Source organism: Kogia breviceps, chromosome 4 (assembly GCF_026419965.1).
Source record: "Kogia breviceps isolate mKogBre1 chromosome 4, mKogBre1 haplotype 1, whole genome shotgun sequence".
Taxonomy (NCBI): Eukaryota; Metazoa; Chordata; class Mammalia; order Artiodactyla; family Physeteridae; genus Kogia; species Kogia breviceps.
In genome coordinates this window covers 173,685,541-173,739,013 of record NC_081313.1, presented here as the reverse complement: position 1 = coordinate 173,739,013, position 53,473 = coordinate 173,685,541, and the positions used below count along the sequence as shown (strand labels likewise).

Here is a 53,473-nt window from a genome sequence, read left to right as displayed (position 1 = left end):
CCAAAAGTGGAATTGCTGGAACATAATTCTCTGTTTAATTTTTTGAGGAACTGCCATACTGTTTTCCACAGCAGCTGTACCATTTTACATTCCTCCCAGTGCTCAAGTGTCGCAATTTCTCTACAACCTTGGCAACACTTGCTATGTTCTGGTTTGTTTGTTTGATACAAGCCAACTTAATGGGTGCGATCATTTGATTTTTAATAAGTATTATACTCACACGACTGAAAATTCAGCAGGAGGAAGACATAGAATGGGCAGTAAGCACATAAAAAGTTACTCAACATTATTAGTCATTAAGGGAAAGCAAATAAAGTCACAATGATGTACCACTACACATTCATTAAAATGGCTAAAATTAAACAGACTGACTACACCAAGCGTTGACAAGGATGTGGAGGAACTGGGACTCTCTTAGACTGCTGGTGGGAGTGGAAAATGACACAAACACTTTGGAAGACAGTTTGGCAGTTTCTTAAAAAGTTAAATGTACACTTACCATATGATCCAGCCATTTCACTCCTACATATTTACCGAAGTTTCTAAAAGACATATGTTTGGGACTTCCCTGGTAGTCCAGTGGCTAAGACTCTGTGCTCCCAATGCAGGGGGCCCGGGTTCCATCCCTGGTCAGGGAACTAGATCCCACATGCTGCAACTAAAGATCCTGCATGCTGCAACAAAGATCCCACGTGCTGCAACTAAGATCTGGCACAGCCAAATAAATAAATACTTTTGCAGTACGCGGGCCTCTCACTGTTGTGGCCTCTCCCGTTGCGGAGCACAGGCTCCGGACGCGCAGGCTCAGCGGCCATGGCTCACGGGCCCAGCTGCTCCGCGGCGTGTGGGATCTTCCCAGACCGGGGCACGAACCCGTATCCCCTGCATCGGCAGGCGGACTCTCAACCACTGCGTCACCAGGGAAGCCCTCCATTTATATTAATTTCTAGAAAATGCAACCTAATCTATGGTGACAGCAGACCAGTGGTTGCCTGGGGTGGGGAGTAAAGGGAGGGAGGGAGAGAAGGCTGACAAAGGGGCATGAAGACACTTTTGGGGGTGATGGAAATGTTCACTAAACCATGGTGATGGTTTCTTCACAGGTGCATCCATGTTGAGTTTTGAAATGATAAGTTTTTTTTTTAATTGAAGTATATTTGATTTACAATGTTGTGTTAATTACTGCTGTACAGCAAAGCGATTCAGTTATACATATATACATTCTTTTTTAAAATATTATTTTTTATTATAGTTTATCACAGGATATTGAATATAGTTCTCTGTGCTCTACAGAGGACCTTATTGCTTATCCATTCTGTATAAAAGCTTCCATCTGCTAACCCCAGCCTCCATTCCGTCCCTCCTCCAACCCCCTCCCCCTTGGCAACCACCAGTCTGTTCTCTATGTCTGTGAGTCTGTTTGTGTTTCATAGATACGTTCATTTGGGTCGTATTTTAGACTCCACATATAAGTGACATCATATGGTATTTGTCTTTCTCTTTCTGACTTACTTCACTTAGTATGATAATCTCCAGTGGCAGAAATGAGTTTTGACTCATGTATGCTTTAAATATTTTCATTTTTATTGTATGTCATCTATATCTCAATCAAATTTTTTATTCAACAGATATACAAGGATATTTGGTGGCAAGCTCCCTCTCCTCTCAGCACCAGCCACCCAGTTCTCCCCTCAGAGACAGCCAACTTATGAAAATGTTTCGTTTATGAAAGTGATCGCTATTGTTAGCCTGGCTCTGCAACGTTTTTTTTCTTCACAAGATTAGCTCGACTCACACTAATCCATATAGTGGTTTGAATGGTGATCCACAAAGAGATGTGCTGACGTCCTAACCCCCAGAACGTGTGAGTATGACCTTATTGGGAAAAAAAAGATACACTTAAATGAAGGATTCTGAGATTATCCTGGATTAACCGGGTGTGCCCTAAATCCAATGACCGGCATCCTTAAAAGAGACAGAAGAGGAGAAACACAGACACACACAGAGAGAGAAGAAAAGGCCACGTGGAAACTGAGGCAGGGATTTGCATGATGCAGCTACAAACCCAGGAACAGCAAAGATTGCCAGCAACCACTAGAAACTGGAAGAGAGACAAAATAGTCTCCGAAAGGAACCAACCCTGCCAACACCTCGACTTTGGACTTCTAGCCTCCACAAGTCCAAATAAATAATTTGGACTTCCGAAATGAATCCGTTGATGTTGTTTAAAGCCATCCCGTTTGTGGTCATTGGTTACAATGGCCACAGGAAATGAATACAATATGTGTAGATAGAGTCCCTTGTGCGTCATAGATCTTGCTGTCTATTATTTTAATAGGACACATTATTTTTGGTCTGTTTATCTATTCCCCTCTTACCGGATTTTTTTCACTCGCTCACACAACACATGTTCATGGATCACCTGGTACTCAGGAGGCAGTGTTCTAGGTTTGGGGAGACATTGGTGCCCACCTCCGTGCAGCTAATATTCAGGTGGGGGAGACGGCCAGTGGGCAGAAATATAAATTAGGATGTGAAAAATGCCAGGAAGAAACATAAGGCAGGGAAGAGGAAACAAGAGTCCAAAAACTTGCTTCTGATCAGGAGATTTGGTGAGGGGGGGGAGGGTTCTCTGCGGAAATGAAGTGAAGTTGCCAGCCTTGTGAGATGGAGAGCAAGACAGAATTCTTATTCCAGTTAACGAGGCTGCAGGGAACGTCCTTGTGCATACGTGTTGGCGCTGTGTAAGAAGAGATGGCTGGTCCTTGAGTGTCGCAGAGAGGGTACTATTCCGAATATCCCACTTGCTCCTCTTCCCCAACCCGGTGCCCCGCCCAGCCCCACGCCGATTTGTCCCTTCCTTGCGGTCACGCAGGCCCACGTGACTAATCCTTGCCAATGAGACGCGAGCAGGAGGGTAGCGGGGGCCCGTCAGAGTGGAAGCCCTGAAAAAGTGATGGGGAGTCTCTCTCTTCAACTGTGCCAGCCACGCAGAGGCTGCTGTTCAAGCCAGCGCAGTCTCTGTTGGACTGGATCACAGAGTGACTGTGGATCCGAGGCCCTGCTGCTGATCTATTGAGATCGCGGTGTGGGGATGCCCGACTCTGATGTTAGTCACTAACTGTTGGGGTTGTTTGCTATGTGGAATGATCTTGCCTGCCCAATATATACGTATATACATTTGACCCTTGAACAGTGTGAGGGTTTGGACGCTGACCCTCTGCATAGTCGAGAATCCGTGTATAAGTTTACAGTTGGCCCTTCAAATCCAAGGTTCCGGATCTACAGATTCAGCCCACCATGGTGTGGTACTGTAGCACAAATTTAGTGAAAAAAATCCATGTATAAGGGCTTCCCTGGTGGTACAGTGGTTGAGAGTCCGCCTGCCGATGCAGGGGACACGGGTTCGTGCCCCGGTCCGGGAGGATCCCACATGCCATGGAACGGCTGGGCCCGTGAGCCGTGGCCGCTGAGCCTGTGCTCCGCAACGGGAGAGGCCACAGCAGTGAGAGGCCCGCGTACCGCAAAAAAAAAAAATAAATCCATGTATAAGTGGACTCATGCAGTTCAAGGAAATATATATATACACACACACAAAGATATAAAAAATGTGTGTGCGTATATATATAAAATATGTGTATATATAGTATATATGGATATATATAATTCAGTTGCTATATATCCTTTTACATATATATGTATGTGTATCCTTTTATGTGTTTATATAAAATCTATATAAATAAAAGGAGATTTATCATGAGGAATTGACTTAAGTGATTATGGAGGAGGAGGAGCCCCACAAGCTGCTGTCTGGAAGCTGGGGACCCGGAAAAGCTGGTGGCATAATTCCAGTCTGAGGCCTGAGAACCAGGGGAGCCGAAGGCATACTTCCCAGTCCTGGGGCAAGAGAAGACTTATGTCCCAGCTCAAGCAGGCAGGCAGGAGAAGAGAAAAGGGGTGAGTTCCTCCTTCCTCCGTCTTTCATTCTGTTCAGAGCTGCTGTAGATTGGATGATGTCCAGGCACGATGGGGAGGGTCACTGAGTTTACTGAGTCCACTGATACCCATGCTAAGCTCCTCTGGAAACACCCTCACAGATGTGCCCAGAAAGAATGTTTAATCTGGGGGGGGGGTCCCATGACCCAATAAAATGTTATCCTATGATTTTATATTTGACACATTTAACCATCACCAACCAGTACGTGGCAGGCACATCTTCAGTTTTACCAGATACTTTCAGGTTCCTTTCTGACCCTCCTTCTCCATGGCCATCGCTGGCTTCTCTTCTGCCCACCCCTCAAGCATAAGCATCCCTCGGGGGTCTCCCTTGGACTCCCTTCTGTTTTCCTTCTAGACTTTCTCCTGGTGAACATCATGCATGCTGTGGCTCTACAGTGAGGTGAGAGGAGGGGAGAATTCCCTGGTGGGCCAGTGGTTAGGACTTGGCGCTTCCACTGCAGGTAGTGTGGGTTCAATCCCTGTTCAGGCACGGCCAAAAAAAAAAGAGAAAAAAGAAAAGAAAAGAAAAGCTGGTGGGGGAGAGAAGAAATAAAAGAGAGAAAAATGGTGGCTTAAACAAGAGAGATACCTCTTTTTCACGCCTGGTCAAAATGACTGGCGCTGGTTGTTCGGAAAAGCCTGAAATTCCAGGGGCTGCTTTGATATCTTTGAGCCTTGTAGGGCCTCAAAGGTCTAACTGTGTTTCCCTGCTTTTGTCAGATATGCATCCCCACCCCCAACCACCTGACTTGTTTCTCTATCAGCCAGACCAGCCACACCCCATGTGGTCCTTGACCTAATGGGTTTCACCTCTCTGCCAGACTGAGAAATTATTCAAACAAGACAATCACATCCTCTAATGGGAACCAGAGGTCACCCCTCCCTTTTGTCACTACCAAGCCCATCTCCCACAGCCCCTGCTTCTTGGTTCAGCTGCTGAGTGCACCCCCAACCATGTGGCTCAGTGCCCTCCTCCAATTCTGGCCTGTGAATGTGACTAACTAATCATCAGATGATCTCATGTATCCATATTAGGTGTCATGTGTTTGGCCATCTTGTACTATTTAGGGCATGTGATTCCTCTTTCACCAATGGGGTCAATAGGAGGTGATCAAAACACTGGTCAGTCCATGGGTAGCACAGCCTTCCATGGTATGTGAGACCTAGGTTCGTGCTATCTTGTTGCTCCACCATTCAAGGCCCCTAGTCCCAAGGCAATGTCATGGCCCAAAATGGCTGATGGAGTTCCAGCCATCACATCTACATTCCATCAGTAGGAAACAGAAAAGCACCCCTCTTTCCTCAAAGTTGTACATACCACTTTTGCTTACATATGGCCACATCCACCTGCAAGGGAGCCTAGGAAATGTAGTTCTTTATTCTAGGCAGCCATATGCCTGGCTAAATATCAGTAATTTTATGGACTGGGTCCAGATCCTGAGGGTCTTATCAGCCAGATGAAGGCTGACTGAGGAATTTGGCCTTAGCCTGTATCTCAAGGCTGGATGCCATCATGGGATGAGGAGGGGCAGGCCCAAGTTGTGCCTTGGGATCATTAACTGCTACTGAGTTAAGACCCCTCCTTTCCTCTTCTAATTGGGAAAAAACTGCATTTTCCATCAGCTTCTTGCTCCCTCCTACATCGACGCTGCCTCTTCTTCCCACCAACCAAAATAAGACCAGATTGCTGCACTAGCTGCCCACAGTGTTACTGCAACCTGCTGACTCCACCGTCATCCCTACTCTGAGATCAGAGCCTCAGGGAAACCAAGAGACAGCAACAGCCCCTCCCCATGCAAACTTCCTCACATGTACAGACACAATTCTACATGCATTTCATAAAGGTGTACTAAATGCTGATTCTGCCAGGCTCTACATTGGTGGACCATACTCCTTTGCTGTCCCTGCAGAAACTCCCTCCTGAGCAGGGCAGGGCAGAGTGTAGAGAAGGGAGCTTGTTGCAGGAAGATAAAGCCAGTGGGTCATTTACAAGAGTGGTGATTATGTTCCTAGCCAATCAGCACATTCCATCTCTCTGGCCACAGGGACTGATTCCAGATGGACATGTGACCAAAGCTAGGCCAATGACATATAACCCTGGGGCTTTCAGCTGGACTAAAGCTGGAGATATCTTGGCACTGCACAGAGAATCCTGCCAGTAGAGCTGAGAGGTGGAGAGAGACTCCATCCTGAAGGTGTCATTTGAGTCCCTGGATCCAGCTATGCCTGAAGGACAGCCCCTCAACATTTCCATTCATGAGTTAATAAATACCCTCGTTTGTATTAGTTAGTTTGGCTTGGATTCTCTATCCTTTGCAACTTTAAGAGGCTTGCCAGAAACTCACACAGCTTGGTTCTCATTGCCACTTCCCTGGGGTTAGGATCAGTGCAGTAGTTCAGTAACTCTGTGGGGCTGTCCTCATTACTCTGTTAGGGAGACTAAGGGGCTTCTACACAATGTCCAAGCTAGTGGTGGTCAGTCCCACAGGGAGAGCTTGGAGTGGGGCCCATTGTTCTCTTCTGGTCGAAGCTAAGACATGTCTTCTGTCCTAGCCCTGAGGGACCCCTCTCTTGAGGCCGCACAGTCCTGGGAAACGTGGTCAAATGACTACATTTTTGGGTCCAAGTTTCCTCCTCTGTGGAAGAGGGATTAATAATACAGACACCCTCTGTCTCCATCATTCTTCCACATCTTAGTCCCTTCTTCCCGCCCACCTGATATACTTCACTTCCATCACCCCATGGCTTGACACCCCCCGCAAGTCGCCTGAAGTTAGTGCTGTCTGGGGCCTACCATGCCCCCCTCTGGCCTCACTAGCAGGCATGTAATATCTCTTTAGGGTTGGAGTCTGCTCTACCCAAACTGCCAGGGAATTCAGATCCCTTGGGGGCAGCCCTCAACCAGTGACTGATGGAGGGAGTTGGAGGATCAATACCCCAGCTCTCTCACCCCTCGGGTGAGATGACTCTGATCCCCCAGGGTTCCCCAGCGGGACTGAGCCCCAGCTGCCTATAGTGAGACTTTGCTTAATTATAAGAGTGACCAAACTATCCCAATGTGACCAGGACTGAGGGTTCCCCAGATGCAGGATTTTAAGAGCTAAAGTTGGCAAGTTCCAGGCAAGTTGATTACCCCAGTGATAACTCATCAATTCATGACTGCTCCCTTCCTTCTCTCTGCCACATCCCTGCTCCCCTACAGCTGCTGTCTCCCAGAGAAATGCACTCAGTCCTCATCTCAATCTGTTTCTGAGGGACCCCAATCCCCTTCATGCCCTTTGAGCAGCCAGCCCAACAGCCACTCTGACCCAAGCTGAGCACTTGTGGGGCAGATGCTGTGCTTGGAACTTTCTGCCCACTACCTGCCTTTGCCTTGTGACCGCCTTTTGAGGAGGGGTCTTCTGTCAGCTCCATTTTATGCGTGGGAAAGCTGAGGTTTGGCAGGAAAATGACTTGTCTGAAGTCTCGCGGGTAAGTGTCATGTCTCAGGGGATAGGACCTGGGGCAGAGCTGGGCTTCCTCACCCCTCAGCACACACTTCTGCTCTGCTGTTGAGGGCCTGGCATGTGCTGGGCACTGTCTCACCCCTTTCTTATGCATGATTTCATTTAATCCTCACACCACTCCCGGGAGGTGAGGCAACCATTCCCCCACTTTGCAGAGCGGGAAACCAAGGCCTGGAGAGGTGGCAGAGCCCAGGTTCAAGCCCAGGCAGGCTGCCACTGAGCGCACATCCTTAACCAACAGGCTGGTGCCTCAATACGTGTAATTTCCTTTTGGGCGGCGGCTGTGGCTATTTGGGGATGGGGGAGCCTGGCTGCCAGTGAGGCCAGCTGGCAGGGGGGAGGAGGGGCCCAGATGGCAGACCTGGCTGGGAGCCCCCAGATCGGTGTCTGGACTGGTAGGCTGAGCCCAGGCCTGCCCTGACCCATCATTGCCAGCCCCGGTTCCTTGGGGACCCTCCTGTGCCCTGAAGCGTCCTCCACTCCTCTGCCCCCACCCCTACTCCTGCGGTTGGCCCAAATACCAGACAGGGCAAATCTCAGCTTTCCCCCAAACATTCCTCGCTCCTGTGGCCCGGCCCAGGCTGGCCAAGGTTACGCAAGCAGAGCTGGGGAGGCGGCGGGTGGGGGGGGGGCGCAGAGGATTGGGGGGAGGTGGGTGGGACCGAGGGGACAGGCTGGCCTGTCCTCACCACCCCATCCGGCGCCTGCCTGCCCTCCGCAGGGTGGGGAAAGGGTGGGCCAGCTCCCCTGAGCCCCTAGGAGAACGGGATGGGGTGGGGGGGGAGGGTGGCCAGTGCCAAGAGATGGGGGGCGGTGGTGGCCACAGCAGAACGTCCAGGAGGTGACCGCCTGCTTTCCATTAGGGAGCCCTGGTCAGCAGTTCCAGCGAGACGGCAGACCTGGGGTTGGCTATGGTAAGTTGGGGCCGGGGAGGGTCTGAGGGTGGGGCCTGCCTGCCCGCCCCCATCCATATGGGGATGCTCCTGTCGCCATGGTGACCCGGTGCCCAGGCTGGGGACACCCTGAGCCGTCCCTCAACTCCCAGTGGCTGAGCCTGCTGCTGCCGTGCCTGCTGCTGCCCGGGCCCCCACCCGCCCTCGGCATGGAGGACGCCTCATTCCCCCACCCGGGGGAGAGCTCGCAGCCCCCACCCCGGGCCTGCCCCCCACGCTGCTCGTGCCCCCGGGCTGACACAGTGGACTGTGCCGGCCTGGACCTTCGGGTGTTCCCGGACAACATCACCAGGGCAGCTCAACACCTCTCCCTGCAGGTGGGGCCTGGGGTGGGGGGGGGGGGGGCAGGGTAGCTCCCAGGGGAAGCGGGGAGCCTGGGGAGTGGTTGGGTTGAGAGTGATGGGGTGTGGGGTCCACGTGCAGGGGTGAGGCATTGGGCCTGAGGGTCTCGGCACTGATGCGAGTTGGCCTTGAGGAGGGTGAAGGCAGGGCTCTGTGTGTCCGGTGAGAGGAGGGTAGGGGCATAGATATTGGAAGTGGGAGGGGCTGAGGGTTTAGGGGTGTCGGGGAGGTCAACGTCTGGTGATTACGGGGTTGCTTGGGGTCAGCGTGGCGGGGCATTTGAGATCAACTGTAGGGGTGCATGGGGCGCTGGGGGGCCACTCTCTTTTTGGTTATAGGGTTGTTCCGAGGTAAGGAGGCATTTGGGATCAAGTAGAGGGTGGTGGGGTGTCAGAGCTCACCACTGCTTAGGCTGACGGGAAGCTGAGAAGCAGGTACCCCCAGGGTCACGGGCGTCAGGGTGTGAGCGCCCCCCTCCCTGCCCCACAGAACAACCAGCTCCAGGAGCTCCCCTACAACGAGCTGTCACGTCTTAGCGGCTTGCGGACCCTCAATCTCCACAACAACCTCATCTCCTCCGAGGGTGAGGGGGACAACGGGAGGCGGCCCCTCCCCACCGCGGCCCCCGCTGCTCTCTCCCTCCCCAGCTCGGTCTGCGGACTGGTCTGCGGCGATTCCCAGCACTGCCCTTCGCTGAGCAGGATGGAAACTCAGGGGATGGGGGGCGGGGGCTGTGGCTTTTGAGGACGTGGGGGGCGGGGCCTGGAGCAGCCCCTGCCAGTCCCTGGCTGGGTGGGAGCACAGACTCCGCCCTGCCCCCGCCCCCCACCAGCGGTCCCCTCACCGCCCACCTCACTCCCAGGCCTGCCTGACGAGGCCTTCGAGTCCCTCACGCAGCTGCAGCACATCTACGTGGCCCACAACAAGGTGAGCTCCACACACACACACACACACACACACACACACACACACACAGGGGGGTAGCCGGGCTGGGGTCACGTAGCACAGAGTGTAGATGGGACGGCGGGGGTGGGGTGCAGGAGGGGGGCCACCAGGACCAGTGCAGCTCTGCTCCCGCAGCTCTCTGTGGCCCCCCAGTTTCTGCCCCGCTCCCTCCGTGTCGCGGATCTGGCTGCTAACGAAGTGACGGAGATCTTTCCGCTCACCTTTGGGGAGAAGCCGGCGCTCAGGTAGCCCCTGGCCCAGCCCAGGCCCCAAGGGTCTCAGATATGCCTGGGGTCACTCTCCACCCTGGGGGGGTCTGGTGGGGAGACAGGGCCCTCGATGCTCCGTTTGGAGAACTCAAGACTGAAGCAGACAGCACGCACGCTCACACACACACGCTCACACACACACACACACACACACACACACACACACACACACACACACACTCTCACACTGAAGGTGGCCCTGAGCTGGGGTGCGGGGCGGTGGGGAGGCCAGGGCGGGGCTGGTGGCCGGAGCCTGGCTCCCCTCAGGTCCGTGTACCTCCACAACAACCAGCTGAGCAATGCGGGCCTGCCCCCCGACGCCTTCCACGGCTCCCAGGCAGTCGTCACCCTCAGTCTCTCCGGCAACCGGCTCAGCTATGTGCCGCCCAGCCTGCCCTCCTCGCTGGAGCAGCTCCACCTGCAGGTGCCCCTCCTTCACCTCACCATCCCCGTGTCCCCACCTCCCTGGGCTCCCTGCACCCCTCTCCTGGGGGACCCCGCCACCTCCCTGTTATCCCAGTCGTCAGAAATGTCTTTGAGTCTCTTCCACTGGCACTGGTTGCTCACAAGCTCTCTGTGGGCAGCCTGGCTCAAGCGAGCTCCTCGTCCCTTACTCAAGAGCCCTCTGTGGCTCCCCACTGCCCTCTGTCCCGGACCCTCAGTCTCCTGATCTCCCCCCTTCCCAGAACAACCTCATCTGCAAGGTGCCCCGAGGAGCCCTGAGTCGCCAGACCCGCCTCCGTGAGCTCTACCTTCAGCACAACCAGCTGACGGACAGCGGCCTGGATGCCACCACGTTCAGGTGGGGCCCGGGGACGGGGGGGTGGGGGGGTGCGGCCTTGTGCCGGCAGTAGGGGCTGAGGATTCAGCATCTGGGGGGCCCAGGCCTCCATCCCCCACCCCTGTATGACTCCTAACTCAAGGCCTCACTTGGTGAGCGCCTATGATGGGCCAGGCTCGGCCAAGCACCTGGCAGTACGTTGTCTCCAACCACCTCGTGCCTCGGTCCTACCACCCAACGACCCGGCTGCCACGTGAACGTCTCAGAGTCCTGGTCACCCCTACATCTAACCCTCAGGCTGGAATCTGCCCTGATCACCCCCAGGTTTACCTCCTACCCAGATCTCTCAACTTATCACCCCCAAGTTGGAAACGTCTCTCAGGACCAGTCCTCAACACCCCCCACCAAGATCCACCCGGCCCCCCACTCTGGGTGCCCAGCCCGACGCCGACCCTCTCTCTCCTGCCAGCAAGCTGCACTGCCTCGAGTACCTGGACCTGTCCCACAACCAGCTGGCCGCGGTGCCCGCCGGCCTGCCGCACACCCTGGCCGTGCTGCACCTGGGCCGCAACCTCATCCGCCGGGTGGAGGCTGCCCGGCTGCGCGGCCTGCGAGGGCTGCGCTACCTGCTGCTGCAGCACAACCAGCTGGGGGCGGCAGGGCTGCCGGCCGGGGCACTGCGGCCGCTGCGGGGCCTGCACACGCTGCACCTCTACGGCAACGGGCTGGACCGCGTGCCCCGGGCGCTGCCCCGCCGCCTGCGGGCCCTGGTGCTGCCCCACAACCGCGTGACCACGCTGGGTGCCCACGATCTGGCCGCCACGCCCAGCCTGGCTGAGCTCAACCTGGCCTATAACCGCCTGGCCAGCGCCTGCGTGCACCGCCGGGCCTTCCACCGGCTGCGGGCCCTGCGCAGCCTCGATCTGGCCGGCAACCAGCTGACCCTGCTGCCCTCTGGCCTGCCCGCCAGCCTGCACACCCTGCGGCTGCAGCGAAACCAGCTGCGGGCCCTCGAGCCTGAGCCGCTGGCCGGCCTGGACCAGCTTCAGGAGCTCTGCCTGGCGCATAACCGGCTGCGTGTGGGTGACATCGGGCCTGGCACCTGGCATGAGCTGCAGGCCCTCCAGGTCAGGGGTCGGCTGCTTGGCCACACTGAATGCCCGCAGGTGTCCCCACGGCCCCTCCCACTCCCTGGCCTGCCTGCCCAGCAACTCCCCTGCGAGGCCCTGAGATGCCAGAAAGAGCGCTCCCACGCTGCAGGCCAGCCCTGGGGTGGATAAGACAGATCCAGCCTCCAGGCCTTTGCCTGCGCTGCCCCTGCCACCTGGTCCTCCACGACCACCCCGCCCCCTCCCCAGCCTCCAGCTCCTTCTGAGCGCTGTTGATGCCACAGAACTCAGGGCATCTGTGGGTGCCAGGTGCTACTCTAGGTCCTGGAGATGCCACTGGGCACAGAAGGACACAGCTCCTGGCCCCTGGCACAAACGTCCTAGTTAGGGAGAAAGCAGTCAGCAACAGTCATAAGCAAACAATTGTTAGAAAGGCACCAGGAGGTAAAGCAAGTACCATCTTTGTGAGGGATTAACTGAATCAACGGTTCCCACAGCAGGCAGGGATCCTGCCTGTCTGGGCCCCCGCCACCTAGAACAGGGCCTGCCCCAGAGGGGACTCAGTTTACCTCTGTTGAGGGCAGGATTTGGCAGCCACAAGGTAGCTGAGGGAGGAGGCGGAAGGACCGGGCTGGGAGGAGAGCGGTTTGGGGCTTGGCTAAATGGGTGGCCCAGGGCCTGGGGCCGCCACGGCGCCATCTCTGCCCGCCTGCCCAGGTGCTGGACCTCAGCCACAACGAGCTGTCCTTCGTGCCCCCCGACCTGCCTGAGGCCCTTGAGGAGCTGCACCTGCAGGGCAACCGCATCAGCCACGTGGGCCCCGAAGCCTTCCTCAGCACGCCCCGCCTACGTGCCCTCTTCCTCAGGTGCCCTGAGGGTGGCAGGGCCAGGTGGCTCCAGGTGGACGAGGGAGGGCTGTGGGGGATGTGAGCAGGCCCCGGGGGGGGGGGGCAGTCTCCCCTCAAAAACGCCCTCACGCCCACCTCTCGGTCCAGGGCCAACAGGCTTCACATGACCAGCATAGCGCCCGAGGCCTTCCTGGGCCTCCCGCACCTTCGCATGGTGGACACAACGGGTAACCCTGAGCCAGTCCTGGTCCAGCTGCCACCCACAGCCCCACGTCGGCCCCGGGCAGAGGGCCCCTGAGCCTGGAGGGGCCCAGCTGAGCAGCCCAGACACCTGGGGCTCTGCTGGGCTGTGGACTAAGGAGACAGCACCCAACCTGGGGCCTTGAGCTGGTTCTCCCAGGCCTGGAGAGCTGGGCCTGCCTAACCCATGCTGGCCAGGATGCCGGGACAGGGGTGCCACCTCGACACACAGGGAGCCCAGGGAGAGACTGAACCGTGCAGCTCGCACACTGTGTGTGCAGGCAACCCCAACGCTGCTGGACACTCCCCCACTGCCCGTGCAGATGGACACAGCCACAATAAAGGCTGGCCCGGGACCTCCCTCGCCGTCCAGTGGTTAAGACTCCGCGCTTCCACTGCAGGGGGCGCAGATTCGATCCCTGGATGGGGAACTAAGTGCAGCCAACAACAACAACAAAAAGCCTAGCCCTTTCAAGTGTTCACCACCGACCAGGAGCCCTTCAGCTTGTGGGAGGGGCTCTCATCTTCCCTGCATCCAGCAGAGGAAGCTGAAGCTCTGGGATGCTAAGTGGGTCAGGCAATTTGGCCCAGGTCCTGTGGCCGGTGAGCGGCAGGGCTGGCTGTCAAGGCCCTGAGACACACACACGGGTCACCAAGCACCGCCACGTATGACCTGACCACACGTGTAAACCCAGATACGCCCAAGGCCACCAGCTGAAGAGACACTCGCAGATGCCCTCAGGTGGGCCGCAGACGCTCATGACACGGGCACAGGCCTTCACACACGCCCTCGCAGCAAGCGTGCGCGTAGCACACATCCTTCACGGCGCACCCCCTGCCAGCCTGCTCCTCTGGCAGGCACCTCTCCATCAGCCCCCAGGGGAGCTGTGAAGGAGACCCAGTCCAGGCACTGAGGGTAGGAGCGAGAAACAAAGGCAGGACAGAGGGAGCCAGGTATGGCCCTGGCTGTTTATTCCATGTGTCAGCCCTGGGGGCCCAGCTGGGCTCTGGCTGGCCTCAGTGGCTTCTTTGGGGTGTGGGTGGGCATCAGGGTTAAGGCTGGGGAGGGGCTGGAACTAAAGTGCTTGCAGGGGCCCTTGAGGTTTGGTCCTAGCCGCCCTCCCACCTCGGAGGCAGGCAAGGGGCCGCACACCCCTGGGCTGTGCAAACGGACTCTCTGGGGCCCACCTGGCCAGGCCTAGGTGAGGGGCACACACAGGCTGGCGGATACCGCCCCCAACCTCCCCTGCCAGGGAGGCTCCAGTCGGGCCAGGTGGGCCCAGCCGGGGGAATGTGTCCATCCAGAGCCGATTGTCCACTGATTGTCTGCTTGTCTGGTCTGAGGCTGTGGCCGTGTTGGCTCCTCCCAGCGCCGGGGCCTTGGGCCCGCTCCCGGCTCTCCAGGGGCCGCCCGCCCCTTCGGCCCCTCACCTGCGGAGCCGCTGCAGCTGAGGGGAGAGGCCGCCGGGGTCAGGGTGGGGGACATGGCCACAGCCGCCCACCCCGTCCCCAATACCCAAGCCTCTCACCTCACTCTCGACCAGGTTCCGTCTATACAGTGCCTCCTTGGCAGCCTCCTGGGGGGGCCAAGAGGTGGTCAGTGGGCAGCCCCTGGCAGCCCTGGCCCCCCAGCCCCCTGATGCCCGCCCGCCCGGCCCGCCTGCGGCTCACCCTGCTGCCATCATTGCCCAGGCGCCGGGCGGCCTCTGTGTAGAACTGCAGTTGCCGCTCCAGCTGGGCCATGTACTCTGAGGGAGGGAGGGGGTCACGATGGGGCCCCCTGCCTCGCCCCTCCCCCACATACTCAGCCCTGAGATCCTACCGCGCCGGATGCCGGGGCCCCCCTGCTCCAGCTGTGCCCTCTGCCACTGGCTGCGCTGTATGATGTCCTGGTACTGCTGGGCCACCTCGGGGGGCACCGGCCGCCGTGCCTGCCTGAAGGCCAGGATCTGGGGGCGGGGGTGCAGAGGGAGTTGTGAGGGCCCTGCCCGCGTCTGCAGACCCCCAATCCTGCCCCACTGAGCCTTGCAGGATGGGTACCCACCTTCCGCTCCAGACGCTCTTGGTCGAAGGCCAGCACGCTGAGACTATGCAGGGGCCGGGCTGACCTACGGGGTTGGGGAGTGGTGAGGGGCTGCAGGGATCTCCCATCCCCGGCCCCATTAATTCAACAGACACACTGGGCACTGGGGAACAGCGGCAGACAAGCCAGGCCCACCCCTGTGTTGCCGAGTCCACAGCCTAATAGGGACAGTGGTTGTACACCCAGGCAACTGTGACGCCAGGTGTCAGGGAGGGCTTCCTGGAGGAGGTGAGAGCCAGGTTGGGACTCAAAGGAGTCAGAGTTGGGCAGAGGAGCAAGGAGATACTGTGGGGATAGGGGTGCTCAGGACATTGTAACACAGAGAAGCCCAGAGGTCAGTGAAAACTAAGTGTATCCATGAACCAACAGGAGGAAGTGGGGAGAGAGAAGGCTGGAGATATTGACGGAGATCACAAAAGGTCTTAGTAGATCAAGCTGAGGAGTTTAAACTACATGCTCCAGGAGAGGGGAAGCCAGGAAAAGTCTTGAAGCAGGGGGGAGACATGCTCCAATCTGTGCCTGATGGGAAGTTGTCCAGGACAGGCTGAGATCAGAAGAAGGGGGTTCTCTCCAGCACAGCCAGGCCCAGCCACCTACCTGTTCCCTGGCTCCCTCATAGCAGCAGGCATGGGAGGGGCTTTCCCTTTGGGCCCAGCAACCTGCTTCAGAGGACAGAACCAGTCTTGTGAGCCCCGGCCGCCTTGAACCAAGCTTCCCTCCTTCCCTGGGGCTGCTGATGGGCGGGGCGCTCACTGTGGGCACAGCTGCTGGCACGGGGTCGATGACCAGCCACCTCTCAGTTGTCGTCTCCAACTGCTGGGCCGTCAGTGGCTCCCGGATCCGAACCATCACCTCCAGCCTACCCCCTGTGGGCCTGCGACCATCCAGGACCTGGGTTGGGGTGAGGGGAGCCTGTTAGGAAGCAGGCAGCGGCTGGAGGCTCAGGGAGACCAAAGCAATTTCCAAAATACGAGTCCATGGGTACAGCTGACACACCAGCTGCTCATAATGGAGCAGGGTGCTGAGGGTATTTAAGGCCGGGTAGCAGGGAGGTCTGGGACTCCCGGGGAGGGGCTGGGTCAGCAGAGGGGACCCTTGGGGGCTCGGGGCAGGCAGCACCTGGGCGGTGTTCATGAGCGGCACGGCCATGCCGGAGCGTTCAGACGAATGTCCACCGCTCACCTCAAGGACCTCCCGGACCTCGCATGCTGTCTCCAAGGCGTCCAGCTTCAGCTGGGCTGTGCCCAGGACCCGGTCGGTCTTGAACAGCCCCCTGTGTGTGTGAGAGGGGACAGGATGGTTGGCCCAGGGAAGCTCCCCCTCCTCCAGAACCCACGCAGCACCTGCGGCCCCAGCTTACCCCTTGTGGACCACTTCGAACTTGATGCCTTTGGTCTGGATGGCCCTTCGGAAGGCACGGTGGCTGCGGTTGATGCAGAGTTTGAACTGCTCCTTGAACTCTGCCCAGGGAAGGAGGGAGGGGTCAGGCTACGGTCTCATGGGCTTTCTGAGGAGGGCTGCCTCCCGCCCAAGGCTCACCAGGGGAGTCTGTGTTCTTGATCACACTGGTCTTGTCTTTCTGAGCTTCTTCCTATGACCAGACAGGAAGCGAAAAAGCTCAGGGGCTGAGGCCTGCCCTTGAACCCCTGCCAGACTCACTCCTGGGCCTGATGGGGCTTGAGCCCATCCCTCAGCTCCCCACATACCACATTGGGATAGGGGAAGTCGAACCGAACAAAGACATCCAGGTCACCGGGGGACAGCCCTGTGGGCAAACGAGGGTCAGAGCTGGGCAGAGGGGTGGACCCCACGGCCCCACCCCTGCCTGACGCCCCCTCACCTGGGGGTGTGGGCAAGTTGATGCCCTTCACAATGAACAGGAGCATGTCGTTGCTGCTGAGGTCAGGGAAGATCCTTCCAGGAGGGCGGGCAAGAGACAGAGGCACCTCAGTGCCACTGCCTGCCCGCCTTCTCTGCCTTCCCCCCTTCTCTCAGGGGTGTCTCAGCTCCTAGGCTTGAGTTTTAGGATCAGACAGACTAGAATTCTCTATCTAGGTTCACCACTGGCTACCTTTTGAGTCCTTTCTCCACTCTGCACATATTTATCTGGGACTTACTCAGCACCAGCCAGTGTCCCTAGCTGCTGTGGGACCTTCTCTTTGACAGTATTTCTTGAGCATCTACTATATGCCAGCCAGTGTCTTCACTGCTGGGGATACAGAAGTAAACGAGGCAGACGCCATGCCTTTGCTCATGGAGCCGGGGCTAGCTGAGTGGACAGATGACCCATGAATATATAAATAAGCAAACAAAACAACAACTCTGCAGACAATTAAAACAGGGGAGAGAGTGGAGTGTGCTCAGGAGGGGCTGCTTTAGACAGAGTGATCAGGGAGGGCCTCTCAGGGGAGGTAACATCACAGGTGACTCTGAATGTCAAAAAGAGGCCGCTACATGGTAACCTGCATGAGAGAGTCTGAGCAAAGAGCTGGTGCAAAGGCCCTGAGTGGGAACACGGCTGGTGTGTCTGATTGACCAAAAAGAGGCCTACGTGGCAGGAGGTGAGTGAAGTGGGGACAGTGGGAGGAGATGAAGCGATAGGGAGCCAGGCTATGCAGATGTAGGGGAGCCAGGGTAAGGGGTGTGGGTTATCCTAGATGGTGATCTTAGGTTATCCCAGTGGCTGCACCTAATCTCATCTATAAGTGAGAAAAAATAATCCCAACTCCCTGGGGCGTAAGAAGACTTAACAGGGGCAGGACCAAGATCACCATCCCACGGGCTTGTCCAGGCCTTTGGGACCAGGCCCATGTCTGCAGTCACTAGATCATCCCCATTTCCAAACGTGTCACTGCCAACACCCTATTGCTGTCCTTCACTCGTGCGTCACGCCTGCCTCAGGACCCCTGCACGCACTGTGCTCCCAACCAGCTCCCCAAACTCGACTCCGGAGGCAAGTCCTCTGCTGGCTTCCGGGGAGCACAAACCCCTCTCCAAAGGGCTGGGGGCGGGGGAGTGTCTCAGGTGCCTTACTTGATGACGCTGAAGGTTCTCTGCTCAAAGCGAGCAGTGGGTGTGGGGAGACCCCGGGCAAAGGCCTGCTTCAGAGTCTCCATGCTCCGCTTACAATCCTCCGCCAGCTTCTCAAATCTGCCGGCAAGAGGGCCGTGCTCAGGTCCCGGATCCCAGGGGCAGGCTGGGGGTGCAGATGTCTGGTGGGGCTGGGGACGGGGTCTCTTACTTGCTGGTTTCAGCGATGTTGCCCAGGTGGGTGAACTGGTTAGAGTGGTTCAGGCACATCTGGGGGAGCAGAAGAAAGTGAGGGGAGGGTTGGGGGCCCAAAGCCCTTGTAGTGACTTGGGCAGGGAATCCCCCTTCACCTCGTGCTGCTGCCTTATGAGCTTGGTGAGTTCACCGTAGCGCCGGACAGACTCCTGAGACAGACCTGGGCCGGGCCGTTGGACCAGGGCGAAGTCGTCCTTGTTGACAGGGGCGGGTGGCACCTGGGGAGGACGAGGCTCATGAGGTAGGGTCTGCTGGCCAGTAAGGAGCAGGCCCACCCAGGGCTCTGCCGAAACGTCACCCCTCCTTAAAGAGGCCTTCCCTGACTATGGCTTCATCCCCTGTCCCTGTTCTTCCTTCTTTCCCAAGGAGAAAAGTAATGCTCAAAGAGAAGTGGATGGTCCTGCCCCAAATGGCAGAATCTGTTATCCATTTTCCCCCCAAGTCTGATCCCCACCCCCTCCTCCCTAGTAATGGAGTCCTGCCTGGGCACACAGCAAGAGACTACATGTCCCAGTCTCCGTTACTGCTAGGCGTGGCCATGTGACTCAGTTCTGGCCAATGGGAGGCAAGCAGAAGTGATGGCAACTCCGTGTAACTTCTCATAGCCTGGATGCAGACAAGGCATCAAACAACTTTGACCATGTGGACAAGACATAGGGTGGGGCAGAGCAACAAGATAAAAGAACCTGGGCCCTGAAGGGCTCTGTCTTTTGGAGACCAGAATGCCCTGAATGTTACATGCAAGAAACATAAATGTCTGTCTTGTTTCAGCCACTGTCTTGGGGAGGCCTATTTGTTTCAGCAGCTTAACCTGGACACTGACTAATACACTCCAAGTCACATGGCTGCTAAGTGGCATGAGCCTGAAGGGTGAGTGCTTGGGAAGGTCCAGCAGGCCTAGAGGGTTCACCTTGGCAATGTCCACGGGCAGCCCATTGCGTGAGGCCTCCAGCATGGGCTCCAGCCCCTTGGCCTGGCGCAGGTGCATCTTGGCGCCCTCCACGTCATTCTTCTGCTTGGCTCGCAGCGCTGCCTGCAGGAGCTGCTTCCTGCGGCCCTCCAGGAAGGCCAGCTGCTGCTGGGCTGTGGGCACAGGGGCGTCTGCAGGTGCTGCCCAACCCATGGCCAGGCAATAGGCAGCCCAGGTGGGGCAGGTGTACCTACCTCTGGTGGATGTGCCTTTGGGGGCTGCTTTGGCTGCTGGGGCAGATCCTGACTGGGGTGCCTTTGAAGGTGGGGCTTTGGGCTGGGCTGTGGGGGCTGCAGGGCTGTTGAGCTGCCGAGGGATAGAGAGGAAGTCAGAGCTTTCCCAGCACCTGTGATGAGTCCACTCCCCAAAGGGTCAGGGCCCGACACTGACAACACTGACCGTCTTAGTTTCTGTTTCCTCAGCACTGAACACAACATATGATCTTGTTCACACTGAATCTTTGCAACAGCCCTGGGAGGTAGGGACTATTACTGTGCTCAGTTTACAGAGGAGGAGCCGAGAGTCAGAGAGCAAAACGACTTGCCCATGGCCACACAGCCAGAAGGCGGCAGGGCCGGATGTGTAGCCGGTTCTTTCTGACTCAAGGCCAGGACTGCTGGGGCTTGGCTCTGCTGCCACCCCCTTGCCTCACCCCAAGGCCCCGGCCCCTCACACCTTCTTAGGCTCCTCATCCTCTTCGTCCTCTGGGCCTTCATCCTGGTTGGCCAGCTTCACGGCAGTCTCTAGGACCCCCACCAGGCTCTGTTGGGTGGGCTCGGTGGCCTCCAGGCCCTGGATCGGGGGAAAGCCTGGGCGGCCAGTTGGGACCCAATCAGGAGGGAGAGGCCAACACCATAATGGCGGAGACTCAGGCTCCTCCCCCGATAAGGAGCCTCAGGCCATTGAATCTACTTTGCATGTAAGAAAGGAGATGCTGCCGGTTGGGTGGAGATTGCCAGGCCATTGCAACCTCTCTCTTGCCCTTCCTCTTGCCTGACCCCGGCTGGGCCTTGACCAGACTCCAACAAGCAAGCACCGTGTGAGGTAGTGTGCTGGGCATAAGAGGTAGTCTTGGGCCCGGAGGGACTCCCACGGGACCAAGGTGCAGACACATAATTGCTCTCATGGGGGGGACACACAGGCAGCTCTGAGATCCCAGAGGACACCTCCTACCCACTGTGGGGCTGATGGGAGGCTGAGCAGGTATCTGTAAAACTGAGAGCTGATGACTAGGAAGGAGTTGAGTCAAACAAAGAAGAAATGGAGGGAGCAGGCAGTGGTGGGCTGGTGAACAGGCTCTCCAAATAAAACCTGCTGATTTTTAGTGTTTGCCAATTGCCGTGGTATAAACTCTCCCACTGTGACCGATTTTAAGCTACCAATTGTCTAACAAGCTTGCAGAATTTCTGAATGTGCAAGCCATCGGCTCCCCTGAGACTGCAGAGTCGGAAGGAGTAGCACCTGCAAAGGCTCAGAGGTGGGAGGGGTAGGGGCCGGGGGCGGGGCCTACCTGGGGGCACAGGCAGCTCGGCCACACCCACGGCTCGGCCAGCCTTGTGGGCTCGGATGGCATCTTGGTATTGCTGCAGGGAACGCAGGTGTTAGGGCTCCCTGGGCAAGGTTTCGAGGGGCTGCCAACTCGCCCACTTGGCCTCCACGCACCTTAACAATGCGCTCGTGCATGCGAGCCTTCCGCTGGTCCCCCTTGGTCTTCGCCTGAGCCGCGGCCACACAGTACCGCTCCATCCGCTGCTCCAGCGCCTCCAGGAGAGTCCTTGGGGGTGCAGGAACCTCTGGGCCAGACCAGGGGGTAGAGTTAAGAGTCTAGGGGCGGGGAGACTGTCTTGCTCTGGCTGACCCACCCCACAGGGTCCCAGAAGCCTACCTGGCATGGAGGGCACGACGGCAGGAGTTGGAGGCTGTGGTGGCAGTGATGGTGGGTCTGGGGGCAGCTGGTCTGGGGGCAGAGAGGTCCCGTCCAATGGGGCGCTTGCTTGTGGCCGCCCTTTCCCCCACCAGGCTGGCCTGGCCTGAGGGTGGGGTCCCTGGGCCTGACCAACAGGGGCGGTAGCATTAGAAAGAACTTCGTGGAGGCCTCCAGCAGTCCTGGAGGGTGGGCAGGGTGGGGTCCTCACCAGGTGGAGGGGGCAGGCGTGACAGGTCCACAGGCTCCCCCCGGCTCAGGGCCTCCAAGACAGCGTCAAAGCTCTGGGAAAAGGAAGATCAGGGGAAGAGGCTGCAGCTGAGGGCCAGGACCCTGAGGGGAGTCTCTATGCCCTGCCCACAACAGAGGACTCCCCGCTCTGTCCCTTCCTTTGCAGCAACTTGCTCAAGCCTCTTCAGACACACATGCCCATTTCACAGAGAGGGTAAACTGAGCCTTCAAGAGGTGCAGCAAACTACAGCTACGCAGTGACCAGGATTCAAATCTGTCTGACTCCAGAGCCCCCGTTGTTTGCCATCACGCAACGTCAGGAGCATCCTGTCCTCTCCCTCCGACCCTGTCCGTCAGGCTGGGCACACCTTGGCCACGCGGAAGTGTCTTGCGGCAGTGGCGGTATCTCCCTGCTGCTTGGCGCGGAGGGCGGCCAGCTTGTACTCGCGCTGGCGGCTCTGCAACTGGGCCAGGGGGCCAGGGCTGCAGGGACCTGGGAGGGGGAACAGCATGCAAACCATTTCTACTTAATTCTCACAACGAAGACTGTTCTTAGGCCCACCTTATAAATTTGAGAATTAAGGCTCAGAGAGGGGATACTGCCTCCCCAAGGTCACACAGCCTGAAGATGGCATGGTGGGGACTCAAACACATGATTGTCAGTCTCTGGAGCCACTGCTGCTTTGCCCCCAAGAGAATTCTGGGAAACTTTATGTTTTCCATATTTACACATTTTTAAGTTGACATCGAAAACTTTTCATTTTAAGTTGAAAAAGTAGCAAGGGTTGCCATTCCCAGTGTCTCCAAGTATTGACATTCGATAAAGAAAACCATCACACCACTCTTTTAAATCAAATGTATCCTAACTACTATGGTGGTTTGAAACTCACCAATATTCCCTTTTTATTTCTTCAAATCGTGGTAAAATACACACAACATAAAATTTACCATCTTAACCTTTTTTAAGTGTACAGTGCAGTGGCATTAAGTACATTTACAGTGTTGGGCAACATTCACCACCGTCCATCTCCAGAACTCTTTCATCTTCCCCAACTGAAACTCTGTCCCCAGAAACACTACCTCCCTATCCCCTCTCCTGGAGCCCCTGGCACCCACCATTCTACTTTCTGTCTCTACGAATTTGACTCCTTTAGGGACCTCCTATGAGTGGAATCATACAGTATTTGTCGCTCTGTGACTGGCTTATTTCACTCAGCGTAATGTCCTCAAGGTTCATCCATGTTGTAGCATGTGTCAGAACTTCCTTCCTTTTTAAGGGTGAACACTATTCCATTGCATGAATGGACCACATTTGTTTACCTATTTACAAGCATACCTGTGAGATATTTCGGGTTTGGTTCCGGACCACCGCAATAAAGCAGATACCGTAATAAAGTGAGTCACTCAATTTTTTTGGTGTCCCAGTGCATATAAAAGTTACTACACTATACCGTAGTCTATTAAGTGTGCAATAGAATTATGTCTAAAAACCCAACATTCACACTTTAGTATGAAAATATTTTATTGTTAAAAAATGCTAACTGCTGGGCTTCCCTGGTGGCGCAGTGGTTGAGAGTCCGCCTGCCAATGCAGGGGACACGGGTTCGTGCCCCGGTCCGGGAAGATCCCACATGCCGCGGAGCGGCTGGGCCCGTGAGCCGTGGCCGCTGAGCCTGCGCGTCCGGAGCCTGTGCTCCGCAACGGGAGAGGCCACAACAGTGAGAGGCCCGCGTACCACAAAAACAAAAACAAAAACAAAAAAACCAAACCAAAACAAAACAAAATGCTAACTACTAACAGAGCCTTTAGCAAATTGTAGCACTAACACCAAAGATCACTGATCACAGATCCCCATAACAAATATAATAATAATGAAAAAGTTTGAAATACTGTGAGAATTGCCAAAATGTGACAGAGAGACACAAAGTGAGTAAATGCTGTTGGAAAAATGGCGCCAATAGACTAGCTCAAAGCGCGGTTGCCACCAACCTTCAGTTTGTAAAAAACCGCAATATCTGTGAATCACAATAAAGCAAAAACTGGAAAAAACGAGGTGTGCCTGTATCCGTCAATAGACACTGTGTTTCTTCTACCTTTTGGCTATTGTGGGTAATACTGCTAAGAACACAAGTGTACAAATACCTTTCCATGTCCCTGCTTTTAATTCTTTTGACTATATACCAACATTTACTATTTTTGTTTTCTGGCTCGGTAAAAATTTTTAATTTCTTATATAAAAAATAGCAAAGTTAAAACTGACTGGGGAAAAATATACAGAAAAAGGTAAAAATTGTTTTTTTGCTATTTTATTAGTTTCCTGTTGCTGCTGTAACAAATTACTGCAAAGTCAGTGGGCTGAAACAACGCAAACCAACATTTACTATTTAAATATATGTCAGGGTTCACATTTAGCACTCGGGAATTTCAGATCTTCCCTTATTTACATCCACGTCTCCCGCAGAACTGTATCCTAACATGATATATGTGGGTACGTGAAAGGCTTTTTTTGACAACGCCATTGTACATTTAAATTGTACATTTTAATGTACAATTTAAATGCACAATCTATGCACTGTATCAGCAAAGTTGGGAAACAGGATTACATGGCTTATTAAAAAGTATGTTAGTTTCAAACAATATGCTCAGTGTTTAGGGGAAGTATCCCTAAATTGAAAGCAATAGGTACAATTGTCAGTATATTTAAAAAAATATAATACATACACCACCCAGTGCCCAGAAACCCTAGAAACACCTGAAAAACAGCATGCATTGTTACAGACTGACAACTGGACCCACTGCTTTAGTTTTGGAGGACTTGTCTGAAGAGGTGTCTAAAACACCTTAACTTTTTTTTTAGATTGAGGTATAATTAATTTACTACGTTGTGTTAGTTTTAGATGCACAGCAAACTGATTCAGTTATTTATATATTTATATATTTATTTATTCTTTTTCAGATTCTTTTCCATTATAGGTTATTACAAGATACTGAGTACAGTTCCCTGTGCTATACAGTAGGTCTTTGTTGTTTACCTATTTTCTATTTTATATATAGTAGTGTGTATCTGTTAATCCCAAACTCCTAATTTATCTACCCCTCTCCCCAACACCTTGACATCTGATTGGCTTTGTTTACTGCCATCGCAAGTCTCTGTGCTAAAGAATTTTTCTTCCAGGATAGAATTACTGTTACAATTATTATCAGCACGAAATTAAGCAAAGCATAAATATACTGAGCTTTTTTGACAAATAATTTTTATATACTAGAGAGCAAAATTTTATTGGCAAGGCAGCTCTTGCTGACACGGCGGTGGCTGGGTCCACCTCCTAACATTTATCTCCTGTTTCCTTGTTTATTCTTTTCCTACTTTCCTTTTTTGTTTTTAATATGTAGAGAAACCTGCTTCTCATCAACGAATAGAAGGAAAGAGACAGTCTTATTATTGTGATGTCCCGTGATTCTCAGAGCCCCTGCCCAGCTACATACCAAAAACTCCATTATGAAAAATTGTTGATGATTTCAGCTGAGAATCTCAGGTGATGATTTCTGATACTCGTCCTTGAACTTCACCAAAAACAAAAGCTTAGAAACCAGCCTAGCTGCGGAAGGATTTAGAGACCAGGGGTTCACTTTATGAACCCCAGGCCAGTGTTTCAAGTATCTCTTTGGTTCTCACCAGGGCAGTGTTTGCCCCTGGGGCAGGTCCCCTTGTTCCTTTCCTAAAGAGGGAGAAGGGAGGTTGGGGGAAAGAAACTTCTTGGGAGGTGCGTCCTCCAGCAGGTGAGTTTTATAGGAAAGACAGACAAGCTGAGGGCTTGGGAATTATTCACTCAAAACCCTATGTGTGGGAATCAAAAAATCTACAAACAATAAATGCTGGAGAGGGTGTGGAGAAAAGGGAACCCTCCTACACTGCTGGTGGGAATGTAAATTGGTACAGCCACTATGGAGAACAATATGGAGATTCCTTAAAAAACTAAAAATTGAGCTGCCATATGATCCAGCAAGCCTACTCCTGGGCATACATCCGGAGAAAACCACAATTTGAAAGGATACATGCTACAGGGTGAAGTAAGTCAGGAAGACAAAAACAAATACCGTATGCTAACACATATGTACGGAATCTAAAAAAACGGTTCTGAAGAACCTAGGGGCAGGACAAGAATAAAGACACAGATGTAGAGAATGGGCTTGAGGACATTGCGGGGGGAAGGGTAAGCTGGGACGAAGTGAGAGAGTGGCATGGACATATATACACTATCAAATGTAAAACAGATAGCTAGTGGGAAGCAGCCGCATAGCACAGGGAGATCAGCTCGGTGCTCTGTGACCACCTAGAGGGGTGGGATAGGGAGGGTGGGAGGGAGACGCAAGAGGGAGGGGATATGGGGATGTATGTATACATATAGCTGATTCACTTTATTATACAGCAGAAACTAACAAAACATTGTAAAGCGGGCTACCCTGGTGGTGCAGTGGTTGAGAGTCCACCTGCCGATGCAGGGGACGCGGGTTCGTGCCCCGGTCTGGGAAGATCCCGCATGCCGCGGAGTGGCTGGGCCCATGGGCCATGGTCACTGGGCCTGCGCGTCCGGAGTCTGTGCTCCGCAGCGGGGGAGGCCGCAGCGGTGAGAGGCCCGTGTACCGCAAAAAAACAAAATGAAACAAAACAACAAAAAACATTGCAAAGCAATTATACTCCAATAAAGATATTTTTTTAAAAAAAGGATACATGCACCCCCAACATTCATTGCAGCACTATTTACCACAGCCAGGACATGGAAGCAACCTAAATGTCCATCAACAGAGGAATGGATAAAGAAGATGTGGTACAGGGACTTCCCTGGTGGCACAGTGCTTAAGAATCTGCCTGCCAATGCAAGGGACACGGGTTCGAGCCTTGGTGTGGGAGGATCCCACATGCCATGCACCACAACTACTGAGCCTGTGCTCTAGAGCCCACGAGCCACAACTACTGAGCCCACGTGCCACAACTACTGAAGCCCACGCGCCTAGAGCCCATGCTCCACAACATGAGAAGCTACGGCAATGAGAAGCACGTACACTGCAACAAAGAGTAGCTCCCGCTTGCCACAACTAGAGAAAGCCTGCTCGCAGCAACAAAGACCCAATGCAGCCAAAAATAAATTAGTTAATAAATTAATAAATAAATTTTAAAAAAGAAAAAAGAAGATGTGGTACATATATACAATGGAATATTACTCAGCCATAAAAAAGGATGAAATACTGCCATTTGCAGTGACATGGATGGATGTAGAGATTGTCATACTGAGTGAAGTAAGTCAGACAGAAAAGGACAAATATCATATGATATCAGTTATATGTGGAATCTAAGAAAAAGAGTACAGGGCTTCCCTGGTGGCTTAGTGGTTAAGAATCTGCCTGCCAATGCAGGGGACACGGGTTCAATTCCTGGCCTGGGAAGATCCCAGATGCCGCGGAGCAACTAAGCCCGTGAACCACAACTACTGAGCCTGTGTGCTGCAACTACTGAAGCCCACGCGCCTAGAGCCCGTGCTCTGCAACAAGAGAAGCCACCGCAATGAGAAACCCATGCACTGCAATGAAGAGTAGCCCCCACTCACCGCAACTAGAGAAAGCCCGCATGCAGCAATGAAGACCCAACGCAGCCAAAGATAAATTAATTAATTGAAAAAAAACAAGTACAAATGAACCTACTTATAAAACAGAAATTGAGTCACAGATGTAGAAAACAAACTTACGGTTACCAGGGGGTAAGGCGGAGGAGGGGGGGAGGGATAAATTGGGAGATTGGGATTGACATATACACACTACTATATATAAAATAGATAACCAATAAGAACCTCCTGTAAAGCACAGGGAACCCTACTCAATACTCTGTAATGACCTACATGGGAAAAGAATCTAAAAGAGAGTGGATATATTAACATGCATAACTGACTCACTTTGCTGTACAGCAGAAACTAACACAACATTGTAAATCAACTAGACTCCGATACAAAAATTTAAAAAAAAACCTAAAAGGTCTTGAGATTTTGAACATTGTCGATGTGAAAAAAAATAGAGGTCATGATTAAAATTACAGTGACTAAGAAAATAATGTTGCGTTTCAGTAAAAAACAAACACAAAAACACCCCCAAAACCCTATGTGTGGGAATGTTACTCTGTCATAGAAAGGAATGGAGTTCTGACACACACACTGCAACATTATGCTAAGTGAAGGAGGCCAGACACAGGAGGGCAAAGAGTGGATGGACAATTCCACTTACGTGAAATGTCTACAGAGGCAAACCCATAGGGACAGAAAGTAGAATGGAGGTTACTAGGGGCTGGGAGAGAGAGGATGGGGAGTTAGCATTTAATGGAGACAGAGCTGCCATTTGGGGTGAGGAAAAAGTTTGGGAAACGGAGGTGCTGACTGAGCAATATTGTGAATAAGCCAAATGCCTCTCAATTGCACACTGAAACATGGTTAAATAGCAAATGTGTTGTTAAATATATTTTACTGCCACCACACCCACACAACACCTCTCTGTGAGCTCATGTTCCCCCTGGAAGGTAGGCTCCGGGGAGGGAAGGGTGTTAAAAATATCTAACCATCAGTGCCGGGCCCGCAACCCTGAAGAGGGCCCTACCACTGCATAAATACCCGGCCCATCCCACGTCAGCCCAGCCCTGTCCTTGGCCTACCTGAGGGCAGCTGGGGCTTAGCGGAGACCAGGGACGAGGCTGGGGCAGTCGAAGGAGGACCCTCCACGATGACCCGGGGATCTGGGGCCGGTGGGTTCGTAGGGGCCGGCTCGGTGGGTGCTGGGGTGTGGCTGGGCGTAGCCACTGGGCCCTTCCCCACAGCCACAGGCGGCGGGATGTCCCCTTCATCGATGGCTTTCCCCTTCTGGACGGAGGCCAGCAGGTTTTCAAGTGTCTGGGAGAAGATGTGAATGTGGGTTTGGGAGGGGCCTGGAGCTGGGTGGTGAGGTCCCAGCACCCTCCCAGTCTGCCCGCTCACCTTAAGCCCCCGGTCGTAGCGCCGCATCTTGGCACCATCTCCGGCTTGCCTGGCGCTTTCGATCGCTGTCTGGTAGAGGGCCAGCCTCTCCTGCAAGGTGGCCTCCAACCCTGGGCTGGGGGTTGTGGCCTTTGGCTGCGGGAGGGGCCGAGGACACAGTCTGGGCGGTGACCCCACTCGGGCCCGCCCTGACATCTTCCTCGGTTGACTACCTACTGTACACCAGGCATGTTGCTACCCTAACCCCAAGGGGGCAGAAATCATCATCCCATTTCCCAGGGCAGAGAACTGGGGCTCAGTGGTATCCCGCCACCTGAGTGAGGTCCCATGGTTGAGAGGGGAAGAGGAAGGCCTTGAACCCGGGGCCGCGGGGACCAGTGTCTTCGGAGGTATACCTGGGCCACAGGTGGGTGGGGCTCCAAAACCTTCTGCTCCTCTCCCAGGACCTCATTGAGTTCCGCCTGCAGGGACACACAGCCAGGGGCCAGTCGTGAGGGCCTGCCAGACGGTGCAGCAATGGAAGGGAGGTCCCCTGCCCCATCCTGGGTGCTCACCAGCAGGTCATCATCTGCCTCCAGATCCTCCTCGTCCGTCCCCTCCTCCTCATCCTTGTCTGGGTCTCTCATGCACAAGCTGGCCATCTTCTCAATGGCCTCCATGGGCAGGGGACCTAGAGGCAGGGGGAGGCCCCAGCTGGACCGGGATCCTTCAAGAGTCCCCAGCCTCCCGTCCTGGTCACCCACGGCCCCCCCAAAACAGGGTAGCAGGTGGTGGGGCAGCATGTCCCCCTCCTGGCCCTTCATGGCACCCCACTGCCCTCGGGCCAGCCAGGCACGATCCCCCTCCCCGCCAGTCTCCCTGGTCTCATCTCTTCCTTATCCCGCCTGAGTTGGAACCCCAGATCGGCAACTTCCTCACTGTGGGACCTTGGCCAAGTCACTTCACCTCTCTGGGCCTTAGTCTTCACATCTGTTGGATGGGGACAACAACAGTCTCTCCCTCATAGGTAGCTTGTGCGGACTAAAGGTAACTGAAGCTCTTAGAACAGCATACTGTCAGCATTTTGTTGTTCATGTTACTCTCGTTATCCGCAGTATTCATGTGCTATAAAGCTGCGGCAAACATGGAATGAGCGAATAATGAAACATTGTCCCTGGAGGAAATACAGCATTAGGTTCCCGTGAGCCTCTGGGCACGTTTTTGTCAACCAGCCAATGCATAACCTTGTCTTGTGTGTGTTTCCATTTAAAGACACCTTATTTAATATATACTGTTGATTCACTAACATTGAGCTCGAGGCCAACAGCGCTGTAACTCATGCCCGAATGAAGCTTATATAGAAGGTACATCCCAGTCTTCTCATGCTTAGGAACAGGAGACAGCACTACGCTTGGGGGCCATGTGGACTCACAAAATCACCAACAAAAATGTGGCATTAAACAGACCAAAGGAAGGACACTTATTTATGCGCTGAGACAAGAAGGCGGAGTGTCGCCTCAGCTGGGAACGTGCACATCGGGTGACTCAAGTTTTTTGCAGCTCTGTGCACATCTGTGAATGACTGCAAAAGTACTACAAGCACTGATTTGGGGGTTACAAATACATTTAAGCTAGTAGGTGAAATCACCAATTCAGAATCCATGAATAACGAGTATCAACTGCATTAGCTAGAAAGTGTAAAGGTTCTGTCTGCCCCGAGCTCCAGCCCCACCTGACCACTGCAGAGTCCCCTGGCCCCTGCCATCTCCTCCAGGGCCTCTGCATGTGCTGTGACCCATCCCCCAGAAGCAGTCCCCCACTCTTCACCTGGCCCTCTCCACTGCAGGTGCCTCCTCCAGGAATCCCAGTCCAGCTCACAGGTCTCCCCCATTGCTCTGTGCCTTCCCATCCCAGCCCCGATCACGGAACAGTGGGTTGGAGGACGTGCTACGTCCTATGTGAAGTGCCTGATGAACACTAGAAGATTAACTCCTGTGATGTTCAGTGTGGTCATTATTCCCGTTTTACAAACAGGGAAACGGAGGCCCACACAGGTGCTGGAATTCAACAAGTCACACAGCCAGTAAGTTGCAAAGGTGGGATTCGAACCCTCATTCTGGGTCCAGAGTTGATTGCTTAACTCTTACCCAGACTGTGGATGCCAGAAGGGCAGGCACCTTCTCTGTCTCCGTTTCACCATCGCCCCAGAGCCCAGCTCCAAGCCCCGCCCACAGCAGGAGCTCAGAAAATGTTCAGGGGTGTGTTGAGAGTCTTACCTTTGCCTTTAAGCTTCTCCAGGGCTTGGGGCTGGCCTCCCACCAAAGCCAAGAACTCAGCCTCCAGTTCCTGATCGTTAACTCCGTCCTCAGGGATCATCAGGCCGTCTGGGGAGAGGTCAACTAGCAGGCCCAGCTGTGGGAACAATGGGGGTTCAGTCAGACATTGGGATGCACCCCAGCTAGCTAGAGGCAGCCATGATGGACCTGGAGTCCCCTTGGAAGGAAGGGAACCCAGAGCTGGGGAAAGCCATTTCCCTGGGGAGTGCCAGGAGGCCAGAACAGGCCCAGAATACAACAGATGTCCCAAGGTGGGCAGGCCCTCTGGCACAGATCAATATGGGGCAAAGGGCAGCTGGAGAGACCCAACTGCCCGCTCTGAGCCCACACCCATGATGTGCTGCTAGCCAAGGTCAGTGGGGAAGGAAGGCCCCACACCCTGCCCCACAGTAAAGCCACTCTGCACACCTTCGTTTTTCCTTTCCAGCATGTTTGGCAGAGCGAGCCGTCAAGAGCAAACAGAAGCCCAGACAACGTAGAAGTTGGAATTGGGGGCTTTGCTGTGTAACATACCTGTCTTCCTATCCTATCCTGGTTAATGACCAACCATGATGTGATAATATCAGGTTGAAGTACACAAAATTACCCCCCTTTCTTTGGATCAAAAATGGCCAAATATTGGCAATCATATATGTCTCTATCTAATAGTAATAATGATGATGACAACACTTATTGAGTGCTATGTTCTAGCACTTTCCATAAACTACCTCAATGGATTTTTGCAACTATCCTGCGACATAAAGACTCTTAAGGGCTCCATTTTACAGATGAGGAAACTGAGGCTTAGAGTGGTGAAGCCAAGTGTCCAACGTGTAGAACCCAGGAGGGAACTTCAGGTCACTCAGACTGTAATACCTGGGCACTAAGTTATGGCCTGAGCTCCTTCCATCAAAGCTGAGAAAAATCAAACTCTCCCAGTGCCTGGGGCAAAGGCAATGAGAGAGGGAGAAGGGGCCCAACCACAGTTCTGTGGGGTCATGTCAGCAGCTCTGGATTTGTGCTTAGCTCTGGCCAAGCATTTAATCCCTATGACCTTGGGCAGGTATCTTCACATCTCTGGGTCTCAGTGTCCTCACCTGTACAATGAGTCTGTACAAAAAGTCTGATCTGGCCAGGCTGATGTGAGGGTTCCATGAGTGCTCAGGCCAGGAGACCCATAACTGTCTTTCTTACCCCAGGTCCGAGGCCTTCCCCTCCCGGACTGGAGCTGCTGCGGCAACAGGTGGTCCTGAGCCCTGGGAGGGGCGCCAGAAGCTGGGGAGCCGGGGCCAATAGGCCGCACTTTGGGGGTCGAACCTAACCAGGGGGGCGGGGACCGGGCCTCACCTGGCGTGGAGATCTGGCTCCCCTGGGGGTGGGGCCGGTGGGGCCCTCCCTTGAAAGTGTGACAAGGGTGGGAAGGGTCCCCTGGGCCGGGCCGTGGGGTACAGACTCACCTGGCGGGCGGTGGCGGCTCCTCGGCCCGGGGGTCCCGGGGGTCCCTTCCTCTTGTGCATCTTCCAGGCTGGATACTCGGACCACCGGACCCCTGGCCTGGCCTCCCCCAGGGCCTATGGCCGCGCACGAGCCCTTCCTGAGTCCCACGCCCCTCGCTGGCGCCCCAAGACCGCCGACCTCGCGCCCTCGGCCTCCCGGGTGGCCGCCCCACTTCCGCCTCGGCCCTTGGGCTCCGCGGAACCCGAACGCAGCCACCGGACTTGTAGGGCCCGCGGCACTGAAACTACAATTCCCGGCAGGCAGTGCGCGAGCGCGCAGGCGCGCTGCGGAGCGATGGGCGGTGCCACGGGTTGCGCGGGAAAGAGGCGGAGCGTGCGCAAGTGCGAGGGGCGGTGTTGGCATCGCGCGTGCGCGCGACGAGGCCGTGAAGTGTGCGGGAGTGAGGTGGGGCGTTCGCGGGTGTGAGTGGTTGTGGTGGCCGCCAGGTCGGCCACCTGCGAGCTCCGGCCTCTCCTGGCGGTCCTGGTCTGGGCATTCCTCACTTTTCGGTGGCCGGGGTAGGGTTAGGGTGGGCCTGGTTACCAGAAGCCGGGTCCACAGTGGTCAGGCCTCGGACCACCAGCTGCCCGGCCTCCGTGAGGGCCAACTTTGCTTTTTCTTATCTCAGAAAAATCTTACGCAGATTATTTAACCGAATTATCCCCCAACAGATCCAGGTAGATCTTCCCAGTTCCCGTTAAGGACAGAGGGGACCTCGACAACTTCTCTGGCCCAGGTCGGGTTTGGCCTGTCTGGCCCCCTAGGCTGGAAGGAATTGACCTGTGGCGGCGATTCCTGCCTCCCCAAGACCCTAGGCATTCCCCGAAGGGCGCCCCACCCCTTAAAGGGTTCCCCGGTGGCCCCTCTAAAGTCCTCCGATGACCCTGAAGGTCCCCACGTGTCACCTCGAAAATCCTGTGTTGTCCCTAGAAGGGTCCTAGGTAGCCCAGCTTGGAGGGAGGGGGCTTCACACAGGCTGCCCCATCTTAGAGACTAGAGGGGAGCGGCCCAGGTGCACTCAGACCCTGGACAGAAGATAGGCAGTTCCCTCTCTGCTCTCTGCAATATGGAGGAGTTTAAATTCTTACTCGGCCATAGTCCAAGGTAGTCATGACTCCCACCCTGTGTCATCTTGGGGCCCAAGTGACCCCTGGGGCAGCCAGATGGGCCCAGGTGGGGGTGGGGTGGCCTCAGCGAAGGCCACTGGGTCTGTACCCAGAGACAGGAACTGCTTGTATTGATGAGATTTGCTCCTTGTTTTCAGATTTCTCTAGGGAGGGAGAAAATGAGTAAGAGGAAGAAGCTTCGGACCTCAGGTATTTGGACATTCAAGTTGACACCTCTTTATCGTTGCTTCTACTTATAGGAGGAAGGTGGGCTTATTGCAGAAATGCTAACATGATCACACCAAGCTCCTTAAAATAACAGCAACAATGACTTAACACATGCAATGACTTAATACAAGTGTAAATCATGGAGAAGTGCTTACGGTAAAAAGTGAAAGCTTTGTGGAGCTTCCCCCAGCCTCTAGTGGGATCCCACAGCCTAGGGGAGGCCTCCAGGCTTCAGGGCAGGGGTACAGCCTCTATGCAGGCCCACTCTCAGAGATGACCCATGAATAGAGCTTGATGTGCTGGTGTGTGGCGAGCTGCTTCACTCTCGAACCAAAAACCTGGGTTCATCTCACTGTGTGATGGCAGATGACTTAACTGTGTCTCACTTTCCTCCTATTTGTAGGGGATAAGAGCACCTATGCTTTACTTTCGAACAGTGATCTCAACCTGTTGGGTTGACCTCCAGAGGACATTTGCCAATGTCTAGACACATTTTTAGTTTTCACAACTGGTGTGTGGGCGTGGCAGGGGGGTGGGGCGGTGGTGTTGGTACTGGCATTTAGTGGATCTAGACCAGGGATGCTGCTCAAAATCATAGAATGTGGTGGACAGTCCCCACAACACAGAATGACCTGGCCCCAAATGTCAATAGTATCCAAATGTCAATAGGGCCAAAGTAGAGAACTGCGCCCTAGAGCTCACATGTGGGTTAGTGTTTGTAGAGCATGGAGAATAGATCCATGGTAGGACCCAAATACATGCTGCTGTTATCATTGCCCTTTTAGATTAAGAAGAAATTTTTCATTCTGAAACAATTTTAAGCTTAAAGAAAAGTTGTAAAAGTAGTTCATTTCTGTTTGAATAAAAAAAAAAAAAAGAAAGAAAAGAAATCAGGGACAGTGGCTACCTTTGAGGGAGTTGTGCCTGGAAAAGAAAGCTGAGAGGAACTTCTGTGTTCCTGGAGTTGTTTTGTTTCTTGATCTAGATGTAAAATACACTGTTCATTTTATGAATTTGCAGTGAGTTGTACACCTATGCTAACTTTTCTGTTCTATATTATTTGTCATTAAAAAGCTAAAGAAAAAAAAAAAGGAAAAAAAAATAGTTCAGAGTTCTGTCCACCCTCCCCTCAGCTTCCCCTGATGTTAACATCCCCCTCAACCGTAGGATGATGATCAACCATATAGTGTATCATAAAAAACAGGAAATGAACCTCAGTACACTACTTCCAAACTTTTTCTTTGTATACACAAATACAGTGTTTTCATTGGAAAATAGAATCATCACACATACTGATCTGCAACCTCTGTTTTTCAACTTCATGGTATTTTTTTTTTTTTTTTTTTTTTTTTTTTTTTTTTTTGCGGTATGCGGGCCTCTCACTGTTGTGGCCTCTCCCGTTGCGGAGCACAGGCTCCGGACGCACAGGCTCAGCGGCCATGGCTCACGGGCTTAGTTGCTCCGCGGCATGTGGGATCTTCCCGGACCAGGGCACGAACCCGTGTCTCCTGCATCAGCAGGCGGATTCTCAACCACTGCGCCACCAGGGAAGCCCAACTTCATGGTATTTTGAGACTGTCTTTACTTCTCAGTATACGTATAGAATTTCCTCATTCGAAAAGGAAAACACCCAGTGTTACATAGTATAGCTTCATTTTCCTGTCATTGGCTAAGGTAGTTTAAATTTCTTAAAAGTTTAGAAATGACCCCTTCACTTAGTGGTTAATGAACTTCGAGAGTAGCACTCATTTTTTCACCAAGATGTGGGACAGGAAAGATACGATCAACAGATTGAAGATGTTTTGTGCAGAGATGAGTAACAAGCTGTTTGGAAGCACAGGAATTTATCTGACCTTCGAGGGGGAAGCTGGGGCCAGCCAGGCCCACCCACAGCAGGTCATATGGGGCCTCTCTTCGCAGTGGACTCCCCTGCTCAGTGGACCCTGGGCTGGCCCAGGACAGCTCTTTCTGTGTGTCCTGGATGGCGTGGAGAGAAAGGAAGAAGATTCTGGCAGGTGGTGAAAGGAGCCCTTTCCCTTGTGATGTATTTGGCCTCTGGTGTTGAACACAAGGTTCTGCCTTAGTTTTTCTTAAATTAATCCTGTGGGAACAGATCACAGGAAGGAAGTGGGAGCCTCTTCACTTCTGCTGATATTTTTGCTTTTTATTTGGTACAAATAAATGTCCATTGGATGAACAAAGCAAGCTAGTGTTTGGACATCTTAAGAAACTAAGTGAATGAAGCTGCTATATTTTTGCATTTTATGGCAGACCACAAGGTGGGAAATGTGTTTGTGTAAGAAACATTCATCACAGCTTTGCTCTGGGTGCAGTGCTGGCGTAGGCATCTGAGGTGGGGGGTGGGAGGCAGGGTGAAGATGAGATCAAGATGAGACTCAGTTCCTGCCTTTGACAGCTTCAAGGTCTAGTCAGGGGAAAAAGAAAAATGTTTCTCACCGAGAGAGCTAATCAAATAACAGTGGGGTGAAGTTCTAAATGGGCACACACGAACCGTAACTGACAGACTTGGGAGAAATTACAGGAAAGCCACTGTGGTCTAGTGAAGCCCCAAAAGCTGAATGGATGCTGAGGAGGACCCTAGCATTCAGTGTTGGGGAGAGGGGGCTTATTCAGTGGTTTTACTTCAAGGTATGTAAGGAGCTGAGTTTGGAAAAGGTCTACGTGACTGACCTCCAAGAAAAATCAGACCTGGGTCTCGTTTGTCTTTTTGTCCTCGCTGCCTAGTCAGAGATGCAGTACATAGTAGGTACTCAGTAAGTGCTCAAGTGTACTTAGGTGTGGAGGCTCTGGAACTGGACTGCCTGGATTCTGTTCCAGATTCCTCAGCCTCCCTGTACCTCAGCTTTCTCGTCCATAAGATGGGCCTGACATCAGGGCCCTGCCTGAAGTTTTGTCATAAGGCACCTGAGTTCTCAGGACAGTGTCTGGCATGGAACTCACTAGAGTCAACCCTTATTATTTGTTCATTGAATAAATGGTTCAGTTGGGGCCAGATTTTGGAGAGGTTTTACAAGCCAGCCACTATTGGCAGTTTTCTGTATAAGGGAATTTTCGTCATTCAACAAATAGATGTTAATAAGCACCTTTAGGCTCTAAATTGCTTTCAATGATGGGAAAGGTATCGTAGGGATACAACAGGGACCAAGAGGCAGCAGAGAAGTCACCTCCTTAGCACTCGATGACTCTGGGTCCCAGTTTTCCCAGGATGGATATTCTGCAAGCATCATGGAAAACCAGAGTGGTACATAATTTAGTGTTGTCTGCATTTCCTGGGAGGTGATCTGGGTTTTCTTGTGCGTTTATTCAGTCATCTGCCAAGTATTTATTGCGCACCAACAGTTTATTAGATGCTTGTCTAGCTACTTGAGACCCAGCAGAGGGTGAGATAGATGAGGCCTCTCCTTGCATGGAACAGGTTGTAGTGGAGGAGACAGAAAATGACCCAGTGCACGGATACTTGCAGAAAAGATGTGAAGTGAGTAAAGCAGAGCATGGGCCCGAGAGGAGTTGCTCTATAGAAATGGCAAGGATGCCTCTGCAGGGACATTTGAGCTGAGACCCGGAGGAGCCAGACCTCTCAGCACTTCAGCAGAGAGACAGTCGGCTGGGCTAGGTTGTCTCGTGTGGTTCCGAGCCAGGCCCGGTCACCTCAGGATTGAACGTCAGTCATGACCAGTCCATAGATTAAAAGCCTTTGGATCCCATGGCCGTGTAAGCTCCTGGTCCCACCTGGATGAAATTCCATCTCATCTCTCACTCTCCAGGCAATGTCAGAGCAGGGATTTCCTGCCCTTTGCACAAGCCTGCTTATGTTGCATCAGTGGCCCAGATGTGTTTGGTGATCGGCCATGGCAGTGCATGCTCCTGCCATCGCCCTCCCCTTCATCTTCTTTTGTCTCTAAACCAGGAGGGGAAGGAATCCGTCCTCCAAAACTTCCAAAGAACCCAAGGTTAGGAGACTCTGACGGGCAACCCCAGAGTTCCAAGTTGGGCCATTGGCATCACCCTGAAGAGACAGAAAGCAGATCAGGACCTGCTCCCTCTGCAGAGCAGAGCAGGGAGGAACCAGGACAGGCAGCTTCCAGGTAGGTGGCTCAGAACATTCTAGCAAGCCTCTCCGCTGACAGTGGGCACAGCACAGTGGCCTAGTGGACAGGATGCAAAGGGGAGGGGGCCAGTCAACACGACCCATCCAGTGCCGTGCATCCCACACAGGGGCTCGGGGCCCTTGGATTGAGCTTCTCGAAGTTTTGCTCTGGGGACTCTCCTCTTCAGCGAGAAAGGTCAATATTTTAACCACGGGCAAGGAGGACCTTGAATTTTTCAAGGTCACTTAGTTACAGAATGCAACTTGTCCTGCCTGCTGGTCAAATCCATATTTATCCCACATTCCTTCTTTTTGTTTGTTTGTTTGTTTGTTTGTTTTTTTGCGTTACGTGGGCCTCTGACTGCTGTGGCCTCTCCCGTTGCGGAGCACAGGCTCCGGACGCGCAGGCTCAGCGGCCACGGCTCACGGGCCCAGCCACTCCGCGGCATGTGGGATCTTCCCGGACCGGGGCAAGAACCCGTGTCCCCTGCATCGCCAGGCGGGCTCAACCACTGCGCCGCCAGGGAAGCCCATATCCCACATTCCTTCTTGATCAAGCGGGGACTGAAGGAATTGTGGGTCTGTGAAATAATAACCCGTAAGAGAGAATAACGATCTTTATGTTCCAGGCAGCATTCGAATAATAAATACTTTACACGCATCAGCTCATTTAATCCTCACGGCACTGTGACATGGGTTTATATCCCCACTTGGCATATGAGGACACTGAGGCTTCGAGAGATCAAATGACTTTCCCAAGGCCACTGAGCTGGCACAAGGCAGGCTGGGGTTCTGGCTGCGTCTGGTTCCTCTGCTCTTTACCACAGTGGTTTCCCAGTTCCCTTATTTTTTCAGGAAATATGTAATTAAGCACGGTGGGGGAAAGGAAGAAAGATCTGGAGAACCATTCAGTCTCCACGGGGTTAAACCACATGTAACTATAGCAGAATAGAAAGGGTTAGCAGGAGTTAGGAGAAAGAATGTTCCTGCTACCTGAAGTCTTCAGAGGAAGCATCATGGATTGGACTAGCACGTTTTCTGAGTGAAAAATTGAGGCATACAGTCTGGCTGACAGAACCATTTTCTGGGGTGTGTGTCTGTCTGATCTCAGGTCTTTGCAATCTTAGGGCTAAAGGCTGTCTGTGTGATAGGAAGAGAGGGGCCATGTGTCACACCTAAGCTGTTCCCCAGATAGACACAGTGATGTCACACTGTACCCCTCACCCCTCGAGAGGCCATATCAGGGCTGATGGGGTCACGGCTGCTGCCCACCCTGCTGTCTGAGACCATAAGGATAATCAGAACCCACAGAAGTGGGTTCCCACTCTTTTGTTTCTGTTTTTTAAATGTTTTATTAAGAAATACCACACGTGCAGAAATAGAAGAAAGCAACATAAAGCAATCAGTTTAACACATTTATGTTGAGAAATGAAACCTTGCCAGTACCCCAGAAGCCACCCAAACAACCCATCCCAATTAAAAATTTTGAAACAGGCGGTTGCTATCAGTATCTAGAGTTACTCTGTCTCGGGCTTCCCTGGTGGCTCAGTGGTTGAGAGTCCGCCTGCCGATGCAGGGGACACGGGTTCGTGCCCCGGTTCGGGAGGATCCCACATGCCGCGGAGCGGCTGGGCCCGTGAGCCATGGCCGCTGAGCCTGCGTGTCCGGAGCCTGTGCTCCGCGACGGGAGAGGCCACAACAGTGAGAGGCCAGCGTACCGGAAAAAAAAAAAAAAAAAAAAGAAAAAAATAGAGTTACTCTGTCTCCATAACCTCCCTTGGCACGATTCAAGCCCATTAGTGTAGCTTCATGTGTTTTCCTGCTCCACTTCCAAAGTTGAAACCATGAAGTTTCAGTTCCAGATTTTAATCTTTTTTTTACCATATACATATACACATTTATTTAGACATAACCGTAAGTCTCACCAGTTTTTTAAAAAAGAGTTTATTTCTTTAGAGCAGTTTTAGGTTTACGGTAAAATTGAGAGGAAGGTACGGTGTTTTCTAATACACCTCCTGTCCCCACACATGCACAGCCTCCCCCATTATCACCATGACTTACCAGAACGGTACATTTTTTAACCAAGGATGAACCTACATTGACACAGTCCACGGTTTACTTTAGAGTTCATTCTGTGTGTTGTACGTTCTGTGGGTTGGCACAACAGTATAATAACATATATCTGTCATTACAGTATCACACAGAGTCGTCTTATGGCTGTAAAAATCCTAGCCTATTCATCTCTCCCCCCAACCCCAGGTAACCACTGATCTTTTCACTGTCTCCATAGTTTGCTCTTTCCAGAATATCATACAGTTGGAGTCACACAGTACGTAGCCTTTTCACTTGGTAATATGCATTTAAGGTATCTCCACATGTCTGAGAGCTCGATCTTTTTTTTTTTTTTTTTTTTTTTTAATAAAGCAGATGGCATGATTTTTTAAAAACTTTTTATTGGAGTATAGTTGATTTACGATGTTGTGTTAGTTTCAGGTGTACAGCAAAGTGAATCAGTTATATACATATATCCACTCTCTTTTAGATTCTTTTCTCACATAGGCCATTACAGAGCACTGATTAGAGGAGAGCTTGTTTCTTTTTAGCACTGAACACCATCCCATTGTCTGGATTACCACAATTTATTTATCCACTCACCCACTGAAGGCCATCTCGGTTGCTTCCACATTTTGGCAGATATGAATACACCCGTTTTTTTCGACACTGTGTGTTTTTTAGTTTTTGATTTTGTTTTTTTTGTTTTTTTTTTTTTTGCGGTACGCGGGCCTCTCCCATTGCGAGGCACAGGCTCCGGACACACAGCATCAGTGGCCATGGCTCACGGGCCCAGCCGGTCCACGGCACTTGGGATCTTCCTGGACCGGGGCACGAACCCGTGTCCCCTGCATAGGCAGGCGGATTCTCAACCACTGAGCCACCAGGGAAGCCTGACACTGTGTTTTTTGTATCTACAACTTCTTTACTGTTTGCAGAGTTGGGGGCTGGAGTGTCAGTCAGTCCAAATGAGAATTCCTGTTCTTACTTCAGGAGCCAGTTCCTGAGATTATAAGAGTTTAAGTGCTGCCAGAGCAGGCAGCTTGGATTCTAGACGTGGGACTCCACACCCTTCTTGGCAGTCACAGGTCCCCTTCTCCATATTCCACCCTCTCTCAGCAGGTGTTCCAGGGCCTCCCTCTTAGGAGACCCTGGGCGCTACTTTGCATTTGGATTTCATTCGCCTATGCAAGTTAACAGCGTAGGAGGACTTGAGAACCTCCTCTGTTTTGTCTTTCTCCTTCCAGCTCTCCTTATGAGGAAGCAGGAGCTCCCTCCAGGCTCCTCGGGCAGCCAGAAAAAGAGCCAGTTCGCCTTCCTTCTTCCCAGGTGAGCCTGTTTTGCAGCCTGACTTATGTACAAAAGATGCTGCCTCCCTTCAGCTGGAGATCTTGTCTCTATTCCTCATCAATAACTGCTGGTGGGAGGGTGTGCTGGGGATGGAAGGCGAGGGCCTTGAGAGTTTGAGATTGCAAGAGAGAAACTGGTTCTGGTGTCTGCTTGCTTGATTTCCAAGACGTCATTCCCTCATCTTGACTGCTGTTTTGTTCTTGTTGTTTCTGGTTCACAGACCTCAGTCGGGAGGTTTGTTCCCCGGTTTGAAAAACCCAGGAAGACAGTGACAGGACGAGCGGAGAGGAGAGAAGAGGACCCCAGGCATGGGGCCTTCAGCTTGGTAAGGTCCTGCCCTTGACCTTCCTCTTGGCCCAACCTTGGCAGCCAAGTTCAGCCCTGATTTCCTTTGGCAATGGCTAGCCCTGCATCTCTCCACACAGACACCCCATTTTTAGCACTACAGATGTCTGTGGATGGCACATGCCATGCCAGCAACTCGCAGGCCTGGGAGAGGCACTCAGGACAGCGGTGCCTGCACTGAAGCTGTCGAGGCCAGAGCTCTCTTCCCCAAGTTGCATGAAAGTAGTGAAACTCAGAAAGGCAGCCCACATTCCATCCCTGAATCCCTGTGCTTCTCAGAAGCTTTTGTGTGAGTCGGGGTGGGTGAGTCTTACAGCAGGCTCTCTTGTCCTTGCCACCATGAGCTCCAGGGGTCACGATGTCTCTGGAACACACACACCTAAAAAAGTGAGTGGTGGGCATTCCCAGCAGCTTTGTTTGTAATCGCCCCCAACTGGGAACACCCCAGATGTCCTTCAGCTGGTGAATGGTTGAACAAATCATGGTCCACTCACACCGTGGAACACAGCCCAGCAATACAAAAGGAACAAACAGGTGTGATACACATAACCACCTAGATGGATCTCCAGGGCATTATGTGGACTCAGAGGAGGTTGCAGAAACAGTATGCTCAGCCATAAAAAGGAACGAAATTGGGTCATTTGTAGAGATGTGGATGAATCTAGAAACTGTCATACAGAGTGAAGTAAGTCAGAAAGAGAAAAACAAATACCGTATATTAACGCATATATGTGGAACCTAGAAAAATGGTACAGATGAACTGGTTTGCAGGGCAGAAACTGAGACACAGATGTAGAGAACAAACGTATGGACACCAAGAGGGGAAAGCGGCGGGGGGGTGGTGGTGTGATGAATTGGGAGATTGGGATTGACGTGTATACACTAATATGTATAAAATGGATAACTAATAACCTGCTGTATAAAAAAATAAAATAAAATTCAAAAATACAAAAAAAAAAAGAAACAGTATGGCTACAAGTGTCCATTGATGGATGAATGGATAAACAAAATGTGGTATATCCATATGACAGAACGGCTATTTGTGCATCCATGTTCACTGCAGCATTATTCACAGTAGCCAAAATGTGGGAGCACCCAAAGTATCCATCAGCAGATGAATGAACAAATAAAATATTGTATATTCACACAATGGAATGTTATTCAGCTTTAAAAAGAAATTCTTTTTTTTTTTTTTGGCCGCACCATGCAGCATGTGGGATCTTAGTTCCCCAACCAGGGATCAAACCCGTGCCCCCTGCATTGGGAGCATGGAGTCTTAATAACTGGACCACCAAGGAAGTCCCAAGGAAGGGATTCTGACACATGCTACAACATGGATGAACCTGAACGACGTTACGCTAAGTGTAATAAGCCAGACACAAAGCAACAAATACTGTATGGTGCTACTTATACAAGGTCCCTAGAGTAGGCAAATTCTACCGATTCCACAGGAGGTAGAATGGGGGTTGCCAGGAGCTGGGGGAGTGGGGAGTTAGTGTTTCATGGGGACAGAGTTTCAGTTTGGGAAGATGAAAGAGTTCTAGAGATGGATGGTGGTGATGGTTGCACGACCTTGTGAATGTACTTAATGCCACTGAACTATATACACTTTAAAATGATTAAAATGGTGGGAACTTCCCTGGTGGTCCAGTGGTTAAGAATCCGCCTTCCAAGGCAGGGGACGTGGGTTCAATCCCTGGTCTGGGAACTAAGATCCCACGTGCCGTGGGGCAACTAAGCCGCACACCGCGACTACAGAGCCTGCACCACACCGAAAGATCCCGCGTGCCGCAACTAAGACACAATGCAGCCAGATAAATAAACATTTTTTGTAAAAAGATCATTTCTTTCAAAAAAGATAAATAAAATGATCAAAATGGTGAATTTTAGGTTATGTGTATCTTACCAAAATTAAAAACAAAACAGCACAGAGGGGCCCCCGTGTGCCCTCCCCGAGCATCCCCCGGTGGTAGCATGTTATGGAACTGTAGTCCATTGGCAACACCAGGCAACTGACATTGACACTGGTGCGATCCACAGGACCTCCTTGATTTTTATATCCTTGATCTTCCCGCGAAGCCTCCACATGCCTGGTGCTGGTGGGGAGAAGGAGCTGGTAGAAAGGGGGGTTCCTGGGGCTTCCCTGGTGGACCAGTGGTTAAGACTTCGCACTTCCACTGCAGGGGGTAGGGGTTCAATCCCTGGTTGGGGAAGTTCCACGTGACATGAGGTGTGGCCAAGAAAAAGAGGGGTTCCTGTGCTTCCGGTTCCCCCTCTAGCCCCTGGCACAAAGCTCTGTCCAGCATTGGGACTGAGCCCTATTTGGGTGCACCGTCATCTGTGCAGCACCTGAGACTGTGTAGGGGCAGTAATGACTAGAAAAATCCTCAGAGCGGTTGATTATTGAAGGCCCAAGGCTGAGTCTTTTTCTCTCCCCAGGAAACACTGCCAGAACCCAGTGCCCAGCAGGTCAGAAGCCAGCCTCAAGAGGAGTCCCCAGGGCTTGCCCTCCAGGAGACCAGGGACCCAGGAGACCAGACCCAGGCAGACAGCGCCTGCCCTGAGCCCAGCGGCCAAAACCCTGTGATGCCTGTGCCTGGCGATGGGGATCCTCAGCCCTTGGCCTCCAGCATTGCCTCTCTGGAGTGGGGGACAGTGCCCTCGGCCTCAGAGAGGGCCAGCCAGGACCACCTGTCAAAGCATGGGACCAACGTGCCAGATGGCGGAAGCACGGAGGAAGGTTGGGTTCCAGGTGATCATGGCCAGAAAGGGCACCTGCCAGGCAGTGATGCTGAAGAGGAGCCAGACCAAGGAGCCCTTCAGGAGGGAGGTGCACAAGGGGAAGCAGGAGCTGAGCTGCCTGAGGAGCGCCAGGAGGAAGAAGATGGCATCCTGGGCCCAGAGCCCAGATCTGCAGCCCAGGGCCCTCCTGACCCTCTGCAGACACCCGGCTGGACTGCGGGGGGAGCAGAGTGGAGCTATAGCAGCCCAAGATGCTCCCGCCTTGGGGATGTTGCCATCGCAGGTGTGAGCACAGATCCCACGAAGCCAGAACAGAGGGCTCTGGAGGTGGCTGGGCCAGACGGGACGGTCAACACCAGGGTGACTGCCTCTCCCAGCGGGAAGGCTCCTGATGGAGGCCACAGCAGGGCCCTGCTCGGGTGCATGCCTCTCAATGGGGAGACCACAGGAGGCAGAGAGGAGGCAAGGTGGGAAGACAAGCCCCCTGATGATGTCCCGGGGGACCTTGCAGCCTCCCTGGCTCCGGCTCAGGAGATCCAAGAGCCCACAATAGGTGTTGGGGATTCCAGCCCTTTAGCCTTGGAAATGGGTCCGGGTGTGGGTCAGGCACAGGTACCAGGCCCGGATCAAGAAGGGCTGGGAGGTGTGTGCTTGCTGCCTTTGCTATCGCAACCTGTGGGTAAAAAGGCAGCTGAGTTAGGGAGCCATAGCCACAAACAAGACCTCAAGGGGCTCAGTTTGTCCCTCGGAGCCTGTGCTCCACCAGTGTACAGAGAAGCAGTGGACGGCCCTCCCCAGGATGCCGGGGCACGTCAGGGCAGCCCAGTTGCCCGCACAAGCCCGGCAGGCCAGCCTGAGCAACCTGCTGACTCTTCAGAGCAGGCTGTCTGGGAGGGGTTCCCAGCCATGGAACTCTACTTCCTGCCGGACAGCCAGCCACAGGATGCCCCGGAAGCCCCTGGTTTTGAAGCCCCACCTGAACAGGTAAGAGCTTCCTTGAGTTATAGCCAGATGTCCTAGTACAGGTGCCAAACGGCCACAAGCCCTCCCAAACCACCCGGTAGTGGGGGAAAGGTGGGTACGTGCCCATCTGTTTGTACAGCAGATGAGTCCGGGGGTCTGAGTCACAGCTTCAGCAGCTGTGGGGTCTGTGATATTCTGGAAAGGATGGACCTGCCTTTCTATGAGGCGCCCATCTGTGTGAGAGCTGAAGAGCCCCGGGATGTGACATACATGTATTTTGTCAGCCCAGGGAGAGCCCCCGGTGCACCTGCCCCCTCCACCCTTCAGTGCCCTGCTCTGGCCAGAGGTTCCCGAGGGATGTATGGAGGGTGACAGACCAAACGGGGTGACCTAAAGAAGCCAGTGACCTCAAACCTGGGCCTGCGGGCGGGGACTTCATTCCCCCACTGGAAAGAACCTTTGCCCATCTTTAGGGTCATTTGGGGGCCCAGATACAATTCTTTTTCAGGCATATACATGGAATTTCATTTGTCTGCTGGAATTTTAGGGGCTTTGCTTCCGTCAGGGATCTGCCTGCTGAGCCTGTGCTGGCCGTTGGCGGTCACCTGTCAGGGCAGGTGGCAGTCCCTGCCTTGGGCCCGGCCCCCCAGGAAGCGCCACATCTCTGGCTGCTAGCGCACTTGAGTCTGAGCTAAGTGCTTTGCAGCCTGGCCCTGATAGGTAGGTGGTTCTCTTTCCACACACTGGGTGTGGCTGAGAGGCTGAAGAAGGTTGGGCACCTGCCCCAGGTGAGGCAGCCAGGAGGGGAGGAGCCTGGGTCTGTGCCCAGGTTGGCCCGATTCTGCAGCTGTGCCTCAACTGTTCCGTCCTGGAACGAACGCAGAGCCCATGTCGCTTCACAAACATGGCCTCCGTTTCTTTGGCTGTCCCTGCTTTAAAACTGCATTTTTTTGGTTGTTTGAAAATGTTTTTAAGATGTGAGAGTCCGCTCTGTGCCAGGGGTGAACAGATCAGGCCTGGTCCCCGCCCCCACGAGGTTTTCAGTCGCACCGTTCCCACCTGCCTCTCCCGGAGTGAGCATTTTGTACCCTGTCATTTCGGCACTTAAAGAGTCTTATCATACGACACAGCCCCCAAACAAGCAAACGACGTCATCTGGTGCCCAGCCGAAGAAAGCCAGCTGTTCCCACTGCAGAGGGGGATGTGACCGGGCTGAGCTAATGTGGGTCTCAGGCGCTGCCTTTCCGAGGGGTGGCCGGCGTCATTTGTGACACAGGCCTACCCGGTGGCTTTTCAGACCCGGTCCTCCCCGCCCCAGCCCCAATTCCTTGTACCACCCGTTGCACGTTGCTGTGATCACCAGATGCGCAAGATCACAGAAATCGAGTCACTGCGGTTTGGTCAGAGTGTTTAAACACGATCGTCTGGGAGAGGTAGGCGCTCAGATGCTGGGCAGAGCTGAAACTTTATAACTAAAGCTGCATCCCTTGAAAAATGCAAACCCCTCTCTCGGAAAGAAGAGCTAAGTCATCCCCAGTCTCTGGCTTCTTGGGCTGTGGCTGAGGGGTAAGGCTGGGGAAGCAGTTGGGACCTTGGGTGGCGTCCAGAGGGCAAAGGAGCAAGCCCTCCCAGACCTGCCACCAGTGAGCGCACTCTGAAATCACCAAGGAGCTGGCAGCACCAGTGCGGGGGACCCAGCAGCATCTGGGGTGGACAGCCCTGCTGGGAGAGGAGGCACTGCCCTGACGAGGCTGTGGGCGCCCAGGCACGTTTTGTTTTGACACTGGGCGTTCCTGAACAAGTCGGGGCAACCCAGGTGCAGGTTCCCATGGGAAGGTGCGGGAAGGCCCTGTGGGCAGGGACACATGGGAACAGTGCGCAGGTGGACCGAGAGAGCAGCCCTCGACCTCCCTGTGGCACAGCTGTGAGCACCGCTTCAGAGGACGGGCCCTGGGGTCTCACAGCAGTGACACAGACTGACTTCAAACCCAGCTGCCCTCACAGGAACACTTGGCGTTTTCTTCTCATCGCGGCTCCCTGGAGACGTGGTGCTCACCCCAGGGCCGGTGGAGCCCTCCTCTGCCCACAAGCAGTGTCATTTAAAACACTGACTCCCAGGCCCCTGTCGCAGCCCACAGGGGTGGTCCCCACACGTTCAATACAAGCACCGCCTTTGTCATGACATTTACACAACCCTGGTGGGAGCCGTGGTACCTGTTGGGAAAGAGACTATCCCTCGTGACCAAGAATGGTGCCGTGAGTTGGGTGAATCTATGGCATAAAATTGTATTTTTTTTTAGATTTATTTTTGGCTGCTTTGGGTCTTTGTTGCAGTGCACGGGCTTTCTCTAGTTGCAGCGAGGGTGGGCTACTCTTCGTTGCGGCGCACAGGCTTCTCATTGCAGTGGCTTCTCGTTGCGGAGCACAGGCTCTAGGCATGCAGGCTTCAGTAGTTGTGGCACGTGGGCTCAGTAGTTGTGGCACGCTTGCTCTAGAGCACAGGCTCAGTAGTTAATGGTGCACGGGCTTAGTTGCTCCGCGGCATGTGGGATCTTCCCAGACCAGGGCCCGAACCTGTGTCCCCTGCATTGGCGGGCGGATTCTTAACCACTGCGCCATCAGGGAAGCCCTCAAATTGTGTTTTAAGTCACAAGAGTTGCCTCCGTGAAAGTCGGCCAGGCGCACGGGAGAAACTATCGTCTAGAGCAGGCTTCCCAACCTCGGCACTACTGGCGTTGGGGGCTGGATCGCCATTCTGTGCACAGCAGGGGCTTGAGCAGTGTCCCTCGCCCCCACCCCCAGGTGTCAGGAGCGCCCTCTCCCCCGGGCATGACAACCAAAAGTGGTTTCGGACACTTAAGTGGCTTGGAGGCGGGGTCATCCCCACGCGAGAGCCGCCGGGCTGCAGCCAGTTCCTCACGTCTGTTCCTTTGGATTCGGGGACCCTTTGCAGGTCGAGCGCAAGCCCTTCACCCCATCCGCCACCTTAGGACTTTAGTCTCCTCAGAAAAGCCCCAACAGCCCTGGGCCGGCCGCTCCACTTCAGCCTCTTTGCCTCTTTTCAGAAGGACGTACGTCACCTCCACGACCGAGCCTGACATTTTCCATGAAAATTAAACCACCGTTGACATTTAGAAATTTAAGCTTCTCAGGGTTATCTGGCTCTCTCCCCTATTAATTATGAATTTTCCCTTCAAAATACATTTGCAAAATCTCTTCCTGACATGGAACTCGTGGCCTATCTGGCCGACCTCTTTCCCTCCACGCCAGACGCCCACCTCGCAGCAGTCGCCACCACTCAGGGTCTTCTCTGTACCCTTCTAGATGCTGCAGGACAAGCTGGAGACAGCACCACTCCTCGTTGTCAGGGACAGAGAACGTGTGGATGGAGCCGCCCACCAGTACATATCAGCCTGTCAAAAGGCGCAGGCCCGGGACGGGACCCCAGGGTCAGGCCCAGTATTGCCCTCCTGCTCTCTTTCCAAAGAGGGAGGGTGAGAGCAGCCCGGGCTGGTGGCCCGTAGGTCTGGCCATCGTGGCATCTGTCCCCCACACCACTTTTCCTCTGTAGGAGTCCAGCCTCGGTGTTCCTGGCGTGGCAGACGAGAAGCCACACCTCCCCTGCCTGCCTTTTGCTTCCCCATGCAGGGCTCACCCAGCTGGGCCATTCACATGTGTGCGTGTTCTGTCTTTCCAGTTGTCTCCTGCAGGGGGCGGGCTGGACCCTTGCTGGCCTGGCACCAGCCCACGTGCCGATGGAGGCTCCCTTGCTGAGGCCCAGCCAAGGTAGGCAGGGTGGGAGGCCACCCCAGAATGCTTTCCTTGACAGGAGTCCTCCTTTTGTCCCTGGGAGGGGAGAGAGTGGCTGCTTTCCTGGCACTAGAGCCCCAGTCCTGTGAGCTCCCATTTTGTGGATGAGGGTGTCAGAGGTCGCCCCAGCTCTGCCTCAAGGGGCCTCACTCTCCTCGGTCCAGTAAGGTTGCTAAGCCCCGACTTTCAAACCACCCATGTCCCCTGCTCCCCGCGAGTGGAGAACTCGTCAGCAATCTGCACCCAAGCCAGCATCTCTTCCAAGGACCCCTGGGATGATGCCCCCAGCTCTGTGGTTGTTTTAATGCGCATTGTGCGTTTTTCCGGAGAGAAGGTCCAGAGCTTTCCCTGAATCTCCATGGATGGGGAGTGGACCCAGACAGGGCTAAGAATCATTGGCCCACAGGGGCCATCCCCTCTCTGGCACCCTCGGGCCCTCCAGAGTCTCCGACCTGTCCCATCTTATTTCCTGCTTGATTTTATTCCCCAAGGCAGCCCACCTTCTTTCCCTCCTGCAGGCACCAGGTGAGGTGTGCTCTTCCTCCAGCCTATGGAGTGTGTGTGTGTGTGTTTGAGTGTGTGTTGGGGGGGGTCCTCTCCCCCCACCCCAGAGCCTCTCAGAGTCCATCACCTTTCCTGTCTCCCAGCCTTGCTGGTGGCTAGCATTGAGCAACAGTCCTCTCCCATTACCTTGAACCTGAACTGGCCTCTCTCCAGAGTGGCGGCTTATCGATTATTTATGGCCAAGCTTCTGTTTCTGTCTGGCAAGTGTGGAGGAGGGTTAGGGAGTTTGTCTCTTTCCTCTTTCTCCTCCCCCTCAGGGGAGAAGGCGGCCCTGTTCCCACCTTCTGCCCTTACACACATCTGTAAATAGTACCTGTTGTACCACTTGTTGCCCCACCCCGTGTGCCCCCCTCCACACACACAATGCATGCCCTGCACAGGGACCAGAGGCAGTTTAGTCAAAGTGGCCCCACTATTGTCTGAGCAAAGAGGAGGGAGATTCCTGGGTGAATCTCCGGCAGCCTCCATGGATGGCTGGAAGCCCCCAGGTGGGTCCCAGGGTCTGGTTCTGTGGCCCATGGCTGAGGGAGAAAAGGCAAGAGACTGAGGCCTGGACTGGCCAGTCGTCTCAGGGTGACCGAGGCAGGTGGAGCAGAACCAGAGTTCCCACAGTGACAGCCCAGGAGATGCTGTCAAGCTGGGCAAGCCTCTGCCTACCACAGGCTGCACCCGTTAGATACGGTGGTACAGAGGCATGTCCACCCCTTCCATAGACGCCGACGCCCGCCAGTGCCGGCTCTTCCAGGAACTGCTCTGGGCACTGGGGAGGCTGCGTGGGACAAAACATGAAACTTCTACCTAGTGGGGGTGGGAGCAGGGGTGAGTGAGAGACAGACAAATTAGGCGGTCAGATGGTGCAGTGTTGGGGAGAAAAAGACAGCAGGGCAGGGGTTAAAATTTTAACCTGTGGTGATGGAGAGGGCTCCCTCCTCCCTTCTTCTCCACACCCCCCACCCCCGCAAGGAGGAGACAGTTAGGAAAGAACATTCCAGAGCCCTAAGAAATGATCAGGGAATGGCCAGGAATTCAGTGTGGCTGGAGCAGGGGGGAGGGGAGACGGGAGGGAGGGGCTGGGGTCTGGAGGTGCGCAGACGGTGCAGGGCTTTGGGGAGGGGCTTTAGGCTGGCTTTCCATTGCCACGCCCTCCCCTGCCCCCCAGGCCACAGTGGGGACAGGCTGTAGGGGCAGGAGCTGGGGGTAGGGGAGGCTGTGGCAGCTGTCGGACAAGGGCCACGGCAGTGGGGGAAATGGCTGGATTCTGGGTGCGATTTCAGCAGTAGAGCTGGCTGGGTCGGCGTCAGGGCTGTGCCCACGGTGGCCTCCTGACTGTCAAAGGCGTTCACCTCTGGAGAAGACAGCTCGAGGCCCAGCAAAGCCCCCCAGGGCAGAGTCTGGTGGAGCTGTCCAGTGAGGTCAGGCCTCTTGCCCTCCCTCCCTTCCCACCAGGACCCGAATGGGGATCAAGACCTGCGAAGCCGCCAGGATGGAGGATGCAACAGACACCGTGCGAGGCCTCGTCATCGAGCTCTCCAACCTGAAGTAAGGGCTGGGCTCAGATCCACGGATCCACAAATCCCTGGGATGATGGTGGAGGGGATGGGGCCGCGGGAGGATGGTGGAGGGCCCAGTACAGCAGCGATCCTGGGGTGTCAGGGTGGGCCCGGGATCCCCAGCCAGGGGCCTCCGGGAAGCTCCACCGTTCCTGGGCCCCAGCCCGTTGTGTCAAACCCGTCCTTCGCAGAGTTGTTAGGTTCTGAAGAGGGGCTAGAAGGGTCACAACCTGCCGTGCAGCAGGCTGATTCTGATTATGCACGTGTGCATGCCTGCGTGTGTGTGACCTGTGAGGACACGAGTGTGTGAGCCTGTGTGAGCAAGCTGGTGTGTGCCCGAGTGAGGCATGGTCCCACTCTGCGGCGAGGCGGAGCACAGCTCAGGCCCTTTCCCACACAGCCGGCTGATCATGAGCGCCCACCGGGACCTGGAGGCCTTCAAGCGCCTCAGCTACTACCAGAAAGCAAAGCTGGCAGGGAAGGCCCCTGCAGCCTACACACCAAAGGGGGCTGGGAATCTCCCTCGAGGGGAGCAGTCCTGGAGGGACTCGTAGGTGTGTGTGCTCTTACAAGCGCGCGGGCCCCCACAAGTGCCTGACGTTCCTGCCAAACAGCTGGAAACAATCCCTCAGCAGACTCCGGAAAGCCTGCTGGCCCCTGTGTGCCCCCTGTTATTTTGTTACCATTCGGGATGTTCCAGCAAGTCCTGGTGGGCCCCAGAAACCTCCCCTCAGGTGACCTGGAAGTCACCTTCCCATGGGAAACACAAAAGGCCCTGCCATCCTCAGCGTCCTCCCTTGGGAGTCGCGTGGGGGAGGGAACCTGCTCCTCCCTGTGGCAGAGGCCTGGAAGCTGGAGGCCCAGAGGCAGGCTGGGGCCCCAGGAAGCTGTGGGTGGCGGGGGGAACACAGAGCCGCCCAGATATTTATCTGGGTTTGCAAATTTCAGCTCCTTAGCCGAGGTTATGGAAGGTTCAGAATTTGTTTCTTTCCTGGAAGAGAAAAGGGCTCTCTTTGTTGGTTGTACCCTTGTTTTTCTCCGGATTTCCATTCAATTTCTTTTGGGAAGCCCATTAATAAATGATTCCCTAGCCAGACCTCAGACCTCCTGACCTGTTGTTTGGGGTTTGAGGCATTTTCAGTTCCTTGATGTCTTGCCCACAAACCTCCCTAACCATCTCTTTCTCCTTTGACTTCTACTTTTCATCTTCCCTGGGAAGACAAGTTCAGCTACTGTTGGATCCAGGGGTCCCCTATGCGGTACCGAGTGTGTCAGACTCAGGAGCAGGTGGCTGTGTGCACAGATTCAAGCACACAGTATCTTGACTGACTGTCCAACTGGAGTTTGTGAGTCTATATTCAGTGCTGAGATGGCTCCGCCTGTCCTCCGTGGGACAAGCTGCTTGGAGGCCTTGGCCCGGAAGGAGGCAGCCCTGGGGGAATGTTACTGATGCAGACACAGCAACTGCCTGGAGGGTGCTGAGGGCAGGCATCGCACACACCATCCCACCAAACCATGCCACAGCCCCAGTGATGTCACACTGTCATCAGCAGTCCCGGGTGCTGCTGTCAAATCCATTTTGCAGAAGACGTGCTTCTATTAAATAGGTCACCACGAGATGGACCACACCCAATACTTTGTTTCTCTACCTGTGGCTCCTGCACCCTAACTCCTACAGCCAAGGCAGGGCCCCCTCCCACCGCCTTTTTATACCCTGGGATACCCCATTTGTGAGGGAGCAAGGTGGGTCAGGGTCCCCCAACCCTTCTGCCTGCTGGATGTGCAGCTACTTCCTTGAACCCTCCAGGACATGCCCAATCGCCCAGTACCCTGTGTCCCAAGCCCCAGTGGCTCTGGCTTATACAATTAGCATTTGCAGGCACCTGGGGGTGGCTGGGGGATCGTGTCCTCTGACTCACTCTGAAACTCTCGGGGCTGCTAAAGAGGCCTCCTCTGTGTCTTCTTTCTCCGCCTTCCCTCTCCTCTTCAAGCCTGGGCAGCAGGCTGTCTTCAAGGGCCGTCTCCCATCCCCGGCTCACCCCAGCCCTCCTCCTGGGTGGCCTCAGGTCCCAGTTCAAGTGGAAAAGCCAAGGGCAAATCTTGGAAGTCCAAATCCTGTCCCCACTCAACCCTGGGAGACCTTGTCGGCTGGGGATGGAGACCGGACCCTCAGGCCAGCCCTCAGATTGGGGGAGGGATGTGGATAGGCACTTGTCACCTGCTGCCCCCGGGAGGCTGGGGGAACAAGATGTGGGGGTGCAGGAGGCAGACAGGGGATGGGGATCCCCCCAAGCACAGCTCCCCAGAAGGACCAGATCATACTCCCTCGGTGGGGATGGATGTCCATCCCCCACCCACTCCTGCCT

The 53,473-nt window shown here is 54.0% G+C and overlaps 3 protein-coding genes across 16 annotated transcripts; 2 read left to right on the top strand and 1 right to left on the bottom strand.

The window, feature by feature from the left end:
- Positions 1-8,496: 8,496 nt before the first annotated feature.
- Positions 8,497-13,348, top strand: PODNL1 (podocan like 1). The gene is made up of 9 exons (XM_059060499.2): positions 8,497-8,775; positions 9,290-9,383; positions 9,663-9,727; positions 9,881-9,990; positions 10,282-10,438; positions 10,701-10,816; positions 11,265-11,922; positions 12,622-12,770; positions 12,900-13,348. The coding sequence occupies exons 1-9, from the start codon at positions 8,497-8,499 to the stop codon at positions 13,048-13,050; spliced, it is 1,779 nt and encodes a 592-aa protein (XP_058916482.1). The 3' UTR covers positions 13,051-13,348.
- A 585-nt stretch (positions 13,349-13,933) lies between these two features.
- Positions 13,934-32,585, bottom strand: CC2D1A (coiled-coil and C2 domain containing 1A). 4 transcript variants are annotated; one of them, XR_010840430.1, is made up of 30 exons: positions 32,250-32,561; positions 30,754-30,889; positions 29,053-29,168; positions 28,894-28,959; positions 28,499-28,633; positions 28,180-28,414; positions 21,854-21,978; positions 21,466-21,538; positions 21,216-21,287; positions 20,993-21,123; positions 20,841-20,913; positions 20,006-20,139; positions 19,525-19,636; positions 19,271-19,443; positions 18,456-18,578; positions 18,317-18,375; positions 18,109-18,225; positions 16,916-16,989; positions 16,782-16,840; positions 16,615-16,666; positions 16,436-16,535; positions 16,258-16,348; positions 15,829-15,966; positions 15,673-15,737; positions 15,037-15,100; positions 14,815-14,941; positions 14,664-14,740; positions 14,522-14,569; positions 14,277-14,440; positions 13,934-14,169 (listed from the first exon to the last, which is right to left on the bottom strand). XR_010840430.1 is itself a non-coding variant. In XM_059060487.2 (29 exons), the coding sequence occupies exons 1-29, from the start codon at positions 32,307-32,309 to the stop codon at positions 14,420-14,422; spliced, it is 2,856 nt and encodes a 951-aa protein (XP_058916470.1). In that variant the 5' UTR covers positions 32,310-32,585; the 3' UTR covers positions 13,934-14,419. The 4 variants fall into 4 exon arrangements, 2 of the variants coding, with proteins under 2 accessions (XP_058916470.1, XP_058916472.1); XR_010840431.1 differs by having other exon boundaries at positions 15,673-15,734; positions 32,250-32,542; XM_059060487.2 differs by having other exon boundaries at positions 13,934-14,440; positions 32,250-32,585.
- BRME1 (break repair meiotic recombinase recruitment factor 1) lies at positions 32,278-52,738 on the top strand. Of its 11 annotated transcripts, none has more exons than XM_059060496.2 (10): positions 32,278-32,715; position 32,812; positions 33,554-33,605; positions 37,552-37,729; positions 41,031-41,112; positions 41,354-41,458; positions 43,918-45,204; positions 48,881-48,969; positions 51,004-51,096; positions 51,508-51,748. In XM_059060496.2, exons 1-10 carry the CDS (start codon positions 32,366-32,368, stop codon positions 51,659-51,661), a joined length of 2,391 nt encoding a protein of 796 aa, XP_058916479.1. In that variant the 5' UTR covers positions 32,278-32,365; the 3' UTR covers positions 51,662-51,748. The 11 variants fall into 11 exon arrangements, with proteins under 11 accessions (XP_058916479.1, XP_066888769.1, XP_066888772.1 ...); XM_067032668.1 differs by lacking the exon at position 32,812 and adding an exon at positions 48,508-48,632 and having other exon boundaries at positions 32,620-32,694; positions 51,508-52,200; XM_067032669.1 differs by adding an exon at positions 48,508-48,632 and having other exon boundaries at positions 32,708-32,966; positions 51,508-52,202.
- The last annotated feature ends 735 nt before the right edge of the window (positions 52,739-53,473 follow it).

Excerpts from the sequence above, each read along its gene's own strand:
- CC2D1A (XM_059060487.2), bottom strand. The coding sequence starts at position 32,309 with ATGCACAAGAGGAAGGGACCCCCGGGACCCCCGGGCCGAGGAGCCGCC. Across the intron at positions 28,634-28,893 it reads CCCACCCACCTGTGGCCCAG|CCAAAGGCCACAACCCCCAG; the intron begins GTATACCTCCGA and ends CCCCTCCCGCAG. Across the intron at positions 15,967-16,257 it reads AGGTCCGGGAGGTCCTTGAG|GTCCTGGATGGTCGCAGGCC; the intron begins GTGAGCGGTGGA and ends ACCCCAACCCAG.
- BRME1 (XM_059060496.2), top strand. The coding sequence starts at position 32,366 with ATGGCCGCGCACGAGCCCTTCCTGAGTCCCACGCCCCTCGCTGGCGCC. Across the intron at positions 41,113-41,353 it reads TTCGCCTTCCTTCTTCCCAG|ACCTCAGTCGGGAGGTTTGT; the intron begins GTGAGCCTGTTT and ends TCTGGTTCACAG. Across the intron at positions 41,459-43,917 it reads GGCATGGGGCCTTCAGCTTG|GAAACACTGCCAGAACCCAG; the intron begins GTAAGGTCCTGC and ends TTCTCTCCCCAG.
- PODNL1 (XM_059060499.2), top strand. The coding sequence starts at position 8,497 with ATGGTGACCCGGTGCCCAGGCTGGGGACACCCTGAGCCGTCCCTCAAC. Across the intron at positions 9,384-9,662 it reads CAACCTCATCTCCTCCGAGG|GCCTGCCTGACGAGGCCTTC; the intron begins GTGAGGGGGACA and ends CCTCACTCCCAG. Across the intron at positions 11,923-12,621 it reads ATGAGCTGCAGGCCCTCCAG|GTGCTGGACCTCAGCCACAA; the intron begins GTCAGGGGTCGG and ends CCGCCTGCCCAG.